Source organism: Haemaphysalis longicornis, unplaced genomic scaffold (assembly GCF_048455015.1).
Source record: "Haemaphysalis longicornis isolate Haplotype H1 unplaced genomic scaffold, Haemaphysalis longicornis Haplotype H1 scaffold_4, whole genome shotgun sequence".
In the NCBI taxonomy this organism is placed as follows: Eukaryota; Metazoa; Arthropoda; class Arachnida; order Ixodida; family Ixodidae; genus Haemaphysalis; species Haemaphysalis longicornis.
This window is the reverse complement of record NW_027526361.1, coordinates 74,631,884-74,703,568: the sequence shown is the minus strand read 5'-3', so window position 1 is coordinate 74,703,568 and position 71,685 is coordinate 74,631,884. Positions and strand designations below refer to the sequence as shown.

The following is a 71,685-nucleotide window of genomic DNA, read 5'->3' as shown; positions in this document are numbered from 1 at the left end:
GTATTTGCGATAAAATATCACAAAGTACCCCTTCTCTCGGAAGTTACAAATTTTAAGACCCGGAGGTTCCTCCGAAGCTTAAGTATGCTCCCATATGGCATCTATTGTAGTGCTAATCTGCATGAATCCTTTGAACATGCGCAAAACAACCCTTTCTGCTTTACTAACGTAGTCTTAACCGCACGGCTGGAGTAACATCCATGAACCCTTACTGTTTTTTTCATGTTTGTAGACTGCGTGTATTGTTCGTCGTCTTAGGGCCGCAATTTAAAATACCTCCTTATAGCCGGAAGGACGCCTTAAGTTCGGCCCGATTTCTTTTGGCCAACCTTTAAACGCACCACACGAACGAGAGCTTACTAAGTCCCTCCTTGGGGACCCATTTCTTGAGGTAGACACAATGCTACTTTGATGTTTCTTTACCCTAGTATCGCTGTTATTAGGTGTTAAAAATGTCATTTTATTAAACTATACCGGTATTTTGTCTTCATGGCACCTATAAAAACGTAAATCGGTTTTAACAAGCGTTCGTCCAGAACGCACAAACTGGCCATGGACGCAATGAACTGCTAATTATTAAGGTCACGTGGAAGGAATATTTGCGAATTTCGTCTTTATCAAAACAAAAACCTACGAATTGGACTGGAGACCTCGTTACTCAGTGGCGCAATAACCCTGCCACCGAAACAAGTTCTAGTACGCGGCGCGAAACAAAGGAGTAGGAACCCGAAAGAACTTACCTCCTTCCATTTGCTCTTCCAGGTAAACTGTTCATTTTACGCGGTTTGTAACCTTACTGAATCGGCATTAATTCTCCGCAACGCAGCATGGTTTTAGCACCCTTTCTTTCATAAGGCTTTTACAAGTCACAAACAAACTCACCTGAAGCAATGCATGAGCCCTACGAAACCGCAATTCTTCCTGGCAGACTCTCTTGCCATTTTTATCCAGATTTTCCCTTGAAAAATTCCTGTCTCTTTCCCGACTCCAGGCTCACTGGAAAAGCCTGTGAATATTGATCAAGATAAGATACGACTCCCACACAGCTTGACGTCGTCTTATTACTCCAAATGACGAATTCGGCGCTGTTTCTTTTACAGTCACTGAAGCCACCCCACACTATCCGGTGTTATATCTAAGCAGAGTGCCTTATCTCTATCGATAATGTACGCTGAGTGTGTGACGCTGGTACACACGCTGGTACGCTGGTACACACGCTGTACCTGCCTGTGTACCACTTGTCAGAAGCGTGAGGGTGCATGCAAGAGTGTTGAATGTGCTTTGCCTTACTGCACAGAGATTTGCCTACACCACCGATGTTCCCACTTCCCAGAGCTCACACGGGTAAAGCAGAAAGCTTCCGGAACAGACGCCAAAGGACCTTTCTAGTAGCTTGTGTGAGCCAGGAGCTGTAGCTGAACTAGCTGGGGATATGGAAAGCGTTCGTAACTGCTACCTAATAAGGGCACTTTTACGTGAGGGACCGGTTCATGATTTAGTAAAGGAAGTGCCCGGTGCCCGCTATCGAGTCTAAGCTTATGGGCATGATATTCAGTTATTAGGGAGCACTGCACGGGCCCGGGCTGGCCCGAATGCCCGGACCGGGCCGCCGGAAGTCGATTATCAGCGGGCCCGGGCCGGGCCCGGGCTCAATGCCGCGGGCCTGGGCCGGGCTCGGGATCGACGCCGTAGGCCCGGGCCGGGCTCGGGCTTGAAGTCATAGCCACGGCCGTTAATAGGTCCGACGTGAACTGTAGAAAAGAGCATCAAAGCGAATATTCTTGGTTTATTTTTGTGCGCTTTTTGCTGTTAGTTGTACGCGTTGTTTTAAAAACGTGTTTTGCTAGGTCTGATGGTCACTATACTCAATTTTAATGACATTTCTTGTACTGCATCAAGATTTTATATTTTGGTGTATAAAATACCAAAGATACGATTACAAGAAATGTCCAAGGGGGGAAGAATTAATTCAGACATCCTGGAGCTGTGCACCTATGTCTAAGTATGTACACGTGTGTTTTAGATGTCGCACCAATCAAAATGCGGCTACCGTGGCCGGGAATCAAACTCGCGTGCCAGAGAAACACCACCGCCTAACAACCCCTGCAGGTGAAGTATTTCAACGCGCGTACATACTCGTTGATTCAAATACGGATAAAAAAATTTCAACAATACCAACTTGTGGCCGAGACAACCACCTGAGTTGCCAAGAGTCTGCTATTAAAAGTGATGGTGTCTCTCGTGTAAGAATACTAGCTACTTGTACGCCGATGTGGCGTGAACTGCAGACGGTGAAAGCTAAACTACGTGCACTTTTAAACCCTTATTTTTTGCGTTTCAGTTCACGACGTTCTTGTACAGACTACATGCTCCGTCTGATCGCCCGGAATATAATAAACAAACTTTCTTCAGCGTCAAAAACCGGGCCTGGTCAGAGACGCGCGGGCCCTCCCTAGGCCAAAAAATAAATAAATTTCCGGGCCGGGCCGGGCCTGGGCTTGAGATGGCGGGCCCGGGCCGGGCTCGGGCCAGGCTCACTTATGAATGCCCGGGCCCGGACCGGGCTCGGGCTAGGTGTTACGGGCACGGGTCGGGCTCGGGCTTCGCGAAGCGGGCTCAGGCCGGGCTCGGGCCTTAAAATCAGGCCCGTGCAGTGCTCTAGGGGAGCGCCTTTGGTGCCCCATTCTGCGAAAGACCATCGTTGTTGATGCTGTCGCCTAGTCAAGAAAGTGTCCCCCTCTGTAAGAAGCAAGTAAGTTAAAAATTGGCTCCAATCCACGTTGTGAAGGTGCTTGGAAAGCAAAGCTTTAAACGACACCCAGAACAATTGTCCATGCAACCTCACATGAATTCACAAACGTGGCTCTACAAAGAATGAAACGAGAGATTTTGCCAGCCGTTATTTGAAATTCGTGGGGGCGGCGCCCCGAACGCGGAAGCAGTGTCGACCACGGCAGGGCTAGAGCAGTGGACGCCGCCGCTGTAGCCCGGCCGTGAGTCGGGAGAAAGAAAACTGAGATGAGCGTCTTTCGAAGGGTGAGACAGCGGAACCTAGCCATCCTGATGTGCTAGCTTGGGGCTACACCACCGCGCTACACAAGCGCAGACAGCGAAACAATTCGGTATGTCAGCTTAGTGATTCCCATTTATACCAATTTAAACTAGTTAGCTTAGTAAGTTTGAGAATTGCGAGAAAGCTGAGAAAACCTTTATAATCGCTATTTATCAGAACCAGTTGTAGTTTCGCCTTTTCTAATACCTCTTAAAACATAACCCAATTGGTGTTCACCACTTTAAACAACGGAGTCCCATTTGTGGGAAGCAGTGCGCAAAAGGTAGCGTTTCTCTAGCGGCCAGATGTCTGTATGTGGTTTCTACATTTTGTTTTCCCGCCCTGCAAACCAATCCCGGACGTATCTTTATCATACGACCAGTTAATTACGTTGGGTCCGGGTTACCCACGAGGTGATATCGAACAAGTTAATCAAGAGCGTGCGAAGGTAGCGCGCAATGGACGAGAATCTGCGCCAAAACAGACCTAAAACAACCTTCACTAAAGCAGATGACAAAGCTGTACCGCCGACGCACCAGCCGGTGAGCAGGCAGCTCCGCTCGGGGAACGATGCGTAAATTCGCCGCGAAATCTACAGTGTGCTCCGTGAGTGAAACCCAGGATCTCTAAAACGGCAGCACGATGTGCTACAACCGTACTACGTCGGCACGTCACCAGTGGTAGCACTAAAGTTGTTGCTTTAGTTGTTTTTGTGGTTGTTGTTGTAGTTGTTGCTCCTTTCTTGATGACACATGCCCACTAGGCGAATTGGCAAAGATTCGGGAGTTGTGAGGGGCTAACGTGCCCGATACAAAAAAAAAAACCATGAAGCGTAGACGCAAGAGTTGTAGAAAGTTGTTTTGCGTGACACTGGATCCTGACGCCACGTGACCAGGAGAAGAGAATCTGGTTGAAGCAATTTCCCCACAAAGCAGAAAACAAAATCGTATAAAGCGACGAAAACATGATGTAGCAGTAAAGGAGTTAATAATATGCATCGTCGGGCTTTCGACTCCAAAGCCCGTAAACAGACTTGCCCTGAAGAATTTTCATGTATTTATTTATTTATTAAGTTATCTATTTATTTATTTATTTATTTATTTATTTATTTATTTATTTATTCATTTATTTATTTATTTATTTATTTATTGGATTTTGATTGTTTATTTATTAGGTTATTTTTTTTTTCAAGTTTTTTCTTCGTGTATTGCATTTACTTTATAATTCTCACGTGTGTTCTCGCTAGTTCCTAGCATTTCCTGTGCTTCCGGAAATTATATGACAAACTCCACCTGCAAAATCAGGATAGTGTTGTCGTGTCAGAATGAGTGTGGAGAGTAATTTCCTTCGCTAGTTTAACACGTATAATCACCAACATACTACTATGCAGCGAGTATATAAGTGCATAACAAAGCCCGCGCCCACTGGATACGGTGGCTGACAGATACGTGGTGTAAGGGTTCCACGCGCCAGCGACGCATCTGCGTTCTTCGCCCACGTTCATACAAGTTCGGAGTGGTACATTCTTACCGATGTTTTCGTCAGCGACACATGAGCAAGTCGTGCCCATGCCATATCGCAGAACCACGAGCGACTACGGCATCGAAACCACCCGCCACCACAACGTCAGAACCATCGCGTATACGTCTATTTCGGGATGGCCGGTTCGGTCGAGGGAAGGGCGCTTCTGAGGCTACGAATATAGTCGGGTCGATGTCACTACAGCGTATGATTTTGGGTGGTCGGAATGTGACGGAATGCCCATTGTGCAATGTTGTTTCTAGAAGCTAGGAGCTCTTTATTCACTCCAGAAAAAACTGGTTTTGGAATTGTCTCTTCGCGTGAGGAAACGTAGGTGGAGGCATGATTCCAGCATACAGATAGGCTTGCGTCTTCGTAAAACCCAGAGCTTGCGGACAGTGGACCGAGTCTATCTGTCCCGATGCATGATATGCCTTAGGTCCTGGACACACGACATTGAAGGTAATAGTTTTTACCGTGGCAGCTGGGTCGATAACTCTTAAATTCACAACTGGAGGGGCTTCTACGCCGCCTTGGTATTCGACGAGCGGCTGGTTGGCAGCGCCAAATTCAGAGACAGTGCTCTCTTTGCCGAAGGCGTTCTGCCGGAGGCTATTTCCAGGCAAGGTCTTGCTGCTCCCACGATACCGCTAAAATTGAGATTGCGGGAGCGGAAGGACGCTGCCAGGCCCGTTCGGATCTTCGAGCTGCGTGACAGGCAAAACCGGGCTGTCCTTCGCAATAGGTGCTTCTAGTGTGGGTTCATATCCGGAACGTAGAATCCTTCTCGTTGCGTTTCCTGCATTTCCCGGTGTGGCGGTGGGTACCTCTGAGACAAAAACGCTAAGGCTTAGACGCCGCGAGTTCGTGCGCCAGGCTAATGAGTGGTACAGCAAGGAGCTCAGAATTCGTTTAAGGGAAACACAAAACAAGCATCGAAGCCGCATTACGGATGATAAGGCGCCTGTGTACAATGAGAGCCCCCCCCCCCCCCCTTCATGTGTTCCTGGTAAATTATACATTTGCAGATTATCTTAGAAGTCTAAGCAGTACTAGGGTCACTAAATAGTGTAGTTCTTGACCGAGACGCCGAGAGCGTGCGTCAGGTTAGGCAGGACCCAGCAATCGCCGCCAGAGAAGCCGCGCGTAGTGTCAGTAGATAAGGTATTAAAGTACCACCACTGAGACATACAAGTCAGCAACGGCTACCATTTTGCTGTTCATCGGCGTTGAGAGGTTGCCGCATCTACGGCTTCGCCGTTAACTTCGCCCGGGTCGTATGTTAACAACACTACCGAAAAACGCAGCAAAACGGCCCCTTCGGACACAATTCTGCTCCTGAAATGCTGTTACACGCGTTATCTTCGATTCCCATTCGGAACGACGTCAGTCACGCGCAGCTGCAGAGGAGGCAGGGCAAGCTAGGCCTACCAGAGTTGACCGACTAAAACGCATAAACAACGAAATGGTGGCGCCCATCAACCATCGCAGTGTAAACAGCTGTCACGTAGTGTGGACTGACAAATTATCATGGTGGCGGCACGGGACAATAGGAGAAAAGAGTGCCGACACTGTGTACCCTTATCTGGTGACACCAGCCAAGCGTAAGCCACAATCCCAGCGAGACGACAAGAAACATTTCATATCCTCCTCTGCTACCTTTTGTAGTGGTTAACAACAGCTTTGCTGGACATCCACTTTCGGAGTTCGGGATGGCAACATTTTTTTTTCTCGCTCCTCCCTTCCTCCGTGGCGCGAATCGGCTTCGCGCTGTGGTTTTCTTTTACTCTTCTTTCCCTCTGGTCGCGTAAATGCGCCGCCGCACCCCGTCAAGGCTGCCATATTCGCTACCCATGGATATCGCCAGCAGTGGTTGTCACCCAGAACGTTATTCGTCTTAACCGAAGAGCACGTGCAAGGCTGTTCGTTTTAAGTGGATTTCTTGTTTCGCGTTGGATCTACGGAAAACCAAACGAACCTTCCCACGTTGTTCGGCATAAGCTGGAATTCGCCCTAACCGAGTTCTCTGTATTTTAAGGGACTAACCTGAGGAATGGCCTGTTGACGGTGTACGGCAAGCCACAGTGCCAGCGGCATCAGCGTGACGTAGGACAACGAGCGCGCTCGCCCGCCGGAGGGCTCGCGCGTCCCTGGCACCAGGAGAGAGCGACTTCACGAGCCCACGGCGTTCCGAATAAACCGGCCTTGCTACGTGGTCTGGTCGTCTCTCTTTCAACGCCTCCGTGGTATGCGCTCTACAACGGTAACTCAGACAGATGAAGACTGGGAATGAAAGTAGAGCATATTTACTCACATTTCTGACGGGAACGACTCGTCTTTTTCTCAGGTGGTAGAATTATTCGCGCATGCTGCTTTTTGGGGACGGGCCGCTTATTCCATTCCGAAGTGCAGAAGCAACGAAGTTGGAAAAATTCAGGAAATAAATCCGGTACCTCTTTTTTTTTTTTATGAATTCCTGCTTCTTTTTAACAATTATGTATTTTAAATTGAAAACAATTGTGTATTTTAATTTGAAAATTGCTTTTCTGGTACACAGGTGGCTATGCACGTCACGCTCGTGAAAACTAGTTTTTCGTTTCGTTTTACTCTGAATCGACTGCAACAGATTGCAAGGTACTAGTTACGGTGTGATGGGGAGTCAGCGCCAATCCGGCACGTGGAGGCAACTAAAGGCCGGAACTTTTTTTCACTCACATAGCCTGGAGTCGCGTATACCCTGACACTTATGAAGACACATGCCAATGGCGCTAGAGACACGCATCCCTCCCTCGCATAATGCGGCCATGTTCTTCCCAACCCCCATACTTTCCTCACGTATCCAAATCATTACAATAAAGCGGTGGGAGACATGGTATCTCAGCTGCGACGCTGGCTTCCAAAAAGCTCTCGTGTAACTGCCCTCCTTAACGGGGGCAGCACCAATCAGGCCCCCGTTTGTAAGGCCACATTTAGAGCCCTTCGGCTGTAATCTTTAAAAATACAGCCATATTGAACTTCTACGCCATGGTAGTAATCCACTAACGGAATGGAGTAATCGTTCCAGCAACGTTACGGCCCTGGTACAAAAAGTGCCTAACTTTTGAGTTCAACATAATTAAACCTTGACACGATTGTTTAGTTGTTTGTTGGATTAACCGATTCATTGATGATGATGAATAGTATTAACTGATATTTCTCTCTGGCATCACACGCACGTATTCAAGGATATCACTTATGCAACTACGTAGTGTTTCCATATTAGAAATCTGCTGAAAGTATTAAGTGCCAACAATCAGCTTTTTCCTCTTCCCTAATCGGCTGCCTAATTAATCTCATCAAAGCTTGAGTGGCGGCTAGTTGGTCGACTGACGGCTGCCTAAGTGTAAAACAGGATTTTGTCCGTGGATGCGAAAATAAGGCTCCTGAGTGGCTGTCGGCAGAAAACAACCAAAGCCTGGCAAACAGGTTCTTTTTTCGCTCGTTACCAGTCATTATATTTAATCTTGTACACTGAAAGCTTATGCAGAAGAAGACGCGACACATCTGATGAAGAAGAAGAAGGACAGCACGAAAAGGAGAAGGACGTCACCGAGGCCCCATACCATCCTCGTATCTCGTACTCGGTGGATATCACGCAAACTTTTATATCAGGTGAGCGCCTCGCTACGCCTGCACTGCGCTTTGATTGACGAACCTGCATGTTCAGGCACGCGGTTTTATGTGCAGAGCAGGGCTCGCCTTGTCCTCGTAGCTCGCTAGCTGGACCCAGGTAGAGCCCCACGGCGTTCCGTCGTAGTGGCTGTCGTCGCGGCGTAACCCGGAGGTTTAGAAAGCCAAGCTCTTTATATAGTCATAAGCGTTCGAAACTCGTTAACCGCTGGCGCTTGTCATACATCTCCCCGTTGTTTTAGTGCAAAGAAAACTCTACGTGCATTTGAGGCAAAATATATGTAATTAACCGGCAGCGCCCGCGTTCATTTAGTTAGGAACGCTGGTTAGGTTGGTTTTTACGTTCGTAAGCGAAAAAAAGTGGCAGTGCAACGCCGGCACTTGCGGGAGAAGAAAGCAAGCACAAAAAAAAAAAAAAAAAAAAAAAACTCCCGCTGGCTCAGTTTCAGTCAGAGGGCGCGCGAGTACTGCGGAGGCGGGAAAGTTGAATTGCATTGGGTGCTAGCAGTGAGCGGATAACAACAGTTCTACAGCCCATTATGGCGAATCAGTGTTCTGCACTTCCGACAGCTTTCGCATTGAGCGGAACGGCTTCAATTTTTTGCATTACAGTTGCGTTGTGTCGCGTAGGCGACGGCCCCGAAGTATTCAACAAACAAACGTGCGTTCACGTTGCTGCGGTAGGACCAAAGAAAGCCTGTATTCAAAATGCCGTCACCTTTTATAACTTCGGCGTGGCGCCCTGGTGGTGAACAATCCAAGCGCCACGATGCAAAAACCCCGATTCTACAAGTTGATAACAGTTCAACCTCAGAAGCCACCAGCTTCAGTTGTAAAGAATTGAAACTCTGGCGACGACCAGCAGGTTCGGTATGATATCAAATCCCGTACGACGATTTCCCATAGAGATTAGTCGTCGCACTTGTAATTCATTGGTGGATAGCTCACAAAATCGGCGATGAGCACTCCGCGAGGGGCGCGGCACTTTTAAACGAAACGAAAATGAGGCCGTATGACACGCAACATTTCGGAGGCAAAGACAAATTACAAGTTTGGATCATTAAAAAAGCTCCCCTGGCCCGATAACGAGTTTACTTTTACCGCAAACATCAATCATATATTTGAGGTATTAAAGAAAACTAATAAAACACTGGCGACTCCCGAGCAACTTTCCAGTTATTTCTATATGGCGTCAAAAAATTGTTTTAGCGACTTACGGCCGACGGCCTAAGCCACCGCCACGAAATACCATTATGCGATTGTAGTGGGGCCCGTGGTTCCTTTTGATCGTATCCCGTGAACGCTGAAGCCCACTAAAACCCCCATTTAGTGCTGGCCTATTTTGCGTTGCTCTGCCCATATTACGTCACTGCAGCGGGAAATGTGAATTTTTTTTTCAACATTTCTTGCGTGTTTTTTTTTTTTTTACTAAAGTAACGTCTTTTGTGGCTGCCACTGGCTGGAATGGAGTTGATCTAGTTACCAAACGCTAGTTTTATCCAATTCAGTAAATTATTTTATGGCTCTCTTAAGCTGACGCTGCAGTTGATGTTCCTTTGGTGTCCCTCACAACAAGTTGCCATCATGGACAAACGTTATGTCCTGTGGCCGCTCTTGGGAGCCGCGATGCTCCCATTCACATCAATGAACGCTACTGAAATATGTCTATACACCTTGTCATAAACGGCGTTAATTAAAAGTCCTATATATATCCAGTTAGACCTTCAGAGGTAGCAATCAATTCCTCATATGTCGCAACCTTGTAATTCATGTTTCGTAATAACAGTCGCAAACGTTCAAATACTTGCATGCTTTATGCCAGTGCTTAAACCACAATGGCACTAAACCTTGCGGTGCTATTGTGCGCGACCTTGTTCAAGCTAAAACACGAGCCGGTGACAGCCGAACTAGGCATTTCAAAGGGTAAGTAATGAGTGAGAAGTTTTACGTGTAAGGCAAACTCATTTTGGAAAGGCTGCAGCTAAACGCACATCGATCCGTTTATACCGTAAAGGGTAAAAAGGTGCAAGTGGCACCCCGTCAGTTTACCCGACTGCTAGCCGTCACTGGGGTATACGTGTTCAGCGCTTTTTTCGAACTTCAATTGACCATTCGGCGTTTGAGCCTAACAAAGACGCAAATATATTTTTGCTTGCAACATTGACCTTCACGCGAAACGTTTTCTGGACATTTTTGAGAAGTTTCTAACTGCGAAGTCGCTGTATCGCAACGCAGAATCGACGCTCATCGCTGGACCTTGGAAAAGACGAGTTGCGTTCGGAGTCAATGGCCCCGAAAGCCTGAACTACAGGTGCAGGAACGTCGACAACGCAATTCCAGAATTAAAACCGTGGTCAACCTAGTCATCACCTCCTGCCCAGGCGCCACCAGCAGCCCACCATCTCCTTCCGAGACAACTTTATTTCTACCCTGAACCCCTCTGCTGAAAAACCATAGCCAGGAGCCTGAAGATAATGGAGCTTCCTCGAAAGTCTCCCCACTCATCGCGTAGACGTAGTAGGAGAGAATCAACACGGGGCCGCCGTAAAACCCTACCTGCTGGAAGTACCGACTGCCACGTGAACCCATTGTCCGGTGGCAAGAGTAATTCACCTTCCCTGACCAGCCAAGCATCGTTCCCGGCCTCCACGTCTCCGGTACGACGGAGGCCGACAGGAGCTGGTCTCGTCGTGCCTTTCACACGACCTGCTGACGTTCGGAGCACTCGCACGACGAGCGTTTCACCGGTCGATACGAAGGATGATGCCGACAGTCAGCCGCTGTCGACAGAAGCAAAGAACGCTCTCCTCCTTTCTCCGGGAGGCATCTCGACTGTGCAAGCCACATCGTCGCCATGGAGTGCCGGGTCTCCACAGCCAACAAGGATTCGGCCAGGCGGCCTGGCTTCACCTTCAGAAGGCATATCCGCCGACGAGTCCGGCATGTTGCCGAGGAGAGGCGGAGAGAGCTTCCAGCGCTCGTACCCCGAGTACAACCCGCACCAAAGGAATGCGTTTCTCGCCTACCTGGCTGTTGCCCTCACAGTGCTCGCCTTCTGCGCTCTGATAACAGCCATCTTGTTCATTGCGGTACCCATCGACTCGCGAGCCTTGGTGTGCACCTCAGCTCCGTGCAACATGCTTGACGGCTTCCTGGAGTCCAGCGTGGACCCGACCGTGGACCCATGCACCAACTTCTACGCCCACATCTGCAGCGGATGGGCCACGTCGCATAGCCTTTCCGTATACCAAAGCCACGTGCGTGACTTCGTGAACGACGTAGACAGAATACTCGACCACATCATGGTTCCATGGCGTGACCCGACGGCGCCCCAGGTGGCCGCTGCATTGTACCAGACGTGCACGGGCGTTCGTGTGCGCAACGTCAGTGAGCTGCCTGCCTTCAGACAACTACTGCAAGACAAAGGAGTGGCCTGGCCGCGTGTGTTGCCTCATCCGCAACTTGCACTCACGGCGGCGGGGGTGTACGCTTGTTTTCAAATAACGGCATTAGTACGTGTACGCAGAATTTCCCAAAGCGGTACGAGTGGTGCATTAGAGGTTGCGCCGGATGAGCGATTTCCACGCGAATGGTTGAAGACGCGCGAACACCTCATCCGCGTTGGTTCCTACGCGCGCTTCTTCGACGAAACCGCAAAGCTATACGCCGGGGACACCGCTGCTGAAAACGGCTCCCTGCTAGACTACCAAATCTTTGTCCACAACGAAGAATCCATTCTAGGGACATTACTGAATGGAGGTAACGATGAAAACAAGAGGGAACGTACCACCATTCACGATTTAGCGAACGCCACCCAAAACATCCCTGTGGAGAAATGGCGAATGGTGATGAACGAACTTGGACTCTCAGAAAATGCAAATGTCTTCGTACACTCCGCATACCTAAGAAAGATCGACCGCCTGCTGGGAGAAATTGGTGAGCCCATTCTTCACTACTATCTTGGTTGGTCCGTAGTGCAGCAAATGAGGCCGTACATTGACAACGCGCTTGCACGCAGCTGGTACCAGCACAAAGGGATGAACGAAGGCGGTGAGTGGGAAGCGCGGGCGGACTGCCTCCGGCTCACCGAGCAGCTAGTGGGGCGGCTTAGCTTCGAGCAATTCTCCCTGCTGACGACAGATGCCGACGACTATGGCTACGTGTCGTCCATAAGAAAAGAGATCTCAGAGCAGCTTATTCGAAAAATTACCGAACGCACCGCGTGGAGTCGCCGCAGTGGCCGCAGTCCCGTCGAAGCGGCCGACTTCCGCATCAGCTTCCATGAAGACAGCACGAACGTCGCGAAAGAATCCCTCGATAACTTGACTCTCCGTAACCGTTCTTCACTGCTAAAAAACTGGTTGGACATCGTCGCTGCAATGACAGCAGTCAACGCCACGTTGAGGGATCGAATTCCTTCAACCTTCGTCAGGGACCTCGTAGAGAACGCGAGGTACAGCTTGTTCGACAACCGTACCGGCACCCTGTCCCTCCCTCCGCTGTTCGCGATGCTCCCGGTCTACAGGGCTCAGCTGAGCGACTCCATGAAGTTCGGCGCTCTGGGGACCCTCTTAGGCACGGCGTCCTTTCAGGTCTTCTTCTTCAAGGTGTCTAACGATCAGGGCGCGCGTGACGAGATTTCCCGCAAGCTACGCTGTTTCGCCGATTCCTCAGCCACCAACCACAGTGATCCTCTGGAGCTCTTCAATCTGGCAGCCACTGTCGGTGTGGCCCTGGACACGTTGCGGGCTCGGACCAAGGAGGACCGCAGGGGGCTCCGTAATTTTAACAGCCATCAAACCTTTTTCGTCCTCATGTGCTACCTCTTATGCGCCCCAAACGCCTCTGTGGACGCTGTTATTTCCGAAACAATGTGCAACGAAGCCGTGAAAAACAGCGAAAGTTTCGCCATCGCCTTCAGGTGTGCTGGTGACCAGCCGATGAACCCACCTCGAAAGTGTCGATTCTTCTAGAGAATGCACACATGATCGCTGTGTTTATGATGTATTTTGTCTAAAGCTGAGATTTCAAGCTCAAGATTGGACCATTTGACCGCCAACCGAATATTCACGGAGCTGAACCCCTAGCTTCGAAAAGTTGGATGTTTTTTTCGCACCCCCCCCCCCCCCCCACCCATTTCACCCCGCTAAATATATTTCATAACACTCAATCCTTTTAAAATAACAAATATCAGGTAAAATGTTATGCTCACAATGCATAAATATACTGCAGCGTCTAAAGGGCTACCTGGAAACTGTTTTTGTGTGCATTTCAACAAAAAGGCTGCATAAGCTGTTGCCACGGCATGCTATATTTTTACTGTGCTCATTGTTTAAATAAATGTAGGTCCTTTTAAAGAGCTGCAACTTGTTTAGCATAGTTGTTCTCGTCTAGGTTTACTGTATACTTTACGTCGTCGTAGGAAATGTGAACTGCTAAATGCAAAACCCCTGTGAATAAAAATGTTAATTGTCTCTCATTATTTTCCAGCGGCAGCGGTAATAACCAGGGTGTTCTGGTAGAACTTATCATCACTGCGAAGCCTTTTTTCTGCGACGATTCTTGTCAACACAGTTATTGTGATGGAAAAGCAAAAAGGGCCGTTTTTCCTCCACGACAATATCCTATAGGCTTGTCTGTGAAAATCGAGCGACAACAGTGTTTGCAAATTCATTTTAGCGTGACAGTCCAGCCTACATAAATCTTTTCGTAAGATTTTCTGCATTTTTTCAGGCAACCGAACGTTTGTGAAGATCATTTAGAGAAAACTACATAAAATTACATTACCACACCTTAAACACTGGCTAATGGACCTTTTACCAGTAGCGATCTGCGCATGCGCGGACTGCCGGTACGCCATTCTTGGCAGTAGCCTCAGGGGAAATAAACAAAAGGGCGCCCCTCAGCTTGCTGCTTCGGGAGCGGTTATGCTTCCTAGGGCTGCATGTTTTTATTTCGTCTTTTCCGACAGTTCCCAGCGAATCCGTACGTGCACACAAAAAAAATGCGTGGGCGTGCTTCGCCACACTGCAACTGAATATCCAACCACTGCGTCCAAGAAAACAGATTGGGGTGAATAGCGACGTCTAGCATATGATTGGACTCGGAAAATTCGATCTCAGCTTCGGTGTCACGTGTCCCAGCGCAGCCGGGAATCGTATTTGGCCTGTCTCTCCTCGTTCATCGCAGCGATTGGTCAATCCGGTTCGTTGGAGGATAGCAGGCTCAGCGTCTTCTTTCATTGAAGAGCGCATCGTGTTACCGTACAAGCTAATTGATCGTCGTGCGCTTTTAATTATAAGTTCTGGAGGCTTTACGTAAATCAAAGCAAGCACTTTTCCAAGTCGAAACGTGCCGACGTGTACGCAACTCTGTACAAAAAGACATCCCCCTCGCGAGGGGCACGATCAAATGCACAGCATTTCCGAGGGGGTGCGCCGGCAAGTCGTATCTCTTGATCGCGGGACCCGTGTCGCCATCTTTTGGAAGCGCGGGACAACTTGTAACGCTTTCGAAACAAACGAGAAATGAGTGAAGGATATAAGGCGCGTTCGGTGCATCGAAATCTGTGTCGGTTTCGTGGCTCGGTCGGTTGTGCGCCGGGCACCTTGCGTTCCGCCCGCGGCGTCATGGGTTCGAAACCGGGCGCCGGAAGCTGTTATTTCTTCCTGGCTGCGGACTACGACAAGGCGCGCCTGCGGACTACGACAGGGCGCGCATGCGGACTACGACAAGGCGCGCATGCGGACTACGACAGCGCACGCCAACGCCGCGTGACATTGTGAGTTACTAAAATGCTATGCATTTAAAATGCCTGTGCAGTGAGGGCTGCTTGTCCAGCTTACCATTCCCCCTTGTCAGTACGTTGGATGAGCTTGTAGATAAGTGGGGTTAAAGACATGAGGCGCATGTTGCGGAAAGGCTGGGTAGCAAGGAATTCGTCGTATACGGCAGAGTACGCCTATTTTACGCCCTGTGTACGTCCTGTGTACAACGTCCTGTGTACATTCAGCGCGTAAAACTCGGCGCATGTCCGTCCGAGCAATCCGGTTTCGACGCGGCGTGTCAAAATATCTTGCAGATTGGATGAGCGCGGAACCGGTCGATGCGGCCGCTCATCCGGCAGCCAAACCGGTTCAAGGGTCGAACACATGAACTGAAAAACCCGCGTCCCCGCACGCGGCGGAGACGCGTGCGGGAACGCGTGCGAGTACCGGTTTGGCTGCTGGATGACCCGCTGTGTCGGCCGCTCCTGCGCGCATCCAATCGGCTAGATATTCTCCCGTGCCGCGTCGGAAATTGGATTGCTCGGACGGACATGTGTCATCCGCTTCACTACGCGCTTGTTGCGGCCAAGTCTGTACAAACCAGACATCCGCATACTGCATCGGCGCACCGCGAGCGGAAACCAGTTCCGCCCGTGCGTACGAATGGACGACTGACTGACCGACTGCGTTGGTAGCGAGAGGGGCTCTGAGTGTATTCCCTACGCGTTTCTTCCCAAATTGAAAATGGGTTGTCGCGTAAGAAACAGTCCTAGTTTGAGTGATCTTTGTTCGGATGCAATTTAAGGGTCATAAATGATGACGGCCAGCTTCGACTCAAGCCGGTACTGTTGCGTTAGGCCTCGGCCGTATGGCGGCCGTCGCGGTTAGGCAGCTTTCATGTGGTTTGTGTAGTGCGCGGCAACGTGTACTTCCACGGCCGCTGGTACTCCTTTGCACGCTTACTTCGGTGCGCGAGTACGTCATTATGCGCTCATGTGGTTGGGTCTGTACGCGTAGCTATATGTCGAAGCGCAAGCATGTCGGTTGACGTGTCTATGTGGTTTGGTTAAGCTCAGCTACGTCTGTTCGCAAATACAGTAATCCCTCGTTATAACGAACTCGCTTTACTCGAAATATCACTGTATCCGAAATTTCTTCTGGTCCCAACCCAAACACATGCATTTTAGGCCGCATAAATCGAATAGCACGAAGAGCTTGACCCGCTTAGAGCGAAGTGGCCAGTGCAGGCGTCGCTGAGCGGCGGCGACTAGCCAAATTAGAGCAGCGGTTGCTCGCGCCCAGCAAGAGCTTGAAACAGCCAAAGCTCGCTGCCTTTTTGCACCGTAATAAAGTTTTGCTTCACGGAATACATTGTGTTTTGATTCTCACAGCTGGGGCGCAATTAAAGCTCAAATGCATTAGCTTTTCTCGAGTTGTCGCTTATATCGAAACCCTGCTTATAACGAATTTTTTGGTCGTCCCGCTGACTTCGCTATAACGAGGGATTACTGTATGTCATTACGCTTAAATGTAGTTGAGTTTTGTGCTGAAGAAAATGGCCGACATTCAATTTGGGAGCACCCTAAAGCTAAAAATGCCCTTTAACCTGAATTTCCAACCCTTGCCATCACTGCGGCGAAATAAGCCAACGGCAAAGAGCAACATACAATGTGATGCGAAGAATACGACTGGCGCGGTGAAATTACCCCATGCGAGCGGGACGTGTTGCATCACGCGATGCCTCAACACAAATGACATTTTGGGCCAATTGGCGCACCAAACATTTTATTCTGTACGTGTGCGCCTGTCGTGTGCCCCAAGTTGTCGTTCAGATGCATCGTGCAAAGCAGACCAACAGAAACCTGCTCGGGAAAAAAATAACCAGCTGCGCTTGGCTCCCGTGTTATCTGCTCCGTTGTGCGTTTTCTTTCTGCTCATGCACTATCGAAGAACGCCTGCATGTCTCAGAGAAGGAAGCGGCTGTCCTGCGAGGTGAGCTCCATACAACCGTCCGACACTGCTACGACAAAGGCCTGCCCCGACTCGCTAAGCCTACTGCCTGCAACCACCCCCCCCCCTTCCCCCCTCGGTTCTAAACTTTCTGCTGGTCGGGCTCCTTCTGCTCTCCGGCGATATCCACTGCAACCCCGGGCCCTTCCGCCTGCAGTACTACAAAGCGCGAAGCTAGCTTCTGAACAAGATCCCTGAACTCCAGTCCGACCTGAGCTGCAACCCCGCTGACGCTGTGTGTGTGAGTGAAACGTGGCTCGGCGACTCCGTCCGGGATCACGAAATATTTGGTCCCGTATACGCCGTATTTAGAAAAGATCGTCGTGGACGCGGAGGTGGTGTTTTGATTGCTTTCAAGCACAAAATTTCCCCTACGCGCCGCGCAGACCTTGAAAGCTCCAATTCCGAACTGGTATGGACGCAACTCAACAAACTCAACTGCCGCGGTGGGAAGCTGCCCCTACCTCGGGGCACGGTGTCTTCTCCGAGCTTTGTGAGGTTTTCGATCGTATCGGCGCTCAAGGGGACCTCTTCATGAACATTCTACTAACTGGCGACTTCAACCTTCATATCAACTGGAACTCCGCGGACTCGATCCCAACTAACGACACAGAGAGTTCCTAGACTGGATGCAGTACGCCAACCTGACGCAGGTTGTTCGCTTCCCAACAGACATTCATGGCGGCAGTCTCAATCTCCATCACACCCTGGATCTTGTGCTTTGCCGGAACCCGGCTCAGCTACAATCGGTATCGGACACATCTCCCTTATCAAACTCCTACCACATCGGGATCTCATCTTCAAGGCACCTTGGTTGTACAGGCAAACGCTTCGTCTCAAAGCAGCTATGTTCTGTTCAACAGGGACGAACGCGAAACTCTGAATCGCTGGGTGGCCGCAGCCCCCTGGTTCCTCTGCATGGACTTTCTGTCGGACTACAATCCTTGGGACTTGTTCTACGACTTGTTCTCCGCAGCCTGCAAGGACTCCACGTACTCAAAACTAACCTCAAAGAAGAATAAAGTTAAACCTTGGATAACTGGTCCCATCAGGAAATTATAAAACAAAACCAAGCGCCTCTTCAGAAAGGGAGTGGAAAGTCAAGACCCAAAACATTGGTCTGAATACAAGCATATTCTCCGATCGCTAAAAAAATTACGCCCACCTCCCCTCGCGGGAACCCTGGTGTGATGCGACGCTGAGGGGTGTTCAAGCGCAAGCGGGGAGCAACCGTCGACCGAAAGGCCGCCAGGGAGCGGCACACCGGTTATATGCGCAGCGCGCCCGAAGGAGAGGAGACCGCGGAGAGAGTGCCGCGGCTATGACGCAACACAATCCAACGCAATCCACTTTAATCCAATCCAAGTCAAGCCAATCCAATGCCCCTCGCGAGAGAGTGTTCGCTATCGGAGAGGAGAGGGGGAGAGTGGCTGCGGACAACAACGGACGCACGCGGACAACAACGGACGCACACAGGAAGGACAGGGCCGCCGACAAAAGATGCTCTGAGCGTCGCATCTAAAAGGAGATACGAGTGTCTTACCAGAGATACCTTTGTGACATCGCCAGCCAGGCCAGAACCTGCCCCAAACGGTTCTGGCAGTTCTTCGGCTCCCAGCAGAGAAATAGCACCCCCACTCAATTCAATCTTGTACATGGCCTCTCTGACAATCCACAGGACACTGCGAACTCCTTTGGCGTATATTTCAGCGAGGTAGTACCGTCCCTCAACAACCCATGCCCGACCCCGCATGGGGACCGCCCCTCGCCGGACCAGCGCTCTCACGTGCAGGCCACTCCTGTGCTCGATCCTCCCTTGATGAATGCAGACGAGGTTGAATCAGCCATCTGCAAACTGAAGAACAGTGCCTAACCTGGCCCAGATGGCATACCCCCACTTCTACTCAAGGCCTGTGCTCCTGCTATCTCCCTTCCTCTGGCCACTCTGTACAACTACATGTGCACGTTCCCCAGGGCCCTCATCCCTCAGGTGTGGAAACTGGCTCACATTATCCCTGTCCACAAAGGGTCAGGTAAACCCTTGAACGCTCTAGAAAACTAGACCCACCTCCATTCTATGCAAAATTTTTGAAACTCTCATCTGCAGCAAAATCTCCGAACACCTAGGAATGAACAATCTCGTTTGCAACACCCAGCATGGTTTCAGAAAAGGACGAACGACCTGAGTGGCGCCCTCGATAGCTCCAAAGAAGCCGATGTTCTTTCCCTGGATTTCTCCAGTGCATTCGACAGCATTAACCACAACCTCCTAATCACCAAGCTCCCAGGATTTGGCATAACTGGGACGACCCTGCAATGGATAACAGCCGGATCCTCACAAACCGCCGCCAGCAGGTCCACTACCGGGGTGCTACTGGTCAGTGGCACATTGAAAACGGGCGTGCCTCAGGGATCCGTGATTGGCCCACTCCTATTTAACTTGTACGTCAACGACCTCGCGTCCGACATTGAATCAAACATTCTAAGATACGCTGACGACCACGTACTTTACCGCACTATCCATACCACTAAAGACCGGCAGATCTTGCAGTCCGACCTCAAGATTTCCACATGGAGTGATCGTAATGGCTTGTTCCTCAACCCACGCAAGTCACTATACCTTCGAATATCTCGCAAACAAACACCGGCGGACGTGTCCTTCATGGCCAATGGCACACGCCTGCAGGAGGTCACCGAGACTAAGCTCCTTGGGGTCTGTTTTGATCGCAGCCTGTCTTTCAGACCTCACGTAGACTATGTCTGCAAAAGAGCTAACAGCTAGCCTAAGAGGGTTCATTACCCGAACGTCAAGGGCCATGCCACACCATGCCTTCGGTGCGCTGTTCACAGCCCTTGTACTTCCAGTCCTGGAATACTGTTCCACCATCTGGCGCCCCCATCAGATTGACCTCCAAAAGCGGCTCGAGTCCGTTCAACGGAAAGCGTCAAAGACGGCGCTTCATATCATAGACAGGACAACCAAACTTCCCTACGAGAGGCGGTTGCAAACCCTGAGGTGGTCTCGACTTGACGGACGCAGACTATTCTCCAGGCGGGTACTCCTGTACGAGTTTCTGCACGGCGACTGTCGCATCCCGGAGGGTTACCTGCGGCGTTCAAGACGGGACCCACTGAGACTCGAGCAGCGCCTAGAGGTGTGCGCCGTGTCGGTTTTGACCGGCGGCGGCGTGGTGGTCGTTTTTTGTCGGCGGCGGCGGCGTCGGCGGCGCGGCGCCGGGTATTCATCGGCGGCGGCGCACGGCCAATTTTTGTTGGCGGCGGCGGCGCCGGCGGCGCCGAAACCGGAACCGCAAATTAAAAAAAGGCCAGCCATTAAAAAAATCGTTCCGCTACATCCAACGCGATTTGGACAACATTCAGCTGTGGTGTCACAAGCGGCACATGTCATTAAACCTGAAAAAAACCTGTACACATGTGTTTTACGAAGAAAAGAAATGCCTCGAAAAATTTTTACGCTATAGACGGGTACTCGTTGCAAACTGTTGGTGAAAACTGACCAACGACTGTACTGCAGCATTCAGTTCCGAGTCCGCGAGCTCCTCCAGGTCGGAGACCCGGTAGTGCACAGTCTTCACAATGTCACGGCAGTTGACCAGCAAATCGTGGAGTCTTGGGACGCTTCCAAATCCGTCATTGATGACCAAGTTGTGTAGGCCGTGCCCAACACACAGGAACCACAGGAACCATTCGGAAATAATCTTTGACTGTCGCCGCCTTCTTGCAGTCGTCTTGCAGTTTATGGACATCCATCAAGTGTCTCTGCATGTTCGACGTGCTTACGGTGCTCGCGTAGCGTTTCACGTTGCAGCTGCGGAGGAAACAGGCGATTATTTAAACTCTCACAACTAAACGATTAGGCTGCTCACAACAAACGGTTTGGCAGGCGCCTTGGTAGGCGTTATGAAATTCCGCCCCCCCCACCCCCGGCCCCCTCACCCGAACCCGAAACTATGCTAATTCCTGCGAGGTGATATGCGCGCATTTCACCGTCAATTTCAACGTATGTGAACTCTGAACTCTAGACGGGCGTCCTGATGTACGGTCGCGAAAACGGCAGCCGGTCTCGCGAGCACAACAGCTGAGGAGCGCACTGCACGGTATTAAGTCTCACAAATTTCACAATTCCTACGAGGCGCCAGCCAACGGTTCAGTTACTTAGAGAAACAAAGGAGCGCTACTTACGATTCGAAAGGCTTTGAGTCTTCCTTCTTTGAGGAGTTGGTCAAGCAGCTCTTGCAGTAGTAGTCCGTTCCAACTGTCTTCTGCTTTCCCCCCGTGATGTATGCTAGGCGTCCAAAATGTTTCCAAACAAAACTAGACTTCCCCTTCGAATGCAAAGGAACAATCCGAAAACTTCCAATCGGCATCTTAAACACATCGGGGCCAGGAATTTCTTCCTCGCAACAAGTTGCAGATATGTCGCCGATTCCATCCGCAACCTCAGTACACGCGACCGTCAAGCCGTCATTCCGGCGTTTCGAGGCCGTGGCTACCGTAGCAGAGGCCGCTGCTTCTCGTTGCGCCATTTTGCGCGCGAAAGAGTAGTTAGGCAATCCCACGTTGCTCTGGCTAGAGACGACACGCATGCGCAGATGAGCGGAGAGCAGGGTTGCTTTTGTTTTCTGTTGCTTCATTATTCTCCTACGTGACATTGAAAAATGCCCGAGGCATGAAAAAAATTTGAACAAAACACGAAATCTCAAACAAAGCTGGATTAATTTTTAAAAGTCATTTTTATTCTATATACGTAAATGCCGCGCCGATCACGCCGAAACAATACGTCGGCGGCGGCGGCGGCGGCGCGCCGATCAGTTAGTGTCGGCGGCGGCGGCGCGGCCAGAACAGTCGGCGGCGGCGCGCCGACGTCTCGGCGCACACCTCTAGCAGCGCCTCGCACGCACAACCAGTGCCTCCTACTCCCTCTTCATCCAAGCCCCTGAGCTATGGAGCTCCTTGCCAGTCGACGCTAGGAGGGCCCAAAATGTCGGTGAATTCAAAGATTTGGTACGGTACAGAGATGTGTGAGCAACTGCACTGCACCTCCCCTCACCCGTATACATACTACTGTATATATAACTATAACTCCCCTCATCTGTATATATGTTATAATCATTTTCACGTCCTATATATTGTTAACATACAGCTGAGAAGGCAGCCAGCACTATGGTGTATAGGCTCCTGCCTTTTGGCTGCCTCTGGCTCTCAGCTGTATGGAAGTTATGCCAATAAACTCCTATTGAACCTACCTATCCTGCGTATTTGTGGTAGAAAACGACCACCTGTTGAAAGGGCAAGCACACCCGATTAGTCTTGCCGATGAGTACCACAATCTGAACTACTTTGTGGCGCAATAAAAAGGACCACTCTCCCTACCTAACCTGCATATTGGTTGTAGAAAACGACCACCTGTCGAAAGGACAAGCACACCCGATAAGTCTCAGCGATGAGTACCACAGATTACTTTGTGGCGCAATTAAAAGGACCACTCTCCCTACCTATCCTGCATATTAGTTGTAGAAAACGACCACCTGTTGAAAGGACAAGCACACCCATTAAGTCTTGCGTTGAATACCACAATCTGAACTATTTTGTGGCGCAATTAACAGGACCACTCTCCCTACCTATCCTGCATATTAGTTGTAGAAAATGACCACCTGTTGAAAGGACAAGCACACCCGATAAGTCTCAGAGATGAGTACCACAATCTGAACTACTTTGTGACGCAATTAAAACGACCACTCTCCCTACCTATCCAGCATATTAGTTGTAGAAAACGACCACCTGTTGAAAGGACAAGCACACCCGATTAGTCTTGCCGATGAGTACCACAATCTGAACTACTTTGTGGCGCAATAAAAAGGACCACTCTCCCTACCTATCCTGCATTTTAGTTGTAGAAAATGACCACCTCTTGAAAGGACAAGCACACCCGATAAGTCTTAGCGATGAGTACCACAATCTGAACTACTTTGTGGCGAAATTAAAAGGACCACTCGATGCAACTTGCGGCACAAAAAGTCACAGAGGTTCCCTGGTAACTGGATCTGTGTCTGCGGCCTAATCATGTTACTTTGTATAACAGTAAGGTCGCGGGTTCGATTCCCGGCCGCGGCGGCCGCTTTTCTGATGGAGGCGAAAAGCAAAAACGCCCGTGTGTACGAAATTTCGGCGCACGTTAAAGATCCCCAGGTGGTCAAAATTAATCCTGAGCCCTCCACTACGGCGCGCCTCATCGCCTGCGTTGCGTTGGCGCGTTAAAACCCCACAATCAATCAATTGTATAACAGTAGGAAGGAATTTAGGCCCACGGCAATAGTAGCTCGCATGCTATATACGGAGCTCTTTCTGAATAGTGGTATGTTCAAGGAGAGCAGGGAACAATGAAACTAGCAAAACATTTCGTCTAAAAAGAGAAACAGAGCTTCACATGCGAAATCCTGTAGGTTTGCACACGCAGACCCACACAAACACAAAAACAATTTAGAGCCCACCCACTACTGTGAAGATGAGAGACCAGCAAGGTCTAATAGTGGATAACTATGTTTAGTCATGTATGGTGACCCACTATTTTGATTGAAAAAAGACACATACCCATAAATTCCTTAGAATTAAATTAATTCTCATATCAGTTTTCGTGCAGTTTCAATGAAACGACTGACAGCCACGTCCTGTAAGCATACTTCCTCCATAGTCATGTACCGACAGCAGATGGGAACAAAAGTATGTCACTCACTACATTAATTTTCTCAATCACGCCACAAGAATTGTAAGGCAATATGGGGCAGCACTAATCTACCTTTGTGCATAGCCCAAAACAAGCAGCAAAACTGAAGTGGAGATGGAAAGAACTAAGCCAGCAGTACAAGAAAACTTTTTATTCAATTTTATAGCTCTCTCTGTCCTACATGTTGCAAAAGTACTTTATTAACTATCATTCATGACACTTCAGCTGTTAGTAAAAAGAAAAAGAGAAAATAACCACTTGCTTTGCGTATGCTTAAATAGAAAACAGTTGGTACAAGCATAAGCAATAAAAGATCAGCGTTAGTTTTTTTTTTTTTTTGCACTACATAGATGCTGTAACTTCATCGCATATATTCCGAATATGCTAGTCAGAAATGAAATTTCGCAGAAAAAGTAGCAATCGCACAAGAATAACTTCTAGGATCCATGGCAAGCTGTATGTGTGCATACAAAAATCAGAACAGGCATTTGCAATGTGTAACTTAACAAATATGCCTTTCCAGCCAGTGCCAAATGCAATTTCACATGAAAAGATAGACATCATACAAAAACAATTACAGGAAATCGATGGCAAGGTGTACATGTGCACACAAAACTAAAACAGGCGTCTGAAATGTGTAGCTTAACAAATATGCTTTTTCACAAATCTGCCTTCATCAGGTAATTCTGCTACCCTATTCTTGCAAATACACTGTACAGCCTCAAACAGCATAAACCTGACAGACTGAAAGACACTTGCGGTGTGGCCCAGCTGTACTGCAAAGACTAGAAATGAGTTGTAATTGTGAGTGTAAAGGGGTTAGGATCTCTTTCTACTTTGTTTGCTTTCAGTTCGTATTACGCAATAGGCAGAGCTGGGCTTTGCTGTGTCTTTCAGCCATCCACGAGGTGTTTCAGCTTATAGTGTTTGAGGCTGTACAAATGTCATGAGCTAAACTACTTCTTATCAAAACATTTCTGACCTCCGTATTTTGATAATTCACCCGTTTCAGTAATTGTCTGCTGAGCACTGCCTCACGACAAGTTGACTGTCAAGTCAGTAAAGATTCACCCCTTGTTAAAGTGAATAAGAGAAAACAACATGTCCTTCCATGTTTCCGAACTTACTCACTTTGCCTAAGGCAGTGTGCCGCTATGCAGAAACTCTGCACGTCACCTGTTGTTACTCTAAATGTACCGGCAGCACAGCATTCCACGAGAAGTGTATTGTGGTGCCTCAAACAAGTCAGTTGTCACCTCCGCAACAACCCACCTGGTAAGATCGGCACGACATAAAACTTGCGTATGGAACAGAAGGAGGACAAAGCCTGCACAGATAAAACAAACCAGCGCAGAAATCGAAGAAATGCCAAACAAAGAGACTCAAACTGAACACCCGTATAGTTGGCAAGACATGAGAGGTCCACACAGCACACTCACAGAACTAACACGACTCAACAAGCGTCAAAAGACGAGCTTCTTTATCACATTGGGATCATCGCCGCCCTTGTGCGCGCGCTTCAGGCCGTGATTATTGTTGTTGTTGCTGCTGCCACTGCTGCTGCTGCTGTTGGCACCCCCGTTCCTCTTTTGCAAGACGGCTGCCGGCAGCGGCAGGCTGGGCCCCTCGGTCGGCGGAGGCTTGTTCGCAAAGTACGGCATCTGCAGTGCCTCTGCGCAGCTGCAGCGCTTGAGCGGGTTTATGGCCAACATGCGGCTTATGACGTCTAGCAGGTCGTCTCCGGCGGCTGTGAAAATGTGCCGGAAGGGCGTGCCGGGGAAGCTGCGGAACTGGACGTAGTCCGGAAGCGTGGGCATCCCGGGCCAATCCTTGTCCGTCGGCGTCCCTAGCGTCTGGAAGATGCGGCTCAGCTGGTCGAGGTCAGAGTCCCCGGGAAGGAAGGGCACGCGGAGTAGAAGCTCGGCGAGAATGCAGCCGACGGCCCACATGTCAATGCCGGTACCGTAGATGCGGGCGCCAAAGAGCAGCTCGGGTGCACGGTACCATCGGGTTACCACCTGGGAAACAGAGACGTGGAATGCAATGCCGGTTACGAGCGGCAAACATTAATGTGAATACTAAGCAGCTTTAGAGATCATAGCCCTTCTTGGGCCACATGAACGCAGAAATTTTGGTCTGTCTGTCTGTCACTCGATTCAGCCACCTGGCCAAAGCGAAACAAAAGCTGTGCGTCTAAACGTTTAGGTTTTAGGTCCGGTGCCAACGTTCATACTTGTCAACATTGTTGAACAAGAACGAGACATTACACAAATATAAGGTAGAAAATCAATACATAAGGGACATTTGCAGTGTTCTCTTATTAAAAAATTCCTGGATGCTTGGTTTTTGCAATAGCAAATGAAATACTAAATAAACGGCCGAAAACCATCGCCTGCTGTTTCCTGCGCTATAACCTCCTGGTGGCATTTAAAAAATCACATGGAAATAGCAACGAAAGATTCCACTAGATAGATTCCACGTTCCGATTAGAATGCTCATGGAGTAGGACAATGTGGTTCTATTATTGTTGTAGTAGGGTGCCTCAATTCATGCGTGTTTCGACCATACAGCAGTGCTGGCATCGAGACTCCCAACTTGGAGCAGTAAAACGCGGTAAATTTAAATTGACTTGAGCAGACCTCTAGTGTGTTATCTTCGGAGGAACGAGACGGGAGAGGAACAGCATGAGAGGTGAGTGGGAAAGAGAAGGGAGGCATTTACTTAACAGGGGCACCAGTTGACTATCGTCTTTCATCGACATTTGAACCAAAGGGAGCAGATAAGCGGCCATTTTTTTGTTGTGATTGCTACTCTATCATTTTCCACGAAAAAAAACATGAAACAACAAAGTATTGGGGCCAGTTTTCAGTGACCTTGCAACCTTCTAGTCAGTTTACTTGCAATCCATTTGATGAGTACTAAAGAATGCAGCGGTATTTTGTGACGAGCAATTCGAGGTGAGCGAAATATTGCAACAGACTGCACGTTGAAGCTATGAGAGCTCCCTTACATTAGTCACTTTACGATCACATTGTTTGTAATTTAATTTTTCTGGCCTCTGGCATATTTCTGTGTGCTTCCCCATGCATCTGATATTGCAGCTGGCAAGACAGCAAGGCACACATTGTGAAAGAGTATCCAGGCATGTCAAAGCATTGCTGCCTAAAAAATGGTGTTTTGTATTAAACTTTGAAGGAATAGTGATCCGATTACCTTAAGATCGTGACAGATACTGCAACCCTGAACTAAAACCAACCTTGTTATTATCATGGTTCGTCTTTGTCATGTACACCTTGAACAGCTCCTAACTGCAAGCCAAAAGGGGGCCGTTCCCCTATTTGCACAAAATTTAATTCCAATTTTCAGTACCCTATCCACTGGGGTGTCACACAGGGGAGAAATGGGATGGATTCATTGGCAACATGTCTTAAGATGACATCCTTGAAGTCAGCCGCACTTAAGATATGCGTCTATCTGTTCATTTCTGTATGAGCCTTTTCATCAGTAACTTGGCACCGGGGATAAACAGAATCTTAAGAGAATTGAGTACACATAAAAATGTGCCTCGCCACAGACACAACTTGCTAATCCTAGTTTCGTGTGTCAAAAACACGCAATTTTAACCTTATAAAAAATACGCACGGTCGCTGCTGAAGCAGTGTCTTAACACATTTGCAGGCAGCAATGCTGAGTGAAACTGAGTGGCGCTCACTATAAATTATACTTTAAGCCTTAACCGAAGGTTTCGTATTAAGTGTACACAACTTTTAATTTTAACGAATTAAAGTTTTTTCTTCATCGTTCACGACCGCCGTGGGGCTGTTACACATGCCGACCAGTTGCCCCTAAATCGCACTGCCGCATACAGAAACCGCACCACGTGAACTACGGAATGCCACCCCGGGCAAACGTCAGCAGCTTTCAGCGATGTGCATACTCACCTGGTGGGTGTAAATGCGTGTGGGTGACCCGAAGAATTTAGCGAGGCCGAAATCGGCAATCTTGAGCACGCCCCGATCATCGAGCAACAAGTTGTTGGGCTTCAGATCGCGGTGCAGGATCCAGTTCATGTGCAGGTATTCCAACCCTTGCAGTGTCTGCAGCACGTACGACTTGATGTGCCCCGCCGTGAGCACGATGCTCGTGTCTTTAATGATGGCTTCCAGATCAGTTACCATGAAGTCGAACACGAGCGACACGTTGGACCGGTGTCCGAATACGTCGTACAGCCCGATGATGTTCGGGTGCGACAACTCTTGCAGCAGCTTGATTTCTCTGAGCGCCGTCCGGTTGATGCCGTCCTTTGCTTCGGCTCGCGTGCCCAGCTTAATCTTCTTAACGGCAACGATTTCATCTTTCACAGTGTCCCGCGCCTTGTACACAGTGGCGAACTGACCTTCTCCAAGGAACTCGATCTTTTCGTACCTTTTGGTCCGGTCTTCCGACATGTTTCTAGGCGGTGATAAGGCCGAAGGCGCTCAGAAAGATTAAAAAAAAATACAACCTACAGCCGATGTGGAAACATTGCTACTGTCTTCTGTTCGACATCAAAATTGGTACGCCGGCGTACTCGGCAGACCGGTACCACGTTTGGCACAAAACAACCGAATGCACACGCTTATTTGGCTTGCGGATTGTCTTCAAGTGACTCCTACCTTCTTTTTCAACCACTGCATTTTAAATTGTTCGGATTTAAAATAAACTAACTTACGTTACCAAATTTTTAGAGGTTAATTATATAAAGTAAAAGTAACCGCATTTGCTTGTTTGCTAAATCCAGAGTAGAATAGGATTGCTGAGTTGGAAGCCAGCTATCAACAGCAAAACGAAAGTAGCTGCGCTGGCTGCGCGGGTTATGATTGACGTTGATGAGACGCCGCTCACGTGTGTAGTTTGTTTATGCCGTCATGTGGGTTTAATTGTCCCATATTACTGCTCGTCGGGTCTTCCCCCTGCACCAGCGGCCAGTCCCCGTCGCCGTGACGTTAATGGCGATGGCCACGGCAGCTACGGTCGACGATGCGGCGGTCGGCGAGGCGACTTCGACCGCTGCGAGCGGCAAAGCCGCTACGGCAGCTACGGGCGACCATACCGATACGCCGGCTCCGCAACCGCCCTGGGACTTCGACGGTGCCCCTTCTATTGATCTGCATACCGCGGCGAGCTTGGGCCTCGTGTCTATCGTGCGAGAGATATTGGATACAAGGCGAGGACCGGCGCGGTTGCTTCTGTTTCTCGCTCAAGCTGACGATTTCGCTTTTTGCGCAGCTCGGTGCGCTTCATGTAGACGACGGCCACGCCTATGTTCGCTTGGTTTCAGTGAGCCTAACAAAAAAAAAAGGGTGTTTGGGGTGAAGTATTGTCTGCCGGCTAATATAAATGAGAGTGTTAGTTGCAGAAGGGGCGCACGAAACGCTGGATGTCAGGTTTGTGGCACCTAGCTGTTACAGATCTCTGCTTGTGCCACTCATTTGGATCTTGATGCCAGCATACAGCTTTTCTTTAATGAGAAGATTGCCATGGCGGATAATAAATGCCAAGTTTAACGCAAAAGGAATTTAATTTGGGTGGGTATAGTTATGAAAGAGGAAGAGTGACGCTTGCGCGGCTATCCCACAGTCGCTGAATCATGTCGCCGGGAGAATTTGTCATTGGCCGGCCTGTGTGGATTCTTCGACGCCGTTTGACGCAGATTTGACACGACCATGGTACAGGACGTGGCACCGTCTCTGTGCTGAACCTGTAACAGTGAGGCGCTGTCAAAATCGGAATAATAGAAACTGGATCTAGTCGCATATATGCCGTCTCGTTGTAGCCAGGTATTATACTTAGCTTGAGGTTCATCTCGAGAAACCAGCTGTGAACCTATGGACATGCTATATGTTGAAGCGCTATACATGGTCTGGTGTATTAAACATTGTTAGTTAGTCTGATTTCTGGCTTCCGGCAAACATCTCGGCATTCTCCTCTAATAAAGAGCCTTCTCTCTCTCTCTCTCTCTCCCTCTCTCTCTCTCTCTCTCTCTCTCTCTCTCTCTCTCTCTCTCTCTCTCTCTCTCTCTCTCTCTCTCTCTCTCTCTCTCTCTCTCTCTCTGATTTCTGGCTCTTGCTACCTCATCCATTACCGCGTACCTGGTAAACAATCAGGGTTTTTTAAGGAAGCAGGTTATGGACACATTGCTTCGATCCTGCCAAACATGTAGCAAGCTGTGAACTGTAGTTTTCTAATAAAGCAAAGCTGTATGTAGTATTCATTGCCGTTTAGAAGAATGTGCCTGTACATTACATGGTTATCTATTCAACGGGAGAAAACTTGGTGTAACTGTTTTGCGTTATGCACTTAATTTTCGTAAATTTGTTGTATTTGTCGCTACGTTTGCCTGATGCTATGAGTTGTTCATGGTATTATAGTTCTTAATTTTGTCAACAGCATGTAAGTAGAGTTGTACATGTGGTGTCGGTATAAGTGGCGATGCCATCGAGCACCCCTGAGTGATACGTAGGGTACTGTGCACTTGCCATGTGCCTCCCTTCTATCCCATGTGTCGCCGTTCTAACATTACTTCTAATCCTCTCGGCATTGTTCTGCTTTTATCCATTTGCATGGTCTGCCAATTATTTTCAAACTGTTTCAATCTGTTGGTATTCTTTTAACCATCTTGCCTTCTGTCCAGTCGTTTTCCTAGGTCAGGGTGTCAGTTTTACTTTCAAGGAGAGTAGAGGGGTAATAGGAGGAGAGATGTGTGACACATCTGTCAGTACAACTGGAAGATTATGTGGATTCGATTCCCGGCCGCGGCGGCTGCTTTCATGATGGAGGCGAAAGTGAAAACGCCCGTGTGTTCGGGATTTTGGCTCGCGTTAAAGATCCCCAGGTAGTCAAAATTAATACGGAACCCTCCACTACATCGCGCTTCATCGCCTGCGTTGCGTCGGCGCGTTAAACCCTACAGTCAATTAATCAACACCTGGAAGATTTCTAAGAGCACGGTATTGATAGCCCTTAGATATTAATTTTACCTGATTTTTTTTCTCCTAAGACGAAAGTCATGATAGTTTTCCGAAACTTCGATTTTGCTCTTAGTGTAACTACACGTTGAAGTTCAGAGCGGATGCCGTTTACAATGTTAGGGCTTTCCGTGTTAATCAACACATGAGAATGCCCTTGAAGAATGCTCTTTTTCACACACTGCATTGGTTTTTTTTTTTTTCCTTTTTTTTTCCTACACGAAGTAAAATGGCAGCATATGTAAGTGACAGGAGCCCATGGCTGGTGGGATGTTGATGTCATCGTGTAGGGCTCTTGGGGTCGAGGTGGGCAGCTTTGTGTCACACCAACGTTTAAATAGCCCAGTAATGAATTGGGAATCGATTCCAAAACTTGCTATTTGTCAGTACCCCTATGTTGAAGCCACTTTTGTAAGGGTCAAGTTGTACGTTTGCACTAGACCTTAGAGATGAGGCAACTATGTGGTGCTGAATTCATTGATCACCTTGCAGTTCTGTGTAGGCGATTGTTCGCTGTAAATAATACAATATTGCTTGACAAAAAGTGTGTGCACAACGGGGGCCCTAGAAGGATAATAACTCCAAGAGACTCTGTTATTGTACAAACGCAGCCTTACTAGGTTGCACGCAGTTCTAAAAGCATAATTCTCAAGCTAAATTAGCATGAACATGCTGGTAAAAACAAGCAAAGTGAATTCAATACAACCATTGGGAAACACATCTGTCTCTGCTTGGCTATCCGTGGCATTATGGCAGTTAAAAGACCCGCCCTTTTCTTCCATGGTTGACCTGCCGCATTCTCTTCTTTTTCAGGGGGGAGGAGTGGGCAGTTAAACGCACTCTCTCTGCCCTTTTCTTGAGCTATCCCAATCCTCGTTCCCAGCCAACCTTAATTAAGTATTGTCAACAAAAGCTTGTTTTTAACTTAACTTGTGATGGAGGTGAAAAGCAAAAACACCCGTGTGTCCCACATTTCGGCGCACGTTAAAGATATCCCGGTGGTCAAAATTAATCCGGGAACCCTCCACTACGGCGCGCCTCATCGCCTGCGTTGCGTTGGTGCGTTATACCCTACACTCAGTCCTAGCATTCACTGCTAGGACTCATTCACAGTCCTAGCATAACTGAACTAGCATTCACGTTGCATCATGTGATACTGATTACAAAATGCCAGCTGTGCCTCAGCTGCTGCTCTACTCATTGCAGGAGCGGTGATGGCGGGCTTGTGGCGGAAGTGAATGCCCAGAACCGGGGCGGCTGGACTCCCCTGGCGTACGCGGCTTGTGCGGGGAGCCGGGAGTGCGTGCAGCTGCTGCTGGAGCACGGGGCGGACCCTAACGTGCGCACCAAGCGGGGCCGCACCCCGGCCATCATCGCAGCCACGTACGGCCAGTCGGAGTGCATCGTCGAGCTCCACCAGGTGGGCGGGGAAGGGTACGTCGGGGCCTTTCCTGGCAGGTGTGTCGTCGAAATAGAAAGCTGGGCGAGGTTGCTTAAGTTGCTGTTCATTTTTCAGAGGTGCGAAAAAGACATATATGTGCATATATACATGTTTCTTCTAGTGGAATTAAATTTTAGTTGTGAGTGGCACCCTGTTTGTGTATTCTGTCGAACCTCGTTATAACGAAGTACAGTTGAGTCCACTTATAATGATACCGTTTATAACAATATATTGGATATAACGATGGGCAGCTATGGCACCGTCAACTTTTGTATTCTTTCTATGGTAAAATAAACCGCTTATTACAATGATCCAGTGCCACGGTATCGGATATAACGATTGAATCCGTCCGGTTATATTGTGCACCAGAAATGCAACAGTGATGACTGTAACGACGCGGTTGTGCAGCCTACTCAGGTGGTGTCTTCGTAGGTGACCCAATGCGTGACACAGTCCCTCGTGGACTTTTTTCCACCAAGGTGAAGCACCTATATGCGAAGCACCTATAGATGCTCTTGGAAAAGATTTGCGCCAGCTTCGCACGCGGCAAACAAAGGTGACCGACTGTGGCTTCTTTTTCACAAATTAGTAGTAGTACGACCTTGCTGGCATGCGAATAAAATGTTTTGAGCTCTGTTCCGTCTTTTTATTTCGCAACCCGCTTATAACAATTATCGGTTATAACGATGGGATTTCCTTGGCACTTGGATATTGTTATAAGTGGTCTAGACTGTAGTGCCAAGACAGCAAACGAGTTCGCTATGACCAATGTTCGTTGTAACAGTGGAGGTAAAAAATCGGCTATAACAAATCGACTGTCTGGCTTGCGCAAGAATACTCAATACAGAAATGCATTTTTAAGGCTTCGAACCCACTATAAACAAGGTAACCCTTGCTTTTCTCCTTGTTGTATATCAAGATCAATGAACCGGAACATGAGTACGTGAAATTCCGACAGAACAAAGTTTACGTGACAAAACAGGCCTTCGTCCTTATTTATTTGGTGAAGGAGGTTATCTTTGTCTGTTGGCTACTCACGGCACTGAGCAGGATGAAGATTTCCACAGTGTCCACGAACAAAAGGGCCTTTGTACTTCTGCAGTTTCGGACTACGGCACATTTTTCTAAGTAGCTTCTCAGCCTACTGGTCAGATACTTCTCCGTTATATCGGATACCGCGCACGGCTCTTGCGGTTTCAGTTTTGTTATAAAATAATAAGTGTCATTGAAATAAAGTGTGACCAACCTAAGTTTGTATTTAGTTCGCCATAGCCAATAATTCGTTGCATCAGTGTTCGTTGTAACAAGGTTCAACTGTACTTCAGTCACTCCCTACTCCCCACACCCGTGTCTTTTTTTGTGCCTTTGTAAACATGTGTTTCAGCTTCCATTTTTTGAAGACGATAGTCTCTCTTGGGCTACACAAACCCGGAAATTTCGGTCTGTCTATCTGAAGACCGTCTGTCTGCCCCTCGGTAGAGGTACAATAATAAAAGGTACAATAATTCCGAAACAGAAAGCTTATATGGGCAAAACATTTCGTAACCACTAAATCTCAATACATGTTTAATACTTGTCATTATTATTGAACAAAGAGAAAACATTAGGCATATTTGTGGCTAAACATCAATGCACAGCTGGTGTTCGCAGTGTTCGTGTGATTGAAATAGATGTGTGGTTGATATTTGCGAGAGCAAATAATAAAATACTGTACATTGAAAGCAATATTTGGCCCAAAAATACAAATGGAGCTCGCACACTACCCTAGACCTCAGGGCTACATTCCAGTAACGAAAACCTCCAATAGATGGCGTGCGAGCAGAGGAACGCAGGAAAATTGAATTGGCCTAGCAAACCTCTACCGTGTTTATCTTGGGAGGAGCGAGGTTGGGGGGGAAGGGCATGAGAAATGGACGGGGAGAGAAGAGGGGCATTTACGTGGCAGGGGCGGCAGAAGGCTATCATCTTTCGTCAATATTTGCTGTGATGTGAGCTGACAAGCGGCCAATGTTTAGTGTGCGCAATAATTCGAAATTTGAACATGAATACAATGGCTCTTGTTTTTTGGTTCCTAGACTACCATTTGAGAATTCTACATTCGTTTTCTACTTTTTGTGCATTTTCGAATTCTACGTTTTCCAGTGTTTGGTTTCTGTTAAATATTTGGACATGCTATCAACACCCAGGCTTGTACCAACTGCTGAACTTGCTGTTCCCATGCGAGCCCCACCATTGAGTGTTTAAAGGGGGATTTCAAAGGTGGTTGAATGCGTGTGAGATTACCCTTCCTATTTACATTCATTGTGGCCCGAGAATGGCACTTGTAAACAGCATTGTGGGCTTGGAAAATTATTATAATGTAGCACGAGAGTGTTCAGTTTTTGAATTTTGGCGATATGGAAACACCCCTCAGCATGCTATGCTAGGTAGTACTGCGTGGCAAACCTGAACAGAAACCAAGCTTCGCTTTGCTTTGCTTCAAAAACCAAGCCGGCTTTGTTCTTTTGTTGAACCAGACCGCCAAGGAAAATGCCACAAGCCACCTCTGTCTCTGGGAAAGAGCACGCAGCTTTCTTTTGTCTCGTTGCCCGCAGTCGAGTTGAGAGGGAACGATTATGCGCGACTTTCATTTCATCTAGCTTCGGTGATAGTGAATGGATTCTGATCATTCTTGCAGAAGGATGTTGATGGGCCAATAGACTTTATTCCAAAGTACATTACGAGAAATCGAGGGTAAATGCTGCAGGACTTTGCGAACCATCTCACCTGGAATCGCTTTTCATGCCTTGATGATCCACTGCACTTAATTTAGCATGAAGAAAGTCTGTGAGCGTCGCTTGCTCCTTCTGCATCATAAAGTTCACCAAACTATCTTAAAAATGAGAAAATCCTGCACTGTCCACTGTGCCACAACAGCCGGGAATCTGAACACTGATGCAAGTGCGGTTGCAGTAGGTGGTTAGGTTGGGAATGTCGTCAGGGCCACTAGCAAGGTCTGTCTTTTCGGAATCGATGATGCTTGCTACAGCCTGCACATGGTCATCAGCATTTTCGAACTCGTGTGCCGTCGTGTCATTCGGGATGGCACATAGGAATACTGACAGCTGTCTAAATTCACTTGCGAGGCACTCAGTGCTATAGTCTCTGGTATCCAAATGCCTATCATCTGGAGCTGGGCAACGAAGCCGCTTTGCACACGACATGTTCCGGGATGGCTAAGCAATGGCCATGCTGATTTCGCTGTTACGTTGGTTTGATGCACAGTATTGCACTTGCAAATGCTGCGAAGAATTTCGAATACCTCTGCAACCGACATCACCTGTCGAATGATGTCTGCTTTCGTCGCTAAATCCAAATTCTTCCATTTTTTTCCGCAACTATGGCTTTGATGAAACGCGTGCCGCGGACAGAACAAACAATCAGTGGTGGTGCGCACCAACCACCACTGGTAATCGCTCAAGCACACTGAAAAAATGCCAGAAACCTAACGCACCCAGTAGGTTTCCCCTCCTCCTTTATTGCCTTTCGCACCCAGCCACTCCCTGCATTCTCGCTGCCATACGGCTGCCTTCTATGCTAGCGTGCAAGCAAGTGTTGAAGGACATTGAAGCAACACCATTGACGCCACCGCCTTCTCACTGAGCACAGCAGTGCCTATGGAGGTCGCGGGTTCGATTCCCAGCCGTGGCAGCTGCTTTTCTGATGGAGGCAAAAAGCGAAAACGTCCGTGTGTTCGAGATTTCGGTGCACGTTGAAGATGCCCAGGTGGTCAAAATTAATCCAGAGCCCTCCACTACGGCGCGCCTCATCGCCTGCATTGCGTCGGCGCGTTAAAACCTCGTAATCAATCAAGCAGCGCCCACGGAAAGTCATCATCATCATTGCCCGATCCCGTCAGGAGAAGCGCACTTGGAGGGGCACTTGCGGCACAGTGTTCAATATATCTTACGTGGCCGTGATCGGGAGTTCGATACCCACGTACCACAGCACTGTACTTTTGCATGGGATTCCCAAGTATGTTATACTGTTGGATATAGACAATAATTTGAAATATTTGTGTTCTACTGTATGATCAAATTTTTGAACATTGTGGTTTGCAGGTGTGGAGAAAAAAACTATTTGAATGCAGTCGTAGCCCCCTTGTCCGAACGATTTCTGCCAGGGCATGAAAGGGAGCGACCAAACAATGTTTCTGGGAGATTTAAAAATGTAACAGTTGAGATTCGCTTTGGTTAATAGGTAGTGTAAACACGCCTACTTCATTGGTGTTAGCTTCAGTCAGCCACTTCTTTTTAAACTTGTGCGCACTTACTGGAGTAATGCTGGTCATCGTGCTGCTGTACTCCTGTTGCTGGTTCCAGGAGTCGAAACGGTAGGTTTGAACTGTGATGAGCCTAGGCAATCCATAGCGGGGAGGTATCAATGTATGCTTTGCGCTTTAATGGTTTGATGGAATGTTTTCTTTAACTTTTCTGTCTCGCCCACCTCCTAACCCCTTTCTCTGCCACAGCACGGGGCTGACCTGGAGTTGCGAGACAACAAGGACCGCACGGCACTGTTCCATGCTGCCGCCCTGGGCCAAGACAGCGTGGTGCAAGCTCTTGTCGACCTGGGTGCCAGCGTCCACTGTGTGTGAGGGAACCTCTTCTCGTTTCTGGGGGCCTGAGAAAGCACGCTCTGCTTTTTTGAAAAGCACTTGTGTAGCTTTCGGGCAGGTTTCTAAAAATCTTTGTTCGGCTCCAAATTCTTGTTCGGCGCTAACCTAAGTCACAAGTGTCCCGTCCCCTTGGCTGGGAAAGCTGCATTTCTGACTGGAGGTGGAATGCAGAAACTGCCCGAGAGAGCTGTGAGGTTTCAGGGGGTGTTCATATCTCCTAGGCGGTTGAAATTAGATGATCGGTGCAACAATCAGGGACAAGAAGAGAGCGGAGTGGGTCAGAGGGAACAAGCGCGTGTTAAGAACATATTAGTAGCCATTAAGAAGAAGAAATGGGCGTGGGCAGGGCATGTGTCGTGAAGGCAAGATAACCGTTGGTCATTAATTGTAACAGAGTGGATCCCTAGAGAAGCAAGTGTGGCAGGGGGCGACAGAAAGTTGGGTGGGCAGATGAGATCAAGAAGTTTGCAGGGATAAATTGGTCACAGTTAGCACAGGACTGGTATAAATGGATATCCACGGGAGAGGCCTTTGCCCTGCAGTGGGCGTCGGCAGGCTGATGATGATGATGTTGATGTACTGCAACACACATGGCAAGTCAAGTGTGTAGTCACAGTGCGTTAAACAACCAATTTGTATTTTATGCCAAACCAAGCATTATGCAACACCTGACAAGGAGAGAGAGAGAGAGAGAGAGAGAGAGAGAGAGAGAGAGAGAGAGAGAGAGAGAGAGAGAGAGAGAGAGAGAGAGAGAGAGAGAGAGAGAGAGAGAGAGATGAGTGAGGTCAATCAGGTCACTTCTAGGTAAGCCACTCTCTAGTGTATTCTTTTCTGATTTGGATGTATTGGGTGCATTTGGAAAGGTTGGTTATTGATAATTTTGCACAGTAAACGTGATGGTAAGGGTGTTGCTTTTCCATATCTGAGGTGGTGTAGCCTCGCTAGTGTTTGATGTGAGGCATCACTGAGAGCCTGGAATGAGTTTAAAGTGTGCTCTTACTCTTATAAAGTGGCATGCTTCTGGGCTGATCCAAACCCTTCAGTTCCGAATTTTGTACTCAAGACATGTGCCTATGTACAGTTACGAAAGTGCCGGTGTGTTGCGATTTTGGCCCACGTGAAAAATCCTCAGGTGGTCTATATTAGTCCAGAGCCTCCACTATGGTGCTCCTCATAGCCCAGGTTTAGCTTCAATGCGTTGAAGCTCCAGAATTTAAAGAAAATATTTGTCAAATTACCAAAGGGGCTGTCCTCCATCCTTGCCTATTTTATTAGGGTGTATCTTAATAAATGGAGTAGAATACAGTGATACAGTAGAACACCGATAATACGACTTGCAAGGGACCGCGAGAAAGCGTCGTATGACTGGGTTGTCGTACGACCGGGGTGCGGGTAAATGCCAGCCTAGTAAATGGTCTCACGCGACCGGTGGGCTAAGAACTCATTTAACTCTTTCGGGACCGCCGGAAAAAGTGATGAAAAAGGGAGGTCTCGGTAAAAAATTTTTATTACATGAAGCAAAGATACCACCCTGCTTTAGCATATACCAAAATGCAGCTAATTATATGTTCTTTGACATACAATACCGTGTTTTACTTCAACACTGACGATAGCACCATGAAAAAATCAGAAAGTAAGAACTTCGCAAAAAAACTACTGAAGAAGATAGAACAAAGCGTAAATCTAAGAATAATTAAAAAGAATAAAATTATTTCAGGATATACAAAATCTAACACAATGCTTTGTTTATTCATCACGAAAGTTTGATGCGGCTAGGTGTAACTGGTGTTTTGTTTTGTGTGTGATTTCTTTGGCACTAGGGCCATGGCTACGTCGTCGCCCAGGTACACGCCGGGCTCTCGCTCGGCGAAAACTTGATCCGTTTCTGCGCTGGTGGCAGGAGATCACCACAATAGGTAGTTAACACCCTAGCGAACAGATATAAACTAGCCAGAACATATTTCGAGCGCACATACCTACTCCAGAGCCAATTGAAACCGAAACCAACACCCACCTTTGAGCGCGATTCATGTTCCAGGCTGATCGACACCCGAATCCTCACTTGAGCTGAAATGCGATCTCTAAAGTCGCATTTCGACTCTTCACTGCCACTCTCATCGTCAAAATCCACAGTAGAAGGCGAAGATATGCGAGACGAGACGACGCGGATCTCTTATCGCGCTCGCGCGTGAGTATGTTTACATTCGGAACCACCGCCCGTCAGAATAAAATATCTGATGCGTTGCCGCCTGGCGATAAAAAAAGAAACTTCACAAAAGAGAAAACTATAGTTTTCAAACTATCTCCTAGATGTCGCTAGGTGTTCCATCGAGCGAAAATTTTTATTCTGCAGGCTCGCGAAACCATCGATCATATGTGACCGATGGCCTATAGGAGCGGTCCCGAAAGAGTTAAACTACTATATTTAGTGCGTTCTCGCGTGATTTGCGAACCTTTAGCTGAAATCCCCAAGCTAAAGAAAAAGATACGCCTATGTTATGCCCCTCCTCTCCACGGCGTCCAAGCTAACCCGCCAGCCAAGCACTGCGTACTACACGACACCCATGCCATCCAGCGCTATTTATAGCCCGCCGTTCCCGCGCCTTACGCGAGAGAGATGAGGCCGATGTAGTCGAGCGAATGGAGAGGGGGAAAAGTGATTGTGAGACTGCCAAGGCTAAGCGAAACGAACGATAGTGCAAGGTGGAGGTGAAAAAAAAAAACGGCTTTTCCGTACAGGGTAGAGACACCCTTTGAACAGTCCTGTGCCGTCGCTATTGGGTCAGTGCTATATACATAGCTGTTTTCGTTTCCCACAAGACTCAGAAACGCGAAATAGATCAGATTCAAAGTTGGCGGGTAAACCATGTTGCGGCGAAAATTACAGCGCGGTCTTGCAACAGCGAATTGCTGCGGCAGCCATCGAGTGACCCATAATGGCGGCGCCAACATATACGTGCCTCCACCCTTGCGGCGGATGCCTGTGAATCGAGGCACTCTAGCAAAGAAAGGAGCAGAGTGACAACGCGGCTTTGAAAGACACAGATAAGCAGAAAGCAGAGATATAGGGAGAGAGAGCTTTGTGAAAGGAAGAAACTTCGATCGAGCGGGCAGGGAAAGCGGGTGTTCGGTCATCGCCGTGGAGTTGCGTCGTATGTGTTTCGTTGGGCGGCTCGATGGGACCTTCAAATCCACGCTCTGCCTGCCACCTGAACTTCCGACTTCTCGCGGTAGGCACGTGGGCGAGATGCTGCGGCGTGGGGCCGTCGAAGTTTAACTCCTGCTCACGAGTACCCGCCTGTTTGCTTGCGTCTGTTCAGCAAGTGGTCTGGCCTGCATGCGGACCTTTGCACATCAAGCAGCATCAAATGGGGGTTCTGAATAAAGAAAGGTCGGGACGAGACGGCGAAGCGGTGTAAAATATGGGAAAATGCCAGTTTATCCGCGCCAGGGTTCATCGTATGAAGCGGACTGCATGCTCCCGAGCATCTGATCATTGGGGTTTTTAATGCATTGTTTCTGTGGGGAGTTCGCCGGGAGCGCATTGATCTGTCGTAAGAAGCGAGTTGTCGTAAGTCTGGGGGACGTATCAGCGGGGTTCCACTGTACCTCGTTACAAGACACACTCAAGGGACCCAGGAAACATGTCTCTTGTAACCAAGGCCTCTTGTATGCAATGTTGCCAACATGGCGAACATAGTTTCGCATAGCCAAAGAGGATGCAGTTGACTTGAAGGTAAAACAAGTTTGTTATAGCAAACTTGTGCTCCCTTAACACCCAACGAAATACACAGGCGGCGAAACAGCAGTCAACAAAGTGACGTGCGCAGACTGATGTCAGCGAATCGAATACTGTGGTGTCTGCCCTGTGGGTATTTCTTTCGGCGTGGGTGACCAAAGTTCAGCAGAGTATTGGTTTGAGCAAGTTGGTACATAGCGAAGTATCGAAGCGCAGCAGAAAGCGAGGGACAGAAACACAGAAGATGACACACAGAGCGCTGATCTACATACGTAGATCAAAGTAGGTTATTCTTGGCTGGTGACGTTTTTTCAAAACACTCTCCTTATCGAAAGAACCCGCCGCGGTGGCTCAGTGGCTAAGGCGTTGTGCTGCTGAGCACGAGGATGCGGGTTCGATTTCTGGACGTGGCGGCCGCTTTTCTGATGGAGGCAAAAAGAAAAAAATACCTGTGTGTCCGAGATTTTGGCGCATGTTAAAGATCCCCAGGTGGTCAAAACTAATCCGGAGCCCTCCACTACGGTGCGCCTCATCACCTGCGTTGCGTTGGCATGCTAAACCCTACAATCAATCAATCCCTATCGAAAGAGGTAACAAGGGTGGCATACAAAATAATCAATGAACACGTGCTTCGCTTGGCACACAGGTAACACAGCCCGGTGCGGCTGGGCGGTAAAAACAAAAACATAAACAAACAAACCCAAGGCATGGTTGGTTCGTTGCAATAGGAAAACCAAGTAAACTGTTTTCATTCAGATGCCTCTTATGGCCAAATGTCTCTTGTAGCAGTGACCCTTCTAACGAGGTTTTACTATAAACTGTAACTTTCAATTGCATGTGGACCCATAGGCGTGCGCACAGGGGGTAGGGGGGCAGGGGGGCGGCCGCCCCCCCTAGTCATCTGAAGGGGGGCGCAAAATTGGTCCATACGTTGCCAATGTAACACATTAAAGTAAAAATTTCTGCTCAGAAATATTTTGCATGTGTTGCAATTCCATCGCATTGAAATAAAATTTTATAACCATCCCTCTTTGCACTGCGTTTGGACCGCTAGGCCTTCAGTGGGAAGAGGTCGGGAGTTGCTGTAAGGGGAAGAATTGGGGGGGGGGGGGGGGGGGGCGCAGCGGTAAGACTTTGCCCCCGCCCCCTAATCAAGAACTCTGCGCACGCCTACAGTCAAACCCGGCTATAACGAACCCGGATAGAGCGAATTATGCTATATATCGAACAAAAATATTTCAGTTATGGAATCACATGGGAAAGATATTCCTTATAACGAAGTTCACATCGGATATATCGAACTCTGTGCGCCTAGAATGGCCGCCGAAATGCATGGTCTTGAAGCGGCGATTGAGATGAGATGTAGATAGGCCGCGACCACGAAGCAAGAGCCGCGACTGAGACATTGCGCCTCGCACGGAGCGACGTGATGCCCGACACTTTCCGTAACTATTTCCGACGCGCGGGACTCACGACGGAACGCGCCCAGTCAGCGAGTCCGGACCAAGCCAGCAGCATTGGTGAACTGTGGGAAGAGCTTGCCAATGTTCCCGATGATGTCGCAAGTGAAAGCCGTCCGACGCTTGTAATGAAGCGCTTTCGGCAGTCGATGTGCTCCGCCAATGCTTCTTCGATTTTGGAGGACGCGGACTCGAACTGGTGCAAACAATGTTTCGTGTAGAGAATGCTATGCTAGTTGAAGCCGCCAAAACGAAAGTGAAAACAAAAATCACCACTTTTTTTTTTTTTGCAAAGTAGGCAATTGGGGCAAAAAGTAGCTTTATTACTTGCAATAGATGGATTATTTTGGGTGTGGTAATGGCTACTTTACTGTGTTCGTTTCTGCATGCGGGGATGGTGGAGTTGGGTAGGGGGCAGGGCTCCCGCGGATTCCGAACTCGTAACAATCAGCTCGTTATAGGCGGGTTCGGCTATATCGAACTATATTGGATATATCGAACTAATCGAAGTGCATATTGCAGTTCGCTATAAACGGGTTTGACTGTATGTGTGGACCTCACTATAACGAACACCGGGTAGCAAAGTACAGTGCAGACCATGTATTGCATATGTTGCAGGAGCCACGGAAATCCACTCTGTAACTGTACCTCACTGCTATGTACAACCAAAACATATACAAACTAAGGCTACATACACGACCTACTTTTCAGACATTCTTTATGTAGCATTACTGAAATGCAGACCACTTCTAAACACAGACATGATGTAGGTATAAAGGTAGTTTCCTCTTTTCAAAAGTACTTCATGTCATGGTATGAGCCAGCATGCCGTAAAACCTTTCCATTCTCCGCCCTAATGTATGATGAATTGATCGTACTATAGCCGCTAGATTTTTTAAGTCCTGAGGCGGACTTTGGATGTTTTAGTTAGAACTAGCAGCATGCTTTTAAGTGTACCTTCAAGAGTCAGTGGTTCGTGCACGCATTGCTTATACCTTAGTCTGTTTATTTTTCCTTCTGTTTCTTTTTTCTTCGAGACGCAAAAAGCGCCATTAGGGAATCAGCACTGGGCCACCATGCTTGTTGCAACCGATTCAGTCCGGGAACGCAAAGAAGAAAAAAACCCCGCAGAAATGGGAGAATGGACGAAGCAAAGCGGGCGCCGCCGCAGGGCTGTCAACTAGGACCATCGGCGGGGTCCGCGGGCGCTACATACGGTTCTTGTTTCACCGGGAAATGTAGCCCCCTCTCCCCAGAAAGAAGGGACCGGGGAGGGGGGGGGGGCAGTTGGTTCGTTGAGAGCATGTAAGACGGAATGCTGTAACCTTCCGTGCTTCTACATATATACTACAGTGCTCACCTAAGGAGAAACTTAAAGGGGCCATGAAGACAAAATACAAGTTTGGTTCATTAGAAAGACAGCTCTGTCGTGATAACAATGACACCGATTTCATTGCAAACTTCGGAAAAATAAAGGAGATATTAAAGAAATTGCGTGGAGGAGTGGCCACTCGCTATCCAGTTTCCGGCAACTTTTTCATGATGTCACAGAATCTTGTTTGGGCGATTGACGGCGGCCGAACTGATCAATCGCCAGGACACATGACTGGACGATTGTAGTGGGCGACTAGTTCCGTTTGATCGAATCACTTGAATGCTAACCTGCAGTTAAGACACTGAAAATTATGTTTTTAGTGATGGCCCACATGACGTCACTCGTGCCGATAACACGTCACGTTGGCGCGAAATTTGAAAGTTCTTAACTAAGTATTTTTTGCATTTTTATCGGTTAAAAAACGTTTTTTGTAGCTGGAATGGAACTGAGTGAGATACTGAAGCCTAGCTCTTTCAAGTTAACCAAAGTTGTATTTTGTCTTCATGGACCCTTTAAGGGCAAGTGAAAAGGCACAACGAGATAAGACAAAGGTTTGATCAGCTTTCTTGGCCACTTCACATGACCATTACGATGTCCATACTTCCCTGGCCTTTCTGTTGTGCCATTGCACCAAACGTACTCACTTATAATCTCCTCTGAAATGTTTTCTCTGCATAAAAGTGCCCCCAGAGGGCCCCCACTTCTGTCTTTGAGATGACTATCGGGGCTGAAAGACACCACAAAACCACTGGATGTTGTTAGCACCGTATGAGCTGGTTTATGGGCGATATGCTTGACGAAATGACGCCCAATGGGCCTCTACTAATGCATACCGTTCAATAGTATTGTATTCCACACATTTGACCTGATATTCTACTTAATTGCACAAGGGATCTTGGCTATATTATAAAACAGATGGGTAAAGCATAATACTACTTTATTATAGCGGTGAAATTTTTATATATTCACAGAAGGCTATCGCGAAAATGGGAAAGACGCAAGAAATTGAAAAGTTTGCAGTAGTCTTTTCATGTTCCGAATTGGCATCTTGTTGCATACTAACCTTTCCTATTGCAGCTTCACTTGAATGATGGGTGAAACTTTTCAGTGCTGTCTCTAATGTCACATCATGCACTTTCAAGCAGGCACACATTTCCAGTGTAGCATGCAACGACCTGATAACAAATATTGATGTAACAACTGTACGAATGGGATATTTTTATTCTTTTTAGGGAACACTTCAATGGCCACAGCCCAATGAGCATTGCCACGGAAAACCATCACGACAAAGTTGCGGAGATCCTTCTGAACGCTGTGAGTGTGGGCCTCAGATCCTGTGAGAAGCAGCTAGCTCTCCTACAGAAAGGCTCTTTGGCTGATGCATTTTCTTTCTTTATTTTTTTTTTTTTTTCGTGCATGGTGCAGCTGGGTCTAAGATTTTCTGGCTATTTGCAATGGTGCTTTCAATGGTGGTTATGGCCACAGACTTTTTTCTTTTTTACATTCTTAATGGGGTAAGCCCATCGATTTCACCTGTCTTGCCGTCGTACCACAAGCGGTATTGAAAATGGAGGGTTTTTTTTTTTTTTTTTTACATTAATAGAGATTTACGTTGAATACCTTTTCGATGTGAAATGTAATGCATTCAGTAGCAGCTCTTATGTCTTTAATGACCTCTGCATTCGAGTTACACCAGCTCCATTACGGAAACTTTAATTAGAGGTGCACGAATATTAAAGAACACTGAAGTGAATTTGTCAAGCTCCCGTTTTTGCTTGCACTGCGTAGACTGGCTCAAATTAGCACACTTTTCATCGTTTATCCGGTTGACAAATCGGTAATTATTTTACAAAGCGCGAAAGAAGAAAAACTACCATGCGCGGTTTGCGGCGGCCGCACCAACTAAGGCTGTGACGTTGAGAGGAGGGGCGCCGTGATTGGACGATGCCCAAGGTTAGCAATCACACAAGTTTCGGTTTCGGTTTCGGTTCTGTAAAACATAACCAATGGCTTTGTTGGATGGGCATTCTCAATATCTCAGTAATCATCGTACCGCACTTCTGCCATGTTGTCGGCTGTAAAATGCACAAGATAAGCCTCCCAGGACGGCTTGTAGTCGTAGCATTCACTAGCCGAGACCTACGCAGTGCATGAACGCCCTCCGCGTACCCGCAGACGCCCAAATGTCATGCGCTTTTCCCCCATATTTGGAGCTTGCCTCCCTCATGCCTGTATCGTAAAAAGCGTGTTCGCACCAGGCCAAGGGTCTGTTCATTCTGGCCTGTGCCTACTGCCTGCAAGCAGTCGGTGCTTATGGCAACAGCACGCCAACGAGAACTCGCTAGCGCGCCAGTGCCAGCCTGCGCGCGTTGTGTGAACTAGTTCGTGTAGCCATGAACGTTGCGGCCCCAAAAAAGGTGAACTCAATATAGAAAACATCGGCGGAAAACAAAAAAGTTAACTTACAAAAAAAAAAAAACAAAAAAGCACGTACCCGCGGGGATTCGAACTCGTGACTCGCAAAACATTTCCGGTGAATTCCTAGCGCCCCAGACTGCTAGGCCACGGAGCGGGACGCGAATGCCTTGCTAATATAGGGTATATATTGTACAACCGGTTTACACTTTTATTTAGTTTTGGCATTTCAAGCCGCTTAGGTGACTATTTGTTGTACTGCGATCGTGCAGTAAGCGTCGCCCGAGTTTCCACAGTAGCTCACGTCTAGCAATTGCATTTCGTAGACGGAAAAGCGTTCGCAGATGCGTAGTCGTGCTGCTGACCGCTGTGCTTGTTCGCCCAGCGCAAAAAAGTGCTTCCCGCGCCCTAGTTTTACGCTGTACGGTAAAAATATCAGTTGATTTTATTTGCTTAGTACCTATATTGACTTCGCTGACTCTTCTCCCGCCTTCAAGAGGCCTTATATTTTCCTAATGGCGTACCAGTCAGCGAAGCGTCGCATGTGCAGTGCTTGTGTGAAGCGACCTTGACTTGGAGCTAGACACAGTGTACAAACAAACCAAGTAAAGAAAGGCACATTCTTCCATTCACAAACGTGTCCTGGCTTCGTTTCAACTAAGCGAACGAATTGCGACCAAGCAATTTTTTTAACCTCCTTGATTGCGACGACCCGCCGGCGGCCGGCGGACGAAACGCTGGGCCGACTGACTCTGTCGGCCGGGGAGCCGTGCAGTAGCGCAGCCGTGGCCCAGCTCATCCCCTCCTGACGTCACACGAAAACACCACAGAAAATGGGCGAGCGTAAAGAGAGGACAGCGTTTTCGAATTAGTTTTTCTACTAAATAAAATCGCGTAAACGCGCCTAGAGTGGTCGAAACATGGCCTGGGGACTCCGGACTACAATTTGCGCTAGTAATCCCGCAATGTTTACATATCACTTCAGTGTCCCTTTAAATTCAGCACAGTGAATTGGATGTGAATTGTTAGAACTGTCTGCGAATCTAATCTATTATATTCCGATTTATATATTTTTGCGTGTACAGAGCTCGTAAAACAAGCTGATAAAAGAAAGGGTAACTCAGGCAGTCAGGACCTAACACATTCCAGTATTCATGTACTGTCCTTTATAAGAAAACAGTACGAACATTAAAAATAGAAGACAAGATGGCAAAGCTGTAAGCAAAAATTTGGCATTTACTGCCACAGAGAAGTGGAAGTTGCTTAATATGCCATGAATATTGGAAGTACATATATAACTGGTTCCTTCGGTCATTTAGGAGAGGTTGGGCTGGTATGACCTGACTGCTGGATAACTACTTATTCTTCACAGATGGAAATATGTTGACAAGGAACTTCTTTTTGGCTTATAAATTTTACACGAGTAGCATATCAGCTGAAATACTCCAGGGTTAGCTAACACTAGTTATGTGCATGTCTTGCACAAGTTAAGCTTTTTTTTCACTACGTTGTGTGAAAAAGTCAACCCAAAGGGTCATGCCTTGCAGTGAAGCCTGAAAGTTTGCATGCCGTGTGGCAGAGCGATCTTTTATTGCTCTATTTTTCTAAAATTTTGAACACTTGAGAACTTCGAATACCTTGAATACTTCAAGTGGTAGCACAGCACTCTGAATTGAATCGACAAGCAAACATACAGCGCTGCATTCTTCTAACAGCGCTAACAGCGTTAACAGCTCGCAGGGGTGAGACAGCTGCGCATATTGCGCAGTTTTGATACAAATTTGTTTTCCTGCGCCAGGCTGCTCCAAAAGCTTGAAAATCGCAAAAATTGCGCCAAACTGCTCCAAAACAGTCTGAGAGCCAAGGATTTTAACGCTCCCGTCGGTCTCAGTTGGGAAAAATGCCTACTGACGGCATAATTTTTCAGTACCCCCAAGGGGATGCTGTTTGTAGAGGTTTGGTTGATTGATCATTCAATAAAACACCGCATGAAACTGCCTCAGAGATAGTTTCTTTTTTTTTTTTTTTTTCGAAAGTCGCGTCAGGTTGCACATGTTACATTCTGCGAGTTTTAAAGTTTCCCTATCAAAAACCATTCCAAAGTCCTGTAGAAAAAATGCTTATGTGTACTGAGGCGACAAACTACTTGTGCAAGTTGACGAAAAAACGGCAATTTTCGGAGCGCCTTATCTCCGGAACGACATCAGCGCTCAGCGGGCGCCGCCATCTTGGTGTGGTGAAGATGGAAAACATGGCCGCCGGGCGAAGCAGTTGCTCAACATAGAGTTTCTCAATTTGCTCAACGACATCAGCGCTCAGCGGGCGCCGCCATCTTGGTGTGGTGAAGATGGAAAACATGGCCGCCGGGCGAAGCAGTTGCTCAGGCTGAGTGCTCTTCGCCGATTTGTACCGTGGTTTTGGTTATGGGGGTGGCTGGGTTTACATTTAGTCGTTTGATCTGTTGCGGGAAGCTGCGCGACTCGAAAGACAGGAGTTCATCAAAAACAACGTGGTGCCGGCGAATTCGCCGTGTTTCGGCGTTGAGTGTGAGGCGCGGTGCGTGCTTGAAGTGAAATTTCGCACTCGTTGCGGTGTTATAAAACGCTGATTTATTGCTGCCTCTGACAGCAAGCTTGCGAGCGGCGGGAATGGGACGATAGACGCTGCAGAAGTGGCGGCGCAGGCTACATCGCCGCAAAATATTCAAGCAGTGTCTGAGGACGGGCTATTATTGCACGCTAGTAATAATGGTTCATCTATCTGAAGTGAAATTTGGAGCCAAGGGGGAGGTGGCTGAACATATCAACGTTACTCAAATTACGATCGTAGTGAACGTGTACCTTGGGGATTGAAATGGGGAGGGGGGGGGGGGGGGGGGTGCGACGACTGTCACCTCGCTTTGCGCAACTTTTGCCGTGGCTCTACACTTGTGCGTAAAGCCGGGTCTGGGATTGCAAAAACAGTAATTTAGGCATTCACATGATAATAAAAATGCCTTGGAGTTGCTTAGTTTTTTAATTCGATATTCTCAACGGCGCTCCACGCTATCTATGCATAGAGCCTAGAAATTTAAAAATGGTTTGTAAAAATGTCATACCAATTGTGATACTCTGATAGAAAACTTTATTGATAGCTGTTTCAGAGTTATGTACGTTCAAAACCAATTAAAAGGTGCACTTCCCTCCCTCCCCCACCCCCCTGATTTGCCAGAAATTCGTTTTTTTAGGCTCCTAAGGTGACATATAAATGTCGTTCTTCTGCTCCAAATCAAGGTTCTCCTGCTCCAAAATCGAGATTTTGCTGCTCCGAAAACTGCTCCCAAATCTGTCTATGCTGTCTCACCCCTGAGCTCGGCTTTCATTACTGATGAGGAGCTGAATGTTGAAATGAGCCGCAGATCTGGTAATATTCAAAAACCCACAGTTGTCCTGCCAGCAGTTTGTGTGGGGAGTATTTTGTCTTGTAGTAAATGCTAGCCATGTGCATCTAAAAAGGCAGCGAGTTGGTCAGAGCCAAACCCACATTACACATCAGGCCAGCATGCGACTGAGATGCAAAGTCCCATACGGGCAATATCTATGCGATACTGCTTTAGCATACATTCTTCATGCTAGTAAACAGGAAAAAAAAACTGTAGGTGTTTGCTGTGGAAATACATTTTTTGAAGCCCCCACTGTTTGATAGTAGTCAGTACTGCGTGGATCTCAGTGATATTGTGGTGTGCAGCAGTTTTGCAATTGCTTACAGCTCAGTGAATTTACCACAGCCAGGTAGGTCTGCGTGGGTCAGGTCCTCTTGAACAAGGAAATACCTGTTTCAGCTGCCCACCATTGTTGCATTTGCTGCAAAATCTGTTTTTAACCCGCACTTTCACCTGGAAAACGAAGGGGTGAGTTGTAGTTCTTAATTGACCAAGAAGTGCTGCCTGCTGTTGCGTATTCACCACCGAAATTGTACGATCATTCAGTGAGAAATGAGACAAAATATGTCAGGGGGTGTGGCTGCTATTGAACTACTGACATGCTGATCAAAGGATGCACAGTTTGAACAACTCAGCTGCTAGTACAGTTCAACCTGAATGTAGTGAAGTTGACAAAAGTTCGGAATTTTTTGTTACATTCAGGTTTTCGTTACATGTGTAGGTTTCGAGTTTAAGGCTGGTGGGAGTGAAGCAGAAACGAAGCCAAAATGCTAGAAATCAGTGAAGGTGAACCCACCCTGCAGGGATTTATTTCAGAGTGAAAAACTGCGTAAGTCGTTCCGCCTCCTGCTTTCGCACGAGCTTAGGCACATGCACGGTGCTCAAAGAAGTAAGATCACTTACCCCCATAGTAGAAACGTAACTTAAGTATCGCTTTTGCCTTTTGTCACTTTTGGGCGCCTTAACACGTTACAAGAACCAAACTTATGCTGAAAAGGTGCATTTTTACGAACTCGATGCTCTTTACCGCACTCAAGATTATTGAGAGGGTGCTAGCGGGGGCACTGTTCCAGGCAGCAACATTCTTCTGTCGCGCCAGCGGAGGTACCATTTAAAATCGGGCACTTTTTTTGAAAAGACAGCTTTTCGTTTTCTAGCAGCAGCACTCGTCACCGACGAAACGAATGTCTTGTTTAGGTGATTCCAGACGTTTTCATGGCTGCTGGCTCGTTGCGGTAGTGCTAGTATTCAGCAAATTAGTTGATTTCTCCAGCCGATGGTTGAGTACAAGTGCAAAAAACAATGACTGATCAGCTGGCTGGCTTCGTTACATCAAGCTTAACCGCCGTGACGTTTCGTTACATTGAAGTCCGAAACACATGGGCTTCAATGGGGGTGGCAATGGGGAATTGAAAAAATTCCCCCGCATTTCCCCGAGGGGGAGAATGTGAAAGTGCGAATGCACGGTTGTCGGCCCGCTTGCGGCGCTTGCGCTCGGCCCCCGCAGCCCACCGCCTCGCCGCCTTCTCTTCCATCTCTTCCATCGGGTTTGTAGTATCACGTGTACACCACGCAGTTATCAAGCCGCTATAACGCCGCTGAGTCGCCAACGCACGCCGCTGACGACGTAGTTTGAATGCGTTAAAGATATAAGGCGCGTCACTAACACTGATATCAGCGTCGTGTCAGTGGCTTAATCGGTAGAGCGTCGCGCTGCGGCCGCAAAGTCCTCGGATCGAAACCTGGCGCCGGATGCTGTTTCTTTTTTAAATATAGAGGAGCACTGCGGACGCCGCCGCCGCCGCCGGTGGATGGTTTGGGGTCGCTTATAAAGTGAATTCTCACTTAAAACTTTGTTAAATCCAAAAATTCTTTATATACAGGTTTGTTACATCCAGGTTTAACGGTACTGCATATTTTCTGCTCTTGCTCCCTAGCTGCAGTAAGAAGAGGAGCTGACAATTAGCGTGAGTTTGTAAGGGGAAGAAGCAAACATAAGTGGTGCGGTAATCGGACAACAGTGGCTGGGGTCATTCCCACGTGGTGGCTATCAACACGCCGCGTACTGGGATAAAGATGATGCACGGCGCAAGCTGGGATAGGGCATTGGGGACGGCATGGGACTGTGCTAGTTCGTGGCAGGACCTGCCGGGGATCGGACCTTGGGGAACAAAACTACCAGTGAAGGTGAAGTTTTTTCAGGAACCGCAGCCCGATACTGGGACCCGGTAACACTGTAGCAAGTGTGTATAGCCTTAGGTTGGCCCGTAGTGTGATGCAGCACAGTTATTTGAGGTTGGGAGAAAACAGCTAGACACCATTTTTTTTTCTTCACATTTATATAAAAGCCAAAAAAGATCAGCACCACGAGCCTCCTCCAATGCAGCGCCACCTAACATTTTCGAAATGAAGCAGTACAAAAATTATTGGAGACTCTGTCTGAATGGACAGTTCAACTAAAAAGCAAGAATAGGCACCCGGAGATGCCCTCATATGGAAACGAAACTGGCAGGCGAACAGCTGGCAGTGTGTAAGGCAGCAATTTTATCGTCGGAACAGATATCTGGCGACTGGGTGTTATCTTTTGACTTGCATTGGAAGTTCTTATCGCAGAAATCTGGTTAGGGTTGGGTGAAATCAGGCGCAGCTTGCTTTTTTTGAGGATCAGTCAAGGACGCTCAAGGTGCCATGGTAGGTAGGCTTGAAGTTGGGTAACTGCGTAGTAGCGCCAAATCTGAATTTCATGATGCAGAAACGAAACTGAAACTGTTTTAAACTGTTTGCGAATGGTCCTGTGGTAAGTAAATTAAACTACAACACAACTTAGAACAACGTGTGCAAAGGCAATAAAGCTACCTAAACTCATAAAGTAGCTTTTAAACAGGCACTGCTTGATATTTTCGGCCGATTTCGGGGATTATTACTGTCAGAGCGCAGACCTGACGATTGAAAATCATTTTCTGATTCACCATTCGTGCCCTAATAACAAAAAACAAATGCTGATGCGAAGTAATTTTGAGTGGCACGCATTCATCATTGGTAGCAGTGATGTGCGATGACCATGCTCCTTTTCCACACCCAGGTGATGAAAACGTGTGTCAAAATTCACGTTTTTGTTGCAAAAATGGAAACAAAACTGATTTTGCAAGGGCATTTTCTGAGCTAACTCCAAATAGCTTTACTTGTTCGAGCAACGCCTGGAACGCCATGAAAAGGGGCTCCCAAGGTATTGTTCAAATCGAACGATTTTGAATAGCCGCGGTAACGAAACAGTTAAGAAATAAAGTTCAGGACGGAGCAGCGTAAAATGTAGGAAAAACGCCAGCGTCCATTGTCTGAAGCGAACTGCATGCAGCAGAGCATTGTATAATCAGGGTTTTTAATGCATTGTTTTTATGGGGAGCTTGCCAGGACCGTGCTGATCCCTTCTTAGAACCGGGTCGTCGTAAAACCAGGGCACATATCATTGGGGTTCCACTGTACGTGGCCACAACCCACGACAGTGCTAACGCTGTGACGTCACTACCACCAGTGCACCAGTTTCAGATTGAGTTGAATTGTAATTTGAAAACTGTCTTAAAAGAAAATAAAAATCATGCTCAACTTAACAGACGAGGATGAAGACAAGATATGACAGATACAGGCGCCTGTATCTGTCATATCTTGTCTTCTTCATCCTCGTCTGTTTAGCACAGCACTATTTTTTTTCTTTAAGTATGAATGAACTCGCTGAGCAACAAGTTTTGTTGAAAACTGTAGGAGTTCAGTACATGTCAAGCCCTTTCATGAACACAGCAACAGCTTGGGTATTTCACCAACATCGCACTAATGTGATTAGTCTCTCACTGTAAAGTGGTATGCACAACAAATGCGAGAAGTCTGCGAACTAATTTCGTTCCCTTTTCACTTCTTCCTCAGGGTTCGAGATTCTCGCTGTCATCCGGAATGAACGGGAACAGTCTTCATCCTCCGGTGCCGAACATTTCTGCAACGTCCCCTTGTGGTGAGATAGAGCGAACATTCAAGCGAGTCTGCTGGGTTGCACTTGATCACGCATGGTTCCTGAGTGGCAGCGCCGAGACGAGGCGGTACATCTGAAGGAAGAAAACTGCAATCATTGGCATTTAGTGCGCTCACTATAAATAGCTCTGAAATACCAACTGCTCATGTGATAACCTTAGACAGATGTAATGGCGATAATGGCCCATGTCATACCATACTGCTCTTATATGTCAGCAATCTCAAGATTTAAAATTTGTGCATCTAAGCCCAAGGACACGCGTTCAATTACTGGCCACGGTGGCCACTTTTCTGATGGTGGTGAAAAGCCGCCTGTTTGTTCAAGATCTCGGCGTACGTTAAAGATCCCCAGGCAGTCAAAATTAATCTGGAGCCCTCCACTTCAGCACGCCTCATTGCCTGTGTAGCATCGGCACATTAAACCTCATAATCAATCAATCAAAATTTAAAACTCTGATGAATGCAGCGCGAGTTTTTTGCGGCATGCTCGACGATTTCCCCACCAGCCCTTGCGTTGGCACTTCAGCAAGCTTCGTGTTTTTCTTTTGTAGCACTTTCTGTATTATCAAGCTCGCATTCGAGAATACGTTCCATGAGAGCAGTGATTGAGCAGGTGTTTCAGGTGCCCGGCTTGGCCCCTCAAACGGTTTGCAAAATGTTCATGGGACATTGCTTTGTTACAATGTGTAGAGCAGGTTGCTGCACAATAAATATAGTAAACTCGCTGAATGTATTTAATTTACCTTAGAGCTTTCTCACCTTATATTTATACACCTGTCAGTGCGTACCATTTTAGGTATAGCTGTTGCTCCTAGGTAGCGTTTGCTTCCCTCACTTTAGCCCCTTTACGGAAAGAAAGCATTTGAGAGGATTCGTGTATCTTTCCTTTAACCCGAGGAATCTATTAGGTAAGTTTGCCTTAATTTGTGCGAAGTGGTACTGTGTAGGTCGCTGTCAACTGTTCTCTTCAGGGTTTGACTACTGTACCCTTGGAGCCCTGCATTTGCACCAGACTTTCATCACCACATTTACCATGTATCCATTCTGTTTGTTGTTTGAGCTCATGCCTTTTGCATGGCCGTAGCTGCAAGTGAGCTGGAAAAGCCAGGCATTAAAGCAGAGCAAACTTGCCTGCAGGAAGAGCCCGGAGATCGCCTGAAGTGGAGAGCCTGGTTCGTCGCTGTGCCAACCTGACCGTGAAAGGTACTCCACCACAACTCTGTAGGAATGTGCCACCCTCATGCTTCTTTTTTTTTTTTTTTTTGTCTGCTTCCTTTTGTCCCAATGTCATGTACTAATGGGCTCATTATGCCTTGGTGGTTGTGTTGTCCACACGGGCTCGTCGTGAACAGTCGTGAACAGCCAGGTCTTGTGTGCAAGTTTCGCGTCATCTATTATCAGCGCCAAAAAGCGGACCCGTCTCGCTTCGAATAAACTGAGCGAGGTGTTGTTCATGAACCACAATTTACATTTCATGTATTATAATTAGATTCTTTTGTCGTGTTTTCCAGAATCGTTTTTTTCTGGCATCACAGTACACTAACAGAGAGCGTGTTTGTGAGCTAATAAAGTTAACAAAGCATTTACATTTTTTTCGTTATATATCAACCGAGAGTGAACTTGAAAAACCTTTGTAATGACGGTGAAGCCAATTCTTTTCTGTACAAATGCACCAGATGCTGTGACAAAAGAAAGGTTTCCATAAAAACGAAAATTTCCCGCTCTTGAAGTAAGCAATAATTTAGATTATGGTTAACAGAGGTTAATGAACCGCTGAGCCGTTCAAATGAACCTGTTCACTGAAGTGAACCGACCCATTCTGAGCCGCTCACTAAAGTGAGCCATTTTGCCCATCTCTACGACGGACTACGCAAACGCTTGCACGGCAGCTTGCACCTTGTTGCCAGACAGCAATTTACATTCTGCCAATGACCGCTATATAAGACGAGGGGTGACTTTTGTGCGGATATTTTGGAAAAAAACTCGACCTATATATCGGTTCATACGGTATTCGAAGGTTGTGGTCATGATTGATCAAACTAACTCCACGCAGCGTAGGCACACTGTCGCTAGGAGCCAAAGCCGATCTTTGTGAGCCGCCCGATTGTACCATAAATGCTTTACGTGATCAGGAATGGCTGTTTTGTAATTGTAGTACCTTAGATTCCATGGCAACACAAAAGGGTGAGAAACTTTTCCTTTTGCTGCATTGTGTCCAGATTGAGCTATTTTCCAGATAAAGCATTCGCATATCTCGAGCTGAATTTCCACATTGTGCCGCCTGCTTATCCTGCTATCGACCAGCAGTGCATGATGGACAAAGTTATCCCTTCATATCGTTTGCCAGTGTAAAAAAAAAGTGTAAAAGAAAGTGTAAAAAAAAGTAAACAAAAATGTAAAAAAAAAGTAAACAAAAATGGCAGCATCTCCACTCCCTGGATGATGGCGAGGGTGCGGAGTACGGGGACTTGAAATGACATCCAAGTTGCGCCCCGAGTGACATCTGATTTGCGCCCCGACCGTCCTTCGATTTGAGCCGTGAGTTTCACCTTGATTATTTCCTAAATGAACCTGCAACTCACGGCTCAAATTGATGGTGGTGTGCGCGTGGATGGACGAGGACGGACATTGGGAGGTCCTAAGGTACCGTTGTATTTATACGATTGTAAGTCGACTCGAATGTAGGTCGACCCCCCAAAAATTACATCTCTCTATCTTAAAAAAAAAATATTGTGAGCGCAGAAAGTGTTTTGTTTTAACGCTGCTGTAAAGGAGTGCCGAGAGAGAAACTCTTCCGTCAACTACCAATACCCACCCTACAGCGGCTCTTCCATCAGTGATCGATGCTCCCCCAAGAGCCATACGCTCGTGGTGCACGTAGCAGATGTTAAAAAAGAGAAGCTTCTGTGTAAGCACGCGGAATAACCATGTGCTGTGGGTTGAGCAGGAAACTTTACTTCCAATCATGAGAACACATTCGCTGCGAGATCACAACAATCGAAGCTACTGGCAGCGGCCACTGCTGCGCGATATCAAAACAAACATGGCGGCTGGCAGAAGTGGCCGCTCACGATTTCCTTTTATTCGTGAGCACGTTATTCGCATTCAAGAAGCGTTTTGTTCGTCCCTAATAAACAAAATAAGTATTAGTGAATTCCTTGATTCAATTCGCGGCGCTAACGTAGCCACAATCATACCACGTTGTTCAGTACACTTCCGAACGCGATGGTGGGAGGTTAGTCACACAAAGGGCACAGATTGCGAACGCCAACTTTCAAAGTCGGAATCACCTTTGTTGACCCAAGAATGTATGCAACAGTAAATTAATAGGCCACGCTTCAACCGCAACCGTGGAAACGAGGGTGCAAGGCTCTCCCCACCTTGTAGCACACCTGCTTTCTCATTTTCCTTGCAGCTACTAGCGGTACACGGTTTGATTTCGATTCTAAGTCGACCCCCCCGACACTGAGTATTCAAATTTCAGAAAAGGGTCGACCTACAATCGTGTAAATACGGTACTCTGCACCGTTACAGGCGAGGGAGTAAGCTGTTGTACTCTCGGGTACTAACTCACGGTCATAGCCCAATGGGTAAGACGACTGAAACTAACTCTGTCTGGTCTACCAGACTCAGGCTAGCATCTTGCCGGTACCTGTGTGATTTTTTGTGATTGTAAATGCTATGCGCAAGGACGCGAACGGACATTGTGCGGTCCTAAGGTACTCCGCACCTAAAACTTCGTGATTTTTGAAGGTAACATTGGATGAAAAGGAGATTGTTTACAGGCCAACTGCACTCAAAATTTCGACCCCTTGAAAACACTATTTCCGTATAGTCTGCTGAAAAGGTGCAAAATACAACAGCTGAAATATGCGCATGGACGCCGCAAGCAGTCAGCAAAAATCGGCGATTTTGAAACCGAAATCGCGGAGAGAGTAGCCATTAAAATGATGTCGCAGCCGTCCAGCAAGCAGCTGGACGGTCAGCAGCTCGGGAGCAAGCGTGTGCGCAAGCTCTACGCGCACACGGGCAGCACATGCCTGAAGCGTTTGCAGTACAGCTTGACCGGTTCTCCAGTTTCCTGGCTGGCCAGAGGAAGAAGCCCCCGTCGGCTGGAGTGTCACAGGTGCATCATGGCTGTTTACACGATCCGCTGGCAGGTGCAGTGTGGTCTGCGGCGGAGCTTGTTTGAATGCTTCTGACTGGTTAACGAGGCATTTCACGGGGCTACCACTCGTGTCCCAGCTGATTTGGTGGTACGTAGTACACGTTAAAAATAAATTTGGTAGAGGTGAAATTTGAGTGCACTTGGTCTTGAATGCCAACCGGCTGTTATGACCAGACAATGTACTTTATTTTAAATTGATTACAAGGAACCAGAAGTGATTATAATGTTATATTGTAAATGATAAAGCTACTTGTAACTTTTAAGGGGGTTCCGTTTTGTCGCCTTTTTCACAGCTTTACGTGTAATAAATGGATTTTGCTCCATCTGCTTGCTGTCCAAAAAGTGCACCGAACAGACTTGAGGGTTGGTTGTTGGTACAAAGTCTCTACGGTTTAGCCACGGCATCCCTTGATGTCTTAACTCGATGTCCACTGGGAAGCGATGCAGCAAAAACATGTCACAACCGCACTGAATTTTCGCCACACGGTGTTGTGCACATGTGCTGTCGGCAACTTTTTCTCGTTTCCTGTGGTTGTTCCCGAACCCATCACTGCACAGTGCTGACCAAGTGACGTTTGCGCATTGAACAGCATCACAGTGTAGGCTAACACAGTTTAAAGTTCTGCAAAAACTAAGCACATGGTGACAAACACGCTTGTGCTACACAGCGGAGTGCACCGCTCCAAGTGATATTAAGCCCAGTGCGCAACGCTGGTCCGCTGGAAGCGGAAGGCGTGTTGGCTGCCGAGATGCCTGGTTTGCAAGTATTTTCCTCCTTTCCTGGCTTCTAATAGAAAATGATGCATAGAAACTGTCATTGTTCGAGATGAAAAGTCAAGGGTATTTCAATAAAGTTGACATGCGCAATACACTGGGAAGAAAAAAGAAAGAGAAGAAAGGGAATGTCTAGAGAAAGAAAAAAAGACAGAATCAATCATCTGGTGCACTGCACGCTCCCTGCTTTCTAACTTCCACACGCAAAAGGAATAAATGTGGTTGATGCCTCTTTCATAGGAAACTGTAAAACATGACAGTGAAATGTGCCTTGACAGGAGCATTTATTGTGCATCCATATGAACTTGTACATCACTATTTATATTACATCGGTATGGCACCGTTAGACACATCAACATTAGACACTGGATTGCACGCTCCGGGACATCCCATAAACCCGACTGAAACCACAGCCCCTCTCAAGCCGTGCGAAGGAACCGAAACCGAAACCGAAAGCAGTAGGTGGCGGAGGGTGCCTCAATTCACCCGCGTCCCGCGTACACGAAGACGCTGGCATCAAGGCGCCAACTGTCGGCGCTCATTAGTGTCCTGATGAACTACTTCGCTTCACTTCTCCTAGACGGCAGCACCTCCTAGACGGCATCTGAATGAAGAAGGTAGTGGGAAAGATATAAGGCGTGTTCGTAGACCTACTCGCGCTTAAGTTCGTAGTGCAGTGGGCAGAGCGCTAGGTACCTCCTGTTGCGGCGCGAAAGTTCGTGGCTCGAATCCGGGCGCAGCCGTATCAATGGAACTTTTTCTGGCGACGTCATTTCCATGATGGATATGACGCCGGTCAGATCTTGGTGTAATCAGGCATAAAACACTTTCGTGTGAAAAAATAGGCACCCTTAGTTCGCAAATTTTGTTTGCACTAAGGCAGTGGTTCTCAGCCATGACTGCCCCGGGGACCCCTTTTGGGCTTGCAGAAGCAATGGGGGGACCCCACGATAGAGCATATGTTAATCGGTGTCCATGATGCCAAACAATTTGCACTTGCAGCTTACGTCACCCACACACTTATCCAATGCCCGGCTTTTCTGCTTGACGTTAATGAAGATGCGCGTCATAATGTTAAACAATTTGCCCTTGAATTCAAAAGTCTTCCAAGCACCTATATGTTGCCTGTTTTTTTCTTCTCACAGCTGGCGTGACGGGAAAAAAGCAGACGTTAAAATATGTGCTACGTGGTGAAGCTAAATGTGTAATCCGGCGAAGCCACCTTTTTGCAGTGCAAGCAAGTGCTGTCAAAATCGAGAAAAGAAGGGTGAGGGAAAAAGGTTTTGAGGGAGGCCTTGCGGACCCCTGAAATGTTCTTGCGGACCTCCTGGGGTCCGCGGACCCCCATTTGAGAACCACTGCACTAAGGCATTGGCTGGAGCCCTTGCCCCCGCGCTCGTTAAGTCGTTTCTATTAGAACGTTGTGCAGATAAGCAACTGCCCCTTTCCCCGCCTCGAACATGTAGGGGTAGCAAGCCGTGACGCCATGAATTTCCACTACCTGTAGTTGTGCTGCAACCACCTTCAGCATCGTGGGGGATTCCCCTTGCGTTCTTATCACGTTGTCCCGCAGCGTCCGTTCAGTTCATCCTTTCAGTTCACCCTTCAGTTCATCCGCAGCATCCTTTCAAAACACAAACACGAAGAAGGTTAAAGCCGCGCGCGCCGTTAGTAAGACCCTGCAGCAGTGGCTGATGTGAAAAAAAAAAAAGGGCGAAATAAATACCGGGCCTCTGTTTTTAAGTGTCGCGCGTTTCAGTGATGATAAGCAAGGGATTACTTGAGAGCTAGGCTGCGATGTAGTTAGATTTGCGCATAGTGTGGTATACCGCTTATATGTAGTTTGGATCTTTGCATTTCCCGCGGCGTACATTATAAACAGTCTACACTGTACTATTGTACTCCTTCTTTATTATCGATTCGGGCGTTGTCTTGTCTAGAACCGTTCCTTTTTCGTGATTTTCAAGTAACTGTTTGGACACAATGGAAGTCCGGTTTCTCGCACGAGCTGTGTGTCCACAGATCTTATCGCAGCTTTTTGGTCAGCCAAGCAGTGTATGGGGAAATGCAGTAGTTTTCTGACAGGACGGTCCCAGTAAGAAAGCTTTTGCTTTAAAAAGTTCCCTTCCCCCAATTAAGCTGCCTCTGCTGCTTTCTTGTTGCTGACGGGCTTTTGTTGTGACATGCCTGAGCGGGGAAGCTAGATGGGAAGCTAGGAGTTTTGCAGAAGGAAGTCTCGCTTGTGTGCCCTGGTGCAGAATATTTTGGCGGGGTTTTTAATCTCTATACTCCCTAGCAATTCGCAATCTACGGGAGAATCACATGTACCCCCACATGCGCTACACACTCGCCAGCATCACACGTAACCACCCCGAGCTTCATACCACTGTGATATGGGTCCCTGGACACGCAGGTGTAAAGGGGAATGAGAAGGCCCAAGCCTTCGCCCGAGCTGCTCTGTATGATCCGGGCACCCCAATACCCTGGCATCGCTTCTATGACCCAAAAGAGCACCGCCGAGAAATGCATCAGACTCGTAGAAAGTACTTCCGGGACGTCAGAGATCAGAGAACCCCCTCCCCTACCCCAGAAAATTTGCCCGCCCTGACGCTGTTCTCATTCGACGTACACAAACGGGCACGCTATCAACACAACACATACAACACTACATAGACGGGCTTCCAGGCACACCAAAATTCTCACACTGCGACCAATACCCCAACAATGAACACACCCTCTGGACATGCCCAAACATACAAAGCACCCTGAGATCTTCCTTGCAACCAATTCCTGCCACAAAATGCCCTACTTGCTGGGAGGCATGGGTCACACCCACTAAGGAGCTTGAAGAGCTCTATTGGACTACGCTGATGCACCACGTTAAAAACACGCCAGTACTATAGATAGCCAGGACTATATCCCTGTAACCTAACCAAGAAGCCGAGGCAGTCCTTTGGACACAGGTTTCAAAATAAAGTTTATCTCTCTCTCTCTCCCCATCTGGTACGGCGTAGACTAAGGCAAACAATACACGTGTCATTGGTAATGTTGGTGTAACTGAAAATTCTGGTAAACATCACATTGAGTGAGGAACAAAAACCTGGGAGGTTGCAAGTTGCCCCCTTTGTTAGCTTGAAAATGACAATGCGTGTGACATGATTAGCAGAAATACGAAATGCTTGAAACATACGCTGAGCAGTGTTGCTTTGTTTTTTTTTTCTATCTAAAAGTGCTTGGAATACTTGAGATAAGGTCTCACAGCAGACGGATGTCAAATTATGGGCTTGTTCGCACAGGCATCATTTGTTTTTTTTTTCCATTGTTACATCTTTGGTATTTCTCGGCTATGCTGCGGGCAGATGAAAACACAAGCTTTTTGTGCATTGTTTGGCATGCTAGAAATGAGCAGCAACTGGGAGAGGGGTTGTGATGGGGAATAGGGAAGAGCAGGCAAGCAAAAAAGGCTCAGCCTAGAATTAAAAAAAAATCTTTGGCCCCCGGGTTCTGGACTGCATATCTTGTATCTAGGCTGTTTTCCTGCAAGTTCGATCAACAGGGTACCCGCCCCTCCCCTCCCACTCCCACCATGCAATTACAAGGCTGAATCATGCATACATGGGTGTCATTGAATGCCTTATCTTATTTTGGCAACAGTGCAGTTGTGTCCATAATGGAGAAAGTTTTGCCTTCCCATCTTGATGTTGCCTAGAAACCCACAAAAGAATTGTTTTGATTGTTCAGTTTAGGAAATTGGAATAGCATGAAATTGCATATTGTACGTCAGTTTTTTTTGCAATGTGTGAGCTCTACAGGTATTGAATTTGAAGGCATATATTTCATGAACGGGGATGAAATTTGTCTTTTTGTTTTAATAATGGCTCTGGGCAATGAAAGAGCTAGCGTAATGGATAAAGGACAGTGCAGCAAATGTGGACATTACTCCCTTGTGGTGCAGGTGACTGCAGGGCGGCAAACTTTGAGAGTCGGAAACTATCATAAGTCTTTCTTGTGCCTTGATTGCATCTTTGTTGTCACATGTGCAACAGCAAACAAGCTCAGCAGGAAAATGGACTGAACAGCAAGAATAAAGAAGAAGGCAGAAGGAGAAAGAAAGGCATGAACTGACGTGAAGGACGTATACTTTGACTCAAATTTATAGAGAGAAGCAGTGCTATACTCGGGAACAAGTTAAGAACGGCAATAGCCCATGTAGGGTACCACTCCGCCGAAGCCGTGGACCTCAATATTAACAGGCACGCGTTTTGAAAGGAGGTTGCTATGAATGCGTGATATCGTCTACCTTTTCTCACGCAGTTTGTTTGTCGCCGTCTGACGCCCATCCTGAGTTTTCAGGCCTATTTTAGGAGTCAGACATCTAAGGATTAGAACAAAAACCTCGCTGTCCCCATTCCCACCCACTTTCCCATAACCCATTCCTTATTACCACCATCCGCATCCCTCATCCCAACCTTTCCTGCTACCGTCCCAGGGGAGATCAGGGGAGTCTCCCCGGGCCCGCTCTCCTGGCTGTGGTGTCGCTGTGTAGCATTTTTCCCTTTTATTTTCCACTTCGGTGGGCATTTCCTTCTCTTCAAAACTCTAGTTGACCTCGGCCCAGTTTGTTTATTTTTAATTGGCATCACCCGTGATACGTATGTGGTACGGGTTGGGCTTTTATTTTATATTATAGCCCTTTAGCTTTATGTCATCGCAGCAGTAGTTTATAAACATGTTAAGTCCAAAAAATTACAGGATCGGCTCGTGCCATGTTCACAATATTCCCAGTAATGCACTACTTGCGCCGCGCGGAGTAACATCCGGCTGAGGTGATGAGGTACAACGGCAACTTCCGTTGCCGTTCTTAAGTTGTAGCCGAGTATAGGCTGGAAATTGAGGTGTGAACAATAGGTGGAGTACAGTAAGTATGTCTTAGAAGAAGCCAGGGGGTGTGATAAGTTTAGATAGCAGAGCTGCAATGGGTATAAGGGTGAGTCATGAACTGTTGGGACCATAAAAAATGGATCAGGGTGTGTTGCGAAGCGGGAGTACACTGATGGTGATGATTTACAGACAGCTGCACGAACCTGCCGCCCAAATCAGCCATTGGCAGCCTGGCGGACTTCCTGGAGCACCTGGGCCTCTCCAAGTACGCGCCTATTCTGGAGTCCCAGGGCATCGACCTCGAGCGGTTCCTCACCTTTGGGGATGCGCAGCTGGAGCAGGCGGGCATCCGGTGAGCTAAACTCTGCACTGTGCATCTCCAGCGGTGGGGGGGGGGGGGTAATCTGCAGTTTGCAGTGCATGAGGCACTGTCAGACCTCGCTTTTTGGAAATAAAAAAAAAGGGGGGGGGGGGGGGGAGGTGTAGGGAGGGGAAGTGTTTGGCGCCTTTCACTCAGATTTCGCTTGGTTGAGTGGGGATTGGTGGGATTACAGGCAGACAAGGTGGGCAAAAACTACTTCCTTACTGAAGTAAAATACTGCTCTACAACAGTTTTCTGGAGTTGTGGCGTGATACCACTTAGGGTCATACTAAGGTTAAGGACCTATTAGTAGAAATTAAGAAGAAGAAATGAGTGTGGGCAGGGCATGTAGTGCGAAGGCAAGATAACCGTTGGTCATTAAGGGTAACAGAGTGGATCCCTAGAGATAGCAAGCATGGCAGGGGGCGGCAGAAAGTTCGATTGGCAGATGACATCAAGAAGTTTACGGGGATAAATTGGCCGCGGTTAGCACAGTACCGGGATAATTAGAGATCCATGGGAAAGGTTTTTTTCCCTGCAGCGGGCGTAAGCAGACTCATGATGATGATAATGACCACTAGGGATTGATTGATGAGACAAATTTGAATGTGCCTGTAGTTCATTCATGCTCACAGGAGAGTTTGGGTCACAAGTTGCTTTATTCTTGTAATAAAGTGATTATAGGAATTGGGTGTACAGGAGGAGGTGCCATAGACCTACAAAAGAGGAAAATAAATGTCACTCCATTCATCTGTTCATCCTAGTTTTGTGTTCCAATTTCTAATAGGATTTGCAACAAGCAGGCAGTGAGGTGCTGATCCTGATGAAGACAAAATGCAAGTTTGGTTCAGTCGAAATATTGCCTCGTTGGAATAACACTGACACCACTTTTAATGCAAACTTCACTCGGATAAGCTGTACAAAAAGGAAAACAAATAGCCATGCGACACCCTAGCTACTTCTCCACACTGAACCTATGGCGTATTAAGGGCACCTCGTTGCGATTGGTTGAGGGCAACAAAATCCAACGCAAATTAAAGGAGCCTTGAAGACAAAATACAAGTTGGGTTTATTAGAAAGACTGCCTATTCCCAATAACAATGATACCAATATCATCGCAATCTTTCAACAAATAACGGAGATATTAAAGAAAACGTGTGAAGAAGTCGCGACCCCCTAGCCAATTTCCCGCAACTTTTCTATGACGTCATGGAACCTTGTTCGTGCGATTGGCGGCCGCCTAACTGACCTGTCGCGACGACAGATGACTGGACGTCTCTAATGGAGCCTCTAGTTCCATTTGACCGCATCACTTGAATGCTAACGTGCAGTTAACGCACTGAAAATTATATTTTATTGTTGGCCCGTATGACGTCATTCTTGCTCATAACACGTCACTGTGGCGCAAAATTTTAAAGTTTTTAAATACTTCTTGCTTTTTTTTCGTTAAAAAACATCTTTTGTGGCTCAATGGAGCTGAGTGAGATACTGAATCCTAATTCTTTCAAATTAAACCAAGTTGTATTTTCTCTTTATGGCTCCTTTAAACAGGGATTATAAGTTTGAAGAACGAGCTGTTCTAACGTAAAGGGATGCTGAAGTCAAAATACAAGTGGCTCTAGATCAATAGGTTAGCTATCGATTAGGTCAGCTACATTGGACACGGTCTATGTTGTGTTCTTTGGCCTTTTGGGAGTGTAGTGCCGATTGCTGGCGTTTGACGGCTTCACTCTGACAGGCTTTCATAAGTGCTTTTTCAAGAGTGAGGTCTGCGTCGAGCTGCAGCTTTTTGGACAGTTGCTTGTCTGTGAGGCCTACAACAAGACAGTCCAGTTCCAGTCGGTCTCGCAGTTGGTCTCGAGCTGTCGCAAACTCTTCGACTGATTCTGTCGATTGCTGGACGTGCTTGTCGAACTTCGCTGTCTCAAAAATGAGATTTCACCGAGGTACGAATTTCGACTACTTTTTTCAAGTCCTCGGAGTTGGATTCTGAAAGGTTGAATGTGTGCAGGATGCCTTCGGTTTGTGAGCCCATTAAGTAGATGAGCGTGTTGACTTGCTGCTGCCCTGGCTGGTTTTGAAGCCCTGATGACGAGTGGAAGTGAAAGAATCACTGTTTCCATGATGGCCAATCGTTCTTGGAGAATGTGAACGATTCGGGCGGAGGTATCAGGAACGACGATCATATGACGACGTAGCTGCTGTTGCTCGATGTTTCTTAATACCATGCTATGTTCATTGGGCATACAGTAGAATCTCAATGATACGAATCTCGCGGGACCGCGAAAAATATTCGTATCATCCGAAATTCGTATCAACCAACACAGACCAAAAAATTGAGCACTAAAAAAAGTTTTTCTTTATTTCTTTTCTTACTTTTGCATGAAAAAATCCCGATATTTTTCTGCTTTTTTTTTAACCTCCATGGAACCGAGCAGTCTTTTCTGGAGCACATCACACTTTGCACTCGTCTCCTCACTCGCAGGCCCAAGCTTAATACACGCTGCAACAGTCAAGGTGTGAACCGCGTGGCGTGTTCTTGCGCGCAATTCGTGCGCATCGGCGTTGCGCGTGCATTTTATTCACGTCCGCGTCGACGATTCTGGCCCGCGGCAGCTTCTGCCTCGGTCAGAAAATGATAAGCGACGCGCGTGGCAGTGGGAGGAGCCTGACGATTTGCGCTAATGGGGAGGCGTGCGCCTCATGGCAGCAGTTTTGAAGTGCTCGAGACAGCCTGGTGGCTCCACCAAAGATGGTTTACGCCCTGGCAGATATTTCATGGGCACTTTCACTAGCGGCGCGAATGATGTTTTATAGTACCGTTTTCGCCCACATTATCAGCTCCTTTACCGCACAAGCAAGTTCGTGTGTGCCTTCAGCGGCATTTTAAAGAGTGGTTGGAAGCGGTCGGTTGAGCGCCCTGCACCATTTCACAGCCGGAGCCATGTTGCCGCCGTCGGCCGTGCCACGAGTAGCGTGCGGGTGGTGTCGTCGGGGCGTCAGCACGCCTGGGACGTGCGCGGCACATTTTGCGAACAGAAAACAACAGCTCGGATATTCCTGGAGAAAGAGTGGCAAAAAGGGGAGAGAGATCCCATACGTCGCTGTCGCTTGCTCGCTCGGCAGTCGGCCGCCTCGCCGGCTGGTTCGTATCATCCGCTGGGCTCTGCAGGTCCGTTCGTAACTGCCGAAATTTTGCCCATTGCAAACAATGTAATTTCACCTGGACGTCTCCGAAATTCGTATCATCCTGAAATTTGTATTATTCCATTATAGTATACCCGCTGGATCAGCCGGGCACAGGAAAAACGCCTCTGCATGCTGTGAAGTTGGGACATAAGTTGTCTGTTCATTTTTAAAGCACTTACGCTCGTTCCGGGCGGCACGCCCTCCCTCCGGTGGCTGGCTATACGTACTACACATTTTCAGGCGTATTTACTAAGTCACAGCCGTTTTTCAATACGATATTATTTCTGTAGCTTCCATTGCAGCACGAAAGTACGTTTGTGACACCCCATTTTCCCCAAAGTAAACAAGGCACTTTGGCAAGGGAATTTTTCAAACTCGTCATCCCGCAATTCTATCAGTCATGTTTGCATATCCGTATTCTACTCTAATAAGGAAAGCTTGTCTTGGAGTGGCTACGCTCCAGCCAATTTCTCACACTGCCCCTGTGATGTTACACGGCGTACTGTATTTTCACGCGTTTAACTTGCACCAAAAATGCTGAAATTTCAGGGGTAAAGGACAGGTGCGGATTATATGCGAGGTATTTATTTCCTTTGGTGCAGCTTCATGGCAATGTGCATTGTGCCGTGAGGCCCCCACATCAGTAATAGCTACTAAGCCACTCCTATCCCATTGACGGGGCTCATTTTACACACACAACTTGAGAATATAGCAACCCGAGAAAAAATATTGGGCAAGTCAGCTCGAGTTTTCTGCAGAGGAAAAGCGTTCAAGAGTAAACTGTGTCGGTGCCAATGCTCAAGAGCACCATGAAAACATGCTTCATACTATGATGATGACAGGTACGAGTTGAATTTTGTTTGAAATGAGGCGGTGGCTTTCGCTGCCACACTGTAGTCTATGGTTCTCATGCTTAAAATATTTTTAATGTAAACTGTTTTTAACTTTCACCGTTTTCCTGTATAATAATTGTATTTTGCATTCATTCAATTGACCAGATTTATGGGAAATTCCCAAGGTGGAGTAAGTTTCTGCGAAGAAAAGTTTGACATCCCCCTCATTGCAGTCATACAGCTATAAAGAAAAAAGCTTTCACTGTAAAAAAAAAGTAGTGACGGGGTCATCACTGAACGGTGCATGTCATAGGCAGTGTGCTTGTGGCTCGATGTGAGCAGTTGTGCAGTAAATTGCGCATGCTTTGCAAGTGATCCTAATGCCATGTCTTTTTGCCTCTCCTGTGCAGCCTTATTGGTCCGAAAAGAAAAATGGCTGTCGCCATTTCGAAGTGGAATGAGCGGGAACGCCAGGAAATGGAAGCTTGGACGTCACCAAAGCCTTCCTTGTGACAGCAGCGCGTCAACATTTTGCATCGGGGTCCTGGCATTCGATTTGTCGGAAACACTGAAGTAGCTATACTAAAACTTGCTATCGTAAATGGATCGTTTACTACAAATGGGGCTGCAGTAACTACAACGTACCACAAGTTTGTACCAGTTTTTGTGAGCCATGTTGCTGCGAGACTTTCTGCTTTGACCGTCTCACTCGCATTGGTTTTCTAAGCAATTTTTCTATTTTGCGGCAGCAACTAACCACAAAAGTGATATCGTTGCTTCTATATTTTATGTGATTCCGCGGCGAAAAAAATGTGTATGTGTTGAGGTGCATTTATTTTTATTTAGCGAAATGCTATACATGTTACTTGCATACCGAAACATTGTGATAAAGAAATTTCCATCAGCTAAGTGATTTAAAGCAATTGTATCATTTGGAAGGAATTCTTTGCTTTGTGTTGTGAGTTTATGGACATATACATGGTACAGGAATCATATTCCATACCTTACACAGTCTACTTGGGGCACAAAATTATGTAATCCATGTGTGTCTTAACAAAGCAGACGAGTTGCTATTTTTTATAAAGCTGTATTTTTGTACCCTAATCTTATGTGTTATCTACTGTATTATGGTAGATTGGTGCTGAAGCCATAGGGGATATAAGTCATTCTGATACAAGGTCCATAAGTACACTACGTGCCTTACTATGCCAGTAAAGTGCAAAATGATCAGCTATGCGATTTAAAGCAATTGTATCATTTGCAAAGAATCCTTTGCTTTGTGTTGTGAGTTTATGGACATATACATTGTACAGGAATCATATTTGGTACCTTATGCAGTCTGCTTGGGCCACAAAATAATGTAATCCATGTGTGTTAACAATGCAGACGAGTTGCTATTTTTTACAGAGCTATATTTTTGTACCCTAATCTTGTGTTATCTACTGTATCATGTTAGATTGGTGCTGAAGCCATAGGGGATATAAGTCATTCTGATACAAGGTTCGTAAGTATGCTGTGTGCCTTACTACGCCAGTAAAGTGCAAACTGATCTCGCGAATGTGAACTTGGGGGAAGGCAGGGTTTGCTAAAATAAGGCAGATTTTAAATTCCACCAAGTTTGGATCTCAAATTCCGCCAAACTGCCTGAATGCTCATGGGTTTGATCAAATGTTAAAAACAGTTCACATATAATGTAACACGAAGGTTCGAGTTAGTATCAGTCTTATGTGCTGAATCCTTGTTTTGTGTGTGTGTGTGTGTGTGAAAGTTTTTAAACACTACACAACAAATAATGGAGTCCTCGGAGCAGGTTATGTGAGAATGATTGCAATGAAGTAGTCGTCGGATAGCAATTATTGCACAAAAAGCAAGAACCTAATTAAATTGTAAATTTTGAATCCGTTCATCGAGTAATGTAGATGTGCTAGCCAGGTATCATAGTTTAGGAATTCGAGGTTTGTTTAATGAGATATCAGACCTGTTGCATTTATTAAAAACAAGCCGGTGTTTCCAAGCCGACAAACAGTCTTGAGGGCTTCAGTTCCTCTGCTGCTCACAATAATGATAGCAATGTTGGCTATGCCAGCACCACCTATAAACGATGTGTGATATTATACCAAAGTTGAAGCGTCACTGGTTGAAAGGTAGTGCATACAGGTATGTGCGTACCACATACCACGTGCATACCTTGCCTTGCAGTGCTGTCAACCATTATAGGCAGCGTGTGCATTTGATGCATCAATTATAACATTTGTATGTACCGAACTCGCAGCGTAGCAGTCCAGAGGTTAATCTCCTGTGAGTGAAGCCTGACGAGTGACCTTGGTCGTTGATTTGAGCCTGGCTAGAAGATTCAGGAAATTGCTTTCTTCCATTCACCCGACGTCTTTGAATCCTTGCCCAAGTCGTGCCTTTCAAACAGCCATCTTAAAAGCTGTGCTTCCGCCCGCACATGGGAGAATGAAATGGAGGAGTGAGTGCAGTTTCTCGAGAATGCCACCTCTTCTAATCTGAGAAATGAAATGGGCTGCAATTTCTTCTCAGCGAATGAATTGAATCCCTTTTAGCCTTCTGAACATTGGCTTCTTAGGAAAGTGCTTCAACACTGCTATGTGTTTATGTTAACCTAAGAGATCTGGCTTAGCACTGGTATTGAGCATTGGAGTATTTTTTATCTATACCAGATTTATTTTATCCACTTGAATATGTGTATGCATTGTGTACGTAATGCATGCAAACGGAGGCTGCACTCTGTCGGATGCTGTTTCTTGTTTCCGAAGTTTCCACTCTACTGTGGTGATTTCTGCTGGACTGAATCTTTGTTGTAAAAGATCTTCTCAGTAATTTTGTTGTTCTGTGTATTTTTTTGCACATTTCTACCGTATTGTTACTCACCAGCGCTTGTATTTTATAAGCGCTTTGTTTAATGGTGAAAGAGTATTTACCATATTAATTGAAGTGTAAATGAAGGCATTTACTTTGATGAGAGGCATTTGAGTGGTCACAAAATATTGTTGTTTTGCTTTCGTAATAAGAAAAAGCAGCGACTGCTTCACTGATTCTTGTGTTGAGACACCTTGGGAGTCGCAATAAAGAAATTGCCGTAAGCGTTGACTGACTGACGTCTCTTCAAGTGAAGTTTATGTGAATCTTCTAGTTATGTGCGAATGGTCAATTTTCGTCTATTTAATACTATTTGGTCTGGTAACACTTTCTTTGATGTTCACTGAAATCAGTTTCAGTATCCAGAAATTTCGAGGTATTCAGCACTAACGACCGTGAGGCTTGATTTTTGTTTTCTAAAAACACTGCGTTTCCTTTGCAAGCTAAGTTTAAGTTGACTTTGCTCCTTTTAGGGGAGTTTTGGGGGTTGGGAAAGGGGGGTGGTTGTAGTAGCATTTGTAGACGTTTATTTGCGCAAAAGCAAAAGGGCAGAGGGTGGTGGTTAGGCATCCCTAGTCTGGGATACCTCTTGACCGGGCTGATTCGATGGCCGAGCAACAAGGCCCTCTGGCAACATGGGTCTAGGCTGGTCAACTCGGTATCCCACTGCTTGAGAGTGAGTCAGAGGAGTGGATACAAAAGTGTGCGAGGTGGAATGTGGCGAGCGGGGTGTTGCAGCGTTGACATTGACAGCGGATGATAGAGGGTGCATATCTGGTGAGGACGGCGTGATTGTAGTAGGTACCGGTCTGAAGACGATGATAAATGATGGCTTGCTGTTCACCTGGAATCAGCCATTGGAATCGGCCATTGTCCACCTGCAGGGGTGAGACAGCTGTGCATATTGCGCAGTTTTGATACAAATTTGTTTTCCTGCGCCAGGCTGCTCCAAAAGCTTGAAAATTGCAAAAATTGCGCCAAACTGCTCCAAAACAGTCCGAGAGCCGAGGATTTTAACGCTCCCGTCAGTTTCACTGAGGAAAAATGCTTATAATTTTCCACCACCCCAAGGTGATGCTCTATGTAAAAATTTAATTGATTGATCATTCAATAAAAAACCCGCATAAAATTGTCCCCGAGATGGTTTTTCTGAAAGTCACAGTGTCGGATTGCGGAAGTTATATTCTGTGAGTTTTTTGAAGTTTTCGGAAACCATTGCAAATTATTCTAGAAAAAATACTGATCTGTACTGAGGGGCCAAACTACTTGTTTAAGTTGATGAAAAAACAGCAATTTT

General features: G+C 47.2%; 2 protein-coding genes across 2 annotated transcripts; one reads left to right on the top strand and one right to left on the bottom strand.

Annotated features, from left to right (window-relative positions):
- Window positions 1–23,900: 23,900 nt before the first annotated feature.
- Window positions 23,901–28,375, bottom strand: LOC144178930 (cyclin-dependent kinase 7-like). Its single transcript, XM_077707079.1, has 2 exons — window positions 27,706–28,375; window positions 23,901–25,782 (listed from the first exon to the last, which is right to left on the bottom strand). Exons 1-2 carry the CDS (start codon window positions 28,210–28,212, stop codon window positions 25,228–25,230), a joined length of 1,062 nt encoding a protein of 353 aa, XP_077563205.1. The 5' UTR covers window positions 28,213–28,375; the 3' UTR covers window positions 23,901–25,227.
- A 207-nt stretch (window positions 28,376–28,582) lies between these two features.
- On the top strand, window positions 28,583–70,624 carry LOC144178931 (uncharacterized). Its single transcript, XM_077707080.1, has 8 exons — window positions 28,583–28,970; window positions 31,978–32,191; window positions 36,723–36,844; window positions 44,676–44,757; window positions 53,198–53,282; window positions 54,437–54,502; window positions 63,312–63,474; window positions 67,916–70,624. The coding sequence occupies exons 1-8, from the start codon at window positions 28,753–28,755 to the stop codon at window positions 68,016–68,018; spliced, it is 1,053 nt and encodes a 350-aa protein (XP_077563206.1). The 5' UTR covers window positions 28,583–28,752; the 3' UTR covers window positions 68,019–70,624.
- The last annotated feature ends 1,061 nt before the right edge of the window (window positions 70,625–71,685 follow it).

What these genes read in the sequence shown, in the direction of transcription:
- LOC144178930 (XM_077707079.1), bottom strand. Translation starts at nt 28,212, where the DNA reads ATGTCGGAAGACCGGACCAAAAGGTACGAAAAGATCGAGTTCCTTGGA. An exon ending in CACGCATTTACACCCACCAG is followed by an intron (nt 25,783 to 27,705) that starts GTGAGTATGCAC and finishes TCTGTTTCCCAG; the next exon opens with GTGGTAACCCGATGGTACCG.
- LOC144178931 (XM_077707080.1), top strand. Translation starts at nt 28,753, where the DNA reads ATGGCGATGGCCACGGCAGCTACGGTCGACGATGCGGCGGTCGGCGAG. An exon ending in GCATCGTCGAGCTCCACCAG is followed by an intron (nt 32,192 to 36,722) that starts GTGGGCGGGGAA and finishes TCTCTGCCACAG; the next exon opens with CACGGGGCTGACCTGGAGTT. An exon ending in GGTGCCAGCGTCCACTGTGT is followed by an intron (nt 36,845 to 44,675) that starts GTGAGGGAACCT and finishes TATTCTTTTTAG; the next exon opens with GGAACACTTCAATGGCCACA.